This window comes from Python bivittatus, unplaced genomic scaffold (genome assembly GCF_059951505.1).
Source record: "Python bivittatus isolate LINGU-HERP-01145 unplaced genomic scaffold, Pbiv_v1 ctg000070_np1212, whole genome shotgun sequence".
NCBI classification, from domain to species: domain Eukaryota; kingdom Metazoa; phylum Chordata; class Lepidosauria; order Squamata; family Pythonidae; genus Python; species Python bivittatus.
Genome location: NW_028277034.1, coordinates 30,660,962 through 30,733,050, shown reverse-complemented (window position 1 = coordinate 30,733,050; position 72,089 = coordinate 30,660,962).

Genomic DNA, 72,089 nt, shown 5'->3' with positions numbered 1-72,089 from the left:
TAGATGGAACATGTCTCCACCAGATCTAATGGAGTGGGTAGAGACAATTGGAAAAAGGATGTTCCTCAAATATCCTGGCCCTATGCCATGAGGGACTTTATAGGCATTATGGACTAATTGCAGCTTACAGATGTTTTTCAAGGGCAGTCCCATGCAGAGTACATTGCAGTAATCAAATTGTGAGGGGACCAACTTATGAGTGACTGTGCATGGTACTCTGGGATCCAGGAAGGGGCACAATAGGAACCCAATCCAGAGATGTGCAAAAGCCCTTCTAGCCACTGTTGCCACCTGTTCTTTGGGCAAGAATCATGAGTCCAGGAGGACCACCAATTGTGCACCAGATCTGTCTGGGATAGTTCAACGTCATACAGACATAAAAGTGGGAAATCATTAGATCTAGGGGGGCCTAAAATCCAAATATACTGCATCTTACTAGAATTGAGCTGAAGCCTGTTCTTTCCCATCCAGATCCCCACAGCATTGTTTGGCTGTTCCAGGTTGGAGATGTACAGCTTTATTTAGGCGTTAAATAGGAGTGGAAAGAGCACTGATCCCTGAGCCTCCCCTATCAACACTAACTAGAACTGACCCCAAAGAAAGGAGGAGAACCAGCATAACACTGTGCCCCTAACTCCCAGACATGACGCAGAATGATACCATGGTCAATGGTATCAAAGGCCACTGAGATATCAAGAAGAGCAAGAATGGATACACCACCTCCATTCCACTCCTGTCAGAAGTCATCCACAAGTGTGGTCAATACTGTTTCAGTCCAGTAGTCAGGCCTGAAACCCAACTGGAAAGGGTCCAATTAATCCATTTCTCCCAGGGGCTCTGAAGCTGCAGCATAACCACCTTCTCAACAACCTTCCTTAAAAAGAAAATGTTGGAGACAGGGCAAAAGTTACCTAAAACAGTGGGATCTAGTGATGTTTTCTTGAGAAGGGGATGGATCATCACCTCTTTATCATCAGTGGGACTATCCCCTCTCTCAAAGATGCCTAACTGTCTTCAGAGCTCTCCTACATATCATGTACTGAGAAGCCTTAGCTAACCAGGAGGGCCATGGATCAAGCATGCAGGTGATCAAGCTCATAGCCTAGACAAGCTAGTCTACTTATTCAGAACTAACAGGATCATGCTCAGCCCAGTTAACCCTGCAAGGCTGAGCTTTAGTCGGTACCATAGGATGTGGCTCAAGGCCAGAGTTTAGTTTGGAGCAAATCCATGTGACTTTATCCAACAGTTTCCTAGCTGTTAGTTCCTCCCTCCCCAAGAGGAACTGAATCACTCTAAACATAGCCATTGGATTATATATGGATGCAATAAGGGAGGAAAGTATACATGCTTTGCCATTCTTACCTCTAGGAGGTAGGCTTTAATAGCAGCCCTAGCTTGTGCTTGGTCACTCCTCATTGCTCTAGATGTCTTATTTCATCTCCTTAGTAAACAAGGATGCTCCTGGATCCATAGGAGGAAAGAGGCCATATAAGTTCAGTCTAACCTAAAACCCCATTGCCCTCCCATTCCAAAGGTCTGGCCAGACCATGCACTAAACCTTCAGAAACATTCTCAAGCTCTCTCTAAAACCAGATATAGTCCATCAAACATTTGGGGCAGTCTGATGGAATAGTTCTTGCCCACCTGTGTCAGGGAACAATATCAGAACACTCCAAAGCAATCAGAAAGTGCTGTGATCATGACAAGGAAATGATAACAATCTCCCCAAACTCCAGATCATGTAGCCATTGCCCCAACAGAAAAACCTGATCTAAAGTGTGACCACCATTATATGTCAGGCCTTCAGTTACCTGGTCAGGTCCATGGTTGTCATGATGGCCATAAACTTCCAAGTCACATCCAACAATGTCCAAGGGAAGGGAGATTGAAGTCCTAAAGACCATAAACATAGGGAACTCCAGAGTTAAGAAGCTGAGTCAGGGGGAATGCTACACAGCAGAGAGGCTGCTACAGTAGCAATAATCCCAACTGCTCCTAGAGACCAAGTAGGACAGGAATGTGACAAGATTCAGGACATATTGACACTATGTGGGAAGCTAAGTTTTTCTACACCTCAGTGATTAGTGAAACTAAAAATTATAACATCACAATATGTAAAGTGGGAAAAAGATATCCATATACCATCAGACTACAATTCCTATAATTTCTGACTCTTAGTTACACTGGCTGTGGCTGATCAAACTGGAGATCAGCTAAATCTGGGGAAAAACCGGTTCTCCATTCCTTGGAGCTCTCATGGGGAACATAAAGACTCCTCTTCTAGCTGGTAATTATATTTTCTACCCGCTATCTGAAAATAAAGCTAATATTTCATTCAGCAGAGTATGTAAAATGTGCCCTGAGCAAGATTTCAGGGCTGGGATAACATTCTTTCCAAGGTCTGTTTTCTTGAGTGATTGAAAGAGTTTCTAATTACTATGCAATCAGTATGGACCTATTAGATAATCCAACTACCAATTAAGATGATGAGTAGAAGATATATAACAGCTGAAGAAACACTTGTGAAGTGCAATCTTATACATGCTTAGCTGAACTAAGTATGCTATGATTTAGGCCTTATTTCTAGGTAAGTGAGCCCAGAACTATAGCATTAGGACTTGAATAATCAAATGGAGTGCTTGCTCCATTATGTTCCTGCCTGTGAACTAAGATTTAGTAGAAAAGCCTTCTTGAGGGAGCCACATCTGCCAGTGATTCATTATGTGATGGTCCAAGAGAAAAATGTTTTGATATAGAATTAAAAGTTATGAATAGTTGTTGTTAAATGTTGTTCTTTTGTGGATAAAATTGATTTTTGTAACAATCCAGCAGCAGCTTCAGATGTAAATGTTCATCATCATTATTTTAACAAGTGCTGCTGCACATTTCTATCAGGCTGATAACACCATCCTATGTTGGTTTATGATTTTAGCAATTTTATTTAATTATTTGTTTTTGATTGCCCCTGTTTTATTATTTTTTTCATGGATTGTACACACACTTTGGAATTGTTAAAAATAAAAGTGGAATAAAAAATGACTTGATGCAAACTCCTGAAGTGGATATACTTAAGTCTACGTGCAAGGCTTACAGGCATCTGAGATATCCATCAACTCACAAGGGACAAAACATATCAAAATAAGTTCTCATAATAGAATTTTGCACATGATCTATTCAATGGAGCTGAGGTACTCTTTACAACATGGTAGTATTTGTCCTTTAGCTTAGATAATTCCAGGTTGTACTCCCCATTTACTCTCTACATCTCCTCATGGAAAACATTCCATATGAAAATACCTTCAACGATTAATACTTCACTTTTTTCTTGTAAGTTGTACTTTCTAAAATTGTTCTCTTCAAATGAAGTGGACAGATAAATGGTTTTATGTAAAATGGCCTACATGTAGATCTGCAGTCTGAACTATTGGTTTCCTTCATGACTGATCCATTATAAATATGTATGTCTGGTTTTCTTTGTTTTTTCTTTGGAATGTAATGTCACTTAATTCTTAGTCTTGCTTTGGGTGACACAGAAGACTTTGATATTATTAAACATTATGGTTAGAAATGATGCATACTTTATTCTCATCAAGAAATGTTAGTCCTCTGTGGCAGTCTCTGACCATCTTTTCCCTAATATTAACTAATTTTGTCCAATTTCAGCGATATACTTCTGCATTTAGGTGTTTTGTTTACAGAATACTGCATTAATGAATTAGCTTAATTTGGGTTCCTTTTAGAATAAAACCATATAAAATTATAAAACTTACTCCTACATATGGCCATGTATACTAAAACTAAATATTTTCATTTGGTTTCTTCTCTTCATAGTAATGTCCACTCAGGTAAATACATTCTAAGACGATACATTCATTTTGTATTTATCCATTATATAAATATAATTTACAAAATCTTTCCTGATCTTCCTAAAATTAATTACACCTGCTCTTAGTCTGCAATCCAAGACTCATATGACTCTGTAAGATAAAATCAGGAGAAACTGTGAGGAAAATATACAAACGGAAACACTGGTGCCAAAATATAAACTTTGAATGTCACATTATAGAGAGTCAATTATGAAACATAAAAGTAAATAGTGGAGACTGATCATATACTGCTGTCAGAAAACACATTAGAAAATATTTCAAATAACATTAACCATAGTTTTTAATCCTTATCTTTCATCTAGTTTCATTTCTATTCTCCAAGCTTTCAGACTGGGCTAATATAATATCAATAGGTAAAGTTATCCAGACCACCAGTATCTTAGTACCAGCTGAACACATGAAGCGCTGGTCTGCAATGCAAGTGAGTTGGATTATTTTCAGATTTGGAAAGAGCTTTCACGTTGAGAGAAAATCCTAGAAATTTGGGAGGGGAATATTAGTAATCAAGGCTTGGCAGAGATACAATTTTTCTACCTCCTTTTTCTCTCATAAAACAAAGGTGTTTGCTACTTCAAATGATGGTAAAGTGGGTATAATATATAATACATAATGATAAGAAGCTTTACACTTTCTACCTCACTTCATTGCCATTCCCTTCCCTCAGCTGAAAATTACTATAAGTTAGTATAACTTCTGTAAGTTACCAAACAGATCTCCACACCTTTTTAGGAGTCCAACTTACTCACAGATTTGAGGGAATATTTTATTGGATCTATCTAGGAACAGCACAATTCCACTGAGTTGTTTGAAAAATAAACAAAAGGGCAAGATTCTATCTAAACTGTACCATTTTCAAAATAAACAGTCAAAAGTTTCTGCTAGGCAAAACCTTCATTTGTAGATGATAAGAGTCATTAGTTTGAAACAAGGACCTTTAACAAAAAAGAGGATAGCTATTATAAATTTTCCTCTCACAGAAATATTTACCAGTTGTACCAAATACTCAGCTATATTTCATAAAATTGTGTATAGTTTATATAGGAATCAAAGTATAACTAAATCTTAGCTTTAAAAAATGAATGGAAAGACCATACATTGAGGATTATCCAGCGTTCCTTAACCAAGGCACCTCTGGAATTTTGAGAGTATTTTGTGAGCATTACTGAGGTAGGTTACCCATTCAGAAAAACAGCGATAATAGGGACATAATTAGTTACAAAGGACCAATTTACTAGATAGCAACTTGCTACCTCTCTCACCCTCTTTCCACAGGATATTTTCTACTACTCATGCTTATTTTTCTCATTTTTTTGGAAAGGTGGGGAGAAACAAAATATTGGGCTGTAGATACCCATCATGTTTATTTTATGAGTTGATACCAACTTTCAGTTCATAATATAAAGGGATTTCTCATCACTGGTTACTTGGCTGTTGGTTTCCTAATTCCTTTAGCTGGAAATATCTTAGCTTGAACTTAAGACTTTTGCACACAAACTACCACTAAGAAAGGCAATTATTGTTTTGTGAAGGAAAAGTGGAAAAATGGGTGGAATTGCCAGGTAGAACACTCCTAAAAAGCACAGAATATGATAAAAAGTGACAAATCCCAAGTTTTACTAGCTCACACCAGAGAAGTACAGAAGACGTCAGGCAGATGAATTAGTTTCGTTGAGTTTTTCAGTCTAGCAGATCATTGCTGTCACTTCTTCTCTTCTGCTGACAGATACTGAAGGGATTAGCAGATTGCTGGTTTTCACTGAAAGTAAAAAATCACTATAGCTGAAATAGAAGAGTAAATTCGGGCTGCCTGTTCTTCTGAAAGCTATTTTTAAAACCAGTTCAGCATGTACTGTATGTCCTCATCTGGCAGTTGTATAAACTGTAGAATTCAAGAATCTGGATAATATGATGAAAGGCATATATGCAAAAGTCAAGTATTGCTCAAATTGCATGAAATGGCCACAAAGAATTGTGTTTCATATGAAGTTCAAATCCTATTTTTCAAATGACATGTCAAATTGGGAGTTTAATCCACTACCACATTACTATTTAGGTTTTGGTTCTTCAAATTTAAATTAGGACATGACATCTCTTGAGTTACATGAAAGTTATGAATTGGATTTTGCACATGAATGCCTTGAAGCATTTTACTGTAATTTTTATAGCACAAATAACTAGCATAATTGTCGCATTCAGCACAAAATCACAAAAGTTAAATGTACAGAGCTTTTTTTCTTTGTTTTTTTTAATAAAGAGGTCTTTGCCATCAGGGAAATTTAATAATGGAAAATGCTACATAGCCATGATGAATGGTCAGAATAATTTTCTTCAAAAAATTCTGAATCTCTGCTTTTCAATCTTTTTTTTTGGTTTCAGATTTAAAATAAACTGAAGTAGAAGAAGCAGGATACAATCAGTGCTGCAGAGAGATATTTAGAGTAGTAAGTAACTGAGTGTAAAGGAAAAAAATGCATGAATTAAAATATAGTAAGTGTAAGAATTTAATAGCATGATTAAACATACAGTATTTTATTTTAACAAATAGTTTAAAATGCCACCTAGGAAAAAAGAGGAAAAGGAGGAGGAGAAAAGAGTAAAGAAGATTTTTTTCTCTGTAGAGCTAATCTAATTTTATTTTTAACTACTTATAATCTTATATCAATTTTTGTTTAATGTTTATTCTGATCATATTGTTTACCTTTAATTATTAATTCAATACATTAATATATTGACACACACACACACACACACACATATCCTCTCACCCTTATGTGAGAGGTGAGGTATGTATCATCTTCATTCTCAGGTCTTCTACCAGAGGCCTGCGAGTTTGAGGGTTCTGTGCAGTATCTTAGCTGTTCCTAGCACTGCACTCTTCTGGACAGAGACCTCTAATGTTTTTCCTGGGATCTGTTGAAGCCACTCTCCCAGCTTAGGAGTCACAGCCCCCAGGGCTTCTACCATGACTGGGTCCACTTTGGCCTTTACTTTCTACATCCCTTCTAGTTCCTCCTTCAGGCCCTGGTGCTTCTCCAGCTTCTCATATTCCTTCTTCCTGATGTTGCTGTCACTTGGGACCATTACATCTATCACCACCACTGTCTACTGGTCCTTGTCTACTGCCATGATGTCAGGTTGATTGGCCAGTACCTGTCTGTCCATCTGTATCTGGAAATCCCACAGGATCTTAGCCCTGTTATTCTCCATGACATTCTGTGGAATCTCCCATCTGGACTTCGGAGGGACTAGCCCATACACTGTGCAGATGTTCCTGTATAAAGTGCCAGCTACTTGGTTGTGCTGTTCAGTGTATGCTGTTCCTGCCTGCATCTTACACCCTGCCACTATGTATTGGACTGTCTCTGAGGCCTCTGCACAGTCTGTACCTTGGGTCCTGTCTAGTGTGGTAGACCCATGCTTCTATGGATCTGGTGCTTAGTGCCTGTTCTGGTGCTGCTATGATTAATGTCTCAGTGCTGTCTTTTAGTCCAGACCTTTCCAGCCTTTTCCAGTATCTATATATTCTAGATACCAGTTAATTACAATCCACTACTTAAGTACTAATTTAAAAAATGTAAATATGATGACCATCAGAAGATGATGGGTTCAGGTTAGTCTGAACAGTTTTCAGTACTGTGGACATATTCTGCCATTTTTAATTAGGAAAATTAGCTTAGCCATAGTGATAAACTCAGCTTTTTAGTGCTGGTTATAATCTTTTTACCAGAGAGATGGGAGAGGGGAATGGGGAAAGCTGGTTAAGAAGTAGACACTTTCTTTATTCCACATCATACTTCCTCTGGATCCTATTCCCAAGTTTGAAGAAAGAAAGAAAAGTAGACAATGCTAAAGCTACATAGCAATGGCAATTGTTTTTCCAAATGTTCATTCCCCATGCCCACTGATTTTCACCCAAAGAGACAATCCATATTCTTTTTTAGCAATGAAAAGAATAATAGTAGCAAGGCTGAGGGTGGGTCTCTTAGCCAAGATAAACCCCCAAAGCCTAAATCACAAGCTGAAAACATCTTTGTCTCTTCCAATTCTGCAATCACATCCTCTATATGACGAAGCAGGTAATTATCAACAATGGCCCCATTGGTTCTCTCAGGTCAAATATTATCTTCTTTCTTCCCCATCATTACTATGGGTGAAACCCATTCTGATGACTAAGATAATGTTTTTCTAAGCAATCATCATAGCTTTTGTTGTATAGGTACCATGTTCTGCTTTCATTTATGAACTAACCTATAAACTATGCACAGCCCATTTCCTTCTTGAGTTACTCTTCTTAACTGGGGAGGGCTACCTATTCATCCACTTTCCCATAGTTTAGTGCAGTGAATATCTCTCTCCCAAGAGAAGAGACACCATTGGGTACAGTATAATATTCTGCTTCTGTGCTACGTGACCCAAAGTTATTTTTGAAGTAAACAGCCTTTTACTGGAATTTGGATAGTCTGGGACATCTCCAATATTTTCTATATACAGGTGAAACTCAAAAAATTAGAATATCGTGCAAATGTTCATTTATGTCAGGAAGGCAACTCAAAAGGTGAAACCAATATATGAGATAGACGCATTACATGCAAAACGAGATATGTCAAGCCTTACTTTGGTATAATTGTGATGATTATGGCATACAGCTTATGAAAACCCCAAATTCACAATCTCAGAAAATTAGAATACTGTGAAAAGGTTCAATATTCTAGGCTCAAAGTGTCCCACTCTAATCAGCTAATGAATCCATAACACCTGCAAAGGGTTCCTGAGCCTTTAAATGGTCTCTCAGGCTGGTTCAGTAGGAATCACAAGCATGGGAAAGACTGCTGACCTGACAGTTGTGCAGAAAACCATCATTGACACCCTCCATAAGGAGGGAAAGCCCCAAAAGGTAATTGCAAAAGAAGTTGGATGTTCCCAAAGTGCTGTATCAAAGCACATCAATAGAAGGTTATGTGGAAGGGAAAAGTGTGGAAGAAAAAGGTGCACAAGCAGCAGGGATGACCGCAGCCTGGAGAGGATTGTCAGGAAAAGGCCATCCAAAAGTGTTGGGGACTTTCACAAGGAGTGGACTGAGGCTGGAGTCAGTGCATCAAGAGCCACCACACACAGACGGATCCTGGGCATGGGCTTCAAATGTCGTATTCCTCTTGTCAATGAGGAACAACAAACAACGTCAGAAGCGTCTTATCTGGGCTACAGAAAAAAATAACTGGTCTGTTGCCCAGTGGTCCAAAGTCCTCTCTTCTGATGAGAGCGACTTTTGCATCTCATTTGGGAACCAAGGACCCAGAGTCTGGAGGAAGAATGGAGAGGCACACAATGCACGATGCTTGAAGTCCAGTGTGAAGTTTCCACAGTCTGTGTTGATTTGAGGAGCCATGTCATCTACTGGTGTTGGTCCACTGTGCTTCATTAAGTCCAGGGTCAATGCAGCTGTCTACCAGGAGATTTTGGGGCACTTCATGCTTCCTTCTGCAGACGAGCTTTATGGGGATGCTGACTTCATTTTCCAGCAGGACTTGGCACCTGCCCACACTGCCAAAAGTACCAAAACCTGGTTCAATGACCATGGGATTACTGTGCTTGATTGGCCAGCAAACTCGCCTGACCTGAACCCCATAGAGAATCTATGGGCCATTGCCAAGAGAAAGATGAGGGACATGAGACCGAACAATGCAGCAGAGCTGAAGGCCGTTATTGAAGCATCCTGGTCTTCCATAACAGCTCAGCAGTGCCACAAGCTGATAGCATCCATGCCACGCCGCATTGCGGCAGTCATTGCTGCAAAAGGGGCCCAAACCAAGTACTGAGTACATATGCATGCATATACTTTGCAGAGGTCCGATATTGTTCTATTTCCAATCCTTGTGTTATTGATGTCATGTAATATTCTAATTTTCTGAGATTGTGAATTGGGGTTTTCATAAGCTGTACGCCATAATCATCACAATTATACCAAAGTAAGGCTTGACATATCTCGCTTTGCATGTAATGCGTCTATCTCATATATTGGTTTCACCTTTTGAGTTGCCTTCCTGACATAAATGAACATTTGCACGATATTCTAATTTTTTGAGTTTCACCTGTAAATGGACTGTAGCTATATAAAAACTGTTGATCTATTATCCAGTAACAATTCCTTATCTTTTGATAACATTTTACGGTACACATAGTTTTCTCTGCAGGTGAAATAAACCTAGTATTGTTCATCCTCAAAATAGTCAGTCTGGTACTGTAGCTACTGTATATGTACCTGTTGGTTAATCTGATTACTCTGACATACTTAGCAAAGTGTCTAATATTTTATACTGTTTGCATTGGGCTATCCTAGCAGGGCATCCCTTAGAATTTGCCACATACTTAAATGAGCTGTAATCAAAACTAGCTTTTCTCAGTTTTTGACTTACTGGACCAAAATGTTTTCTTTCTTCCCAACTTCCATATGGTTTCAAGGAGAAATTTCCATATATAAAATCCACAGCTTGCACTTCATCCTTTTTATCCAGTATCATGTTTACATATGGACAACCAAGATTTAGGGCCACATCTAAACTCCTCCTGATATTCTAGAAGGCTATAGGTACCTTCTAATGATCCATTGACATTAGACATCTACAAAGAAAGAGAATTCTTATTCTCCTCCTCTTCCTCCACCTCCAGATTTTTAAGATGTGAATGGAACTGGGACATCTCTCAATCAAAGAACCTTCCTTTTACCTTTTCTCAAGAACATCTAAATCAGGCTGCCAAAATGTGGCAAAGAAATAGATGAATTCTTTCAGTGGTACAATATGGGGACATTCCTTAAGGTTTCAGGAAGGTTAAGGATGGAAACTGAAGCTGTTTGACTCCCAGAGGCCCTCATTCCCATTCTTAGCTTGGGGGTGGGGGGCGGGGAATTGAGAACTTTGTCAACACAAATTTTGCCACTAAATTTTAATGGTACAATTTCCTGATGCTTTGGGGAAATAAATGATAGGTTTGGGGGCTGCATGTAGGCAGCAGGCCCCCATACCTGATTTAAGATGATAAACAATCCTTGAAGTAAACCAACTTTGAAGTTGTGAATACGTGGAATGAACTTTTCACTTCCTTGATTGGAGATTGCCGAAAGGTATACAGTAAATTCTAAAAGTTAAAAAAAGTACTTGTTATTAAACTAGATTATGCTAATCAGAGTCTTGTTTTAAAGGAGCTCATGGATTACATGTTTCCTTGCTTAAGACAAGGAGAGCTCACTAAGCAATATCTTCATTGAAGTTAGTATTTTTTGCAGCTGTTCTGAACTTCTGCCAGCACCACCATCCAGGCCTCTGTAACTGAAGAATATTTCCCCTACAGCTACAGGCCACATTGAAAGCAGGCTCATACTCTGTAGGATTAAGGCAGGACTGTTTCTGGCAAAACTGCAGTGTCAACATAAAATGATGTAAATGGAATGACTTTTGAATTATACATTTCTCTGATAAATTAGAAAAGAAGATACAAGGTGAATATGAAACCAAGGAGCTGATGATATGTAATGAAAATTGATTAATTCTTATAAAGTCAAATCATGGTTATTTATTTCAATCACTGGGTGCAGATAGTATTTATGCTTTTGGTCAGTTATGATTTCAAGATAGCCGGATTAATACATTGATAGTATGTACAGGCTCTCTTGGCTTTCTGCATGTCTATATATGGTGGAAGTGGGCAATATTTTCTTAGAACCATTTTCTCTCATAGTAAACTCTTTGATGCCTAATGGTAGCCAGGCTGAAGCAATGTGTGGGTAGGGCTAGAGCCAAAAGTGAGTTGGAACATAGGTTCTCTGAATTCTTCCCACCCCTATTTTACACTTTTTTCTTTCTTTCAAAAAAAGATTGTCCTTACTAGAGGTCAGAAGTGAACTCTTACAGAGTGCTTTTGAAATTAGGCTGAGGACCACATGAGGGCCACATAATATTAGGACAAGGGCTATAAGTGAACCTAAAGCCACCAGTTGCCCAGCATCTTAAGATCACAAATAGACTACTCCTTACATTAGACTTTATTGTAGGCCTCTATTTACGGGTATGTGGTTGTGCAAGATGCATTCAATCATTTAAGTTACTGTATGTTCCACATCCAACTTTCACTCATATTCTATTTCACTTTCCATGACTTCAGTGCCAGCTGAACCACAAATAAACAGATATGTCAACAAATAAGTTAAACTGCTTTTCACGCACCATAACCCTGTAACTCTCTGCTGTACCCTGATGTTTTGCTTGATTGGGAACATAGCTATGACTTATGCCACTTTTGTATATTAAAAAAAAAACTATATAGGGAAGAGAGATGGGAAATGAATTATTCCCCCCTCTCACACACAGCAAAACTCTTGTAGCCATTTGTTCATTTTCACATGATGCACATAGATTTGGATTTCTTCCCTAAGATTAGATTTAGTTCTTGAATCAAACTGCAGGCCCTCTGAATTGGTCTGAGGTGAATGAAGTGTTTTTGAAATAACTGAAATGGTGTCCAAACAAATCTTGTAGTTGGTGTATACCCCAGCTTGTTTATAACCTCAGCCTAAAGACGTGTTTTAAATACATATATACAAAATTTCTGACCTATAGAACATTAATAAAAAGAAATGCTAAGCATGTTCAAAGTATATTCCTATTACTGCTAATTAAATACAGCCTGTCAGACACTTGGGACTGACATTGTTATTATGGAATCTAGTAAGGTTTCAGTCTTGGCACCTTTCTTCTTAGAAATTATGACTACCAATGAAATAATAATTTGAAACAGCATATATGAAAGTGCTCAACTCCAAAGAAGAACCTGTATCATTTCAACACATATAGTCATTCATATTCTTGACAGGCAACTATAGGAAATTGTGAGTGCATGCTTATGGCATGATTTTTTTTTCTTTCATTATCATTTTCTCCAAAAATGCATTCCTAATTAGCTCCTCAGGGAGCCCACTTCAAATGTAGAATATTTTAGGTATATATAATTTCAATAAGTTAGTCCAACCAGGTTTCTGGCAAGAGTGCTGATGATAAGGCAAAGATGGCATACCATTTTCCTTATAAATTCTAATTCACAAGTCTTATCTAAATAAATAAGTGGATTCCCTTGATCACTTCAGCAGGTATTAGAGACATTTTCACTTACATTTGTTTTGTTCAGACCTATTTTAAGCAATTGGAATATGTAGCAAAAATATTTTTTATAACACACACACACACACACACACACACACACACAAAATCTAGAACAGATGCTTTGGCATAGCAAGATTGAAATATTGTAAGAATGCATCATATTTGCTCTTGCAAGTATGACTCATAAGTGATTGAAACCCATCCTGGATAGGCCTCAAAATGTTCAGATCAAGTTTTACAATTGATGAATGTAGCATTTAAGCCAACCTCTAGAGGACCCTTTTGGAGGGAAGAGGAGTATTCCAGGAGTAAATAGTTTCAACAGTGAATTCTCTTCCATAACTGGAGTGTAGGATATCTTATTGTTCAGAAATAGCTGCAAGTATTCGGGGGTTACTTTTTTCAACACTCAGTCAACAATTTCTGACTTTAGTCAGTCTATGTTTTGTCTCTAATTTCAACTGAAATAACATCTGGTTTTGTTTTACTCATTTAATTTACTTTGTTAAATGTGCTTTGCAACATTAAATGTTCATGATTTTTACTATACTATTAGAAAGGAATTGGAATAAATATTAAAAGAACCCCAATAATAAGTATAAATAATATTTACAGTTGAAATAAATTACTAGACACAAGGAGGAATGAAATGTGAATATTCCCATACAGATCTCCACTGCATGTGACTCAGCCATAAACAGGATTTAAGGTATATAGATAATGACTTTATTTATAGTTATATAATGGTCACAATTCAGATAATGTATGTAGATCAGATTGGCATGTCTGAAAAAGGATTTTGTAAGCTGTAAGGAGAAATATATACATAGTTTGAAAAATAACCAAAATTTGTAATATTTTTACAAGTACAAGAATTTGGCTCATTCAGTTAAAGATTCATGGCAATGTAAGAAGAGGAATATATTGCAATTATAGGATATGGTGGAAGGCACAGGACCATGGCATTCCCATCAAAGCTGTAGCGGTATTCTTTGGAGCTAAGAACAATAAGGCAAGTGTAACAAAGGCTGGAGTACAAAAAGAGAAAGATTCATACTGAATCTGATCAGACACAGCTGAAAACTAATTCATCAAGTCTACTCTTTGTCAGTGAGGGTGACAGACAGAAGTTTTTTATCTTTCATCACAACTTCATAATGCCATCCAGCAAAACCTTTTCAAGTAATGAAGGAGCTCTTATATTCTAAACATGACAAAATAACATCTTCAATAGCTTGCAATGATAAATTTGTGAAGTACTTTAAAAGCAAAGTCACCTGCATCTGGTTCCACCGTGACTTTAATTCCAAAGATTGATTGCTATATTGTATTTATATCCTGCCACAATCAACAGAGATTCTTGACAGGTTACATTCAAAATATTTTGCCAGCATGCATGCACAGGGCAGGTCAATCAGGTTTCTATTACATAGAAAAGGTGATCCTGCAGAATTAGTGCTGCTATATTACCAGTAGTGGTTTTCTAGTTTCATATCAGTACAGCTTTATGAATGGCTTTGGAACAAGCTTCAACCATTCTCTGGGAAAATCATTGGTGTATGTGAGAAAGATTGTGGAACACAATTATGTAGATCATTTTGGAACTTTAAGTGATATCACTCATGTATGAAATTGATTATCTGAACTGAGAGCTGGGAAAATTGTTTTACAGTAGCTCTGTTTCTGCTTGATCACTTATTTTCAGAGGCAGGTGCTGGAGAATTATAGTTCCAGGGCTCTCTGAGTTCCAGTAGCAACTGAAGGTTTAGCTTTATCTCTCATGCTATTTAAAATATACTCAAAATATTGGTAGAGATAATCTAGGAAGGTAAATTGAGCAGGCATCAATATGTAGATGACATCCAGCCTTACTTCTCCTTTCCATATAATAGAATAAGACAATGGTTATCTTTACCGACAACCAAGTATAGAAATCAACTACATGGTTTTTTTGTCTGTCTGTTTAGTCACTCAATCACTTCCAGTGCTTCAATGGACATAATTTCACCAAGACAGTTTGTCAATTACTATATACAGATTTTTTTCCAATGCAGCAAAAGTATACAAAACAAACAAATGAACAAATGATAGAAAGTAAGAAAAAGAGAAAAAGGGAAGAAATGAAAACAAAAGAAAACATACAGTTTTGCCTTCTGCCCTTTTTTCTATTGAGTGATTATAATTTTAATCTTTTCCCCAAACTTTTCTACCTTTTTAATCCCCATATCATCAGTTCAATCTTTTCTTCTTTCAACAAAAAGTCCATATGAGATTTCCAGTCTTTCAAAAAGGTTTTTGTCATTTTTTTCGCTAACCATACTGGTCAGCTTCGCCATTTCTTCAGGTTCAGTTAATTTTATAATCCAATATTCCACTGTAGATATTTCATTGCTTTTCCAACTTTTTGCATTCAATAATATTCCTGCAGTTACCATATATAATATTAATTTCCATATTTTTTTTCTAATTCCTTGTCTGACAATTACTGTTTTTTGAACATCTAGCCACCTTTTCCTTTATTGCCCTCTTTTTTATTGGCTTTGAAGTTTCTAAAGATCAAGGCCTCGTGTAGTCTGATTTTATTTCAGTTTGAGGTTCTGGGTACTGAATCACTTTGGACTTTGGACTCAGGTTGGTTCTATTGCATGCCAGGTCCATTTGCAAGAAGACTCTCATCCTCCATTATCTGGTGGATCTGGCATGTATCATTGAGTTATGGATCCAGCTGGCTTACTATGAGTTAACATTTCCATTTGTCTCCATGTATTTGACTCACAGTTTCATGGTCTATGATATAAGCCTTAAATGTTTTTTTCTTTACAACAATATTATGCTGGCGAGCAGGTTCATGGAAGAGACACAAGAAGTATTTGGCTAAGTAGCCAAACTTATTTTCCACAATGATTTGTTCTGGTATAATACTTTTGTTTGTGACTGAAAACAAAAAGCTCTAATGATAATTAGTGTAGGATAGAATCTGAACTATGATTTAGAGAACAGAAATATACATGTATTTTCTCTGTAAATATATAGTAGTTCCCATGTAATTAAATCACCAGCTATTATCGTACAAGTAAAGAATACATGCATTGTGTGCCTTTTAGCAACATAAAGAATACCCTGTTCTATTTTCTGAGAACAAGGTTCACCACCCTTCTAAAATTAAATACCTAGCACTTTTTAAATTCAAACTAAAGGCCTATTAACTTGATTTGTGGTATTTCACTCTACTTTTCAAATTATTGGCCATTTCAAGAAACAACAAAAATGTGGTCATGGAATATCAAAGCCAGTTGGTCAGCTAACCTCAACCAAATATAATTGATGTTTATCCAAGACCCTATCTCATTTATTTATTTATGTATTTATGTATTTATTTATTATACTATTATGGTTATTTAAAATGCTTTTCAAGCGCCTTTTTTAAAAAAAAGCAGTACATAAATAATAACTATTATAATCCACTGGTCAGTTTCTAATAGACAATTCTAATGAAATGATGTCCATTAAGTAAAGGGCACCATAACTACAAATTGGAAACATACTTGTAGCCTCACCCTCTTTGTGATACGGCACCTTCTGGTTTGCATGTCTTTAGAACTTTTCTACTGGTATAGGTTCCCTTTATGATTTAGAAACTTGATTTTCCAAGGTAATTGAGCACTACATGTGCCACTTGAAAAGCATTTTAAGAATGCTGGACTAAGAAACAAAACACAAATCTTTTCTTGTTTATTAATGGGAATGTATAAATATGGATGATCATTTATTAGTGCAAACTTATACAATAGAATACAACTAACCTCTTGCTAAAGGCAGTCTATACTATCTTGACGAGTGGTGAAAAGAGTACTATCATCACTTTATATTTCTGATCAAATATGGAAATGTGACAAAATATTGTTTTTATTATTTGACATGATGACAGCACAAATAATTAATTGAGCTGTTACAAGTACATTGTGGTAAATGGTATGCAATCTCTATTCCTTTTCTAACTCTGCACATGCAGCCTGGGGTTCTTAGACCTCCTGCAACAATTTACTATAATTTTTAACATTACAAAAGGGTGTACATGGACAAACGCCAAATATCTCTCTTATACAAACACCTAGCAGATCAGGGCATTGTTGAAAAGGAAACAGCTATATACTGAAGATTACATTCAGCACACAATTCAGACAGTAAACCTCCTTAACACTTCTGGGTTGCCAGTGAATACACAAAGATCTGCATCCTGGGTAGCACTTATTTTTGTAAAGTTAAGAAACAAACAAACAAAACCATCATTTACCCCATCACTTCTTCAGTGCAGAGATTCAGCATTGTTTTATGATCCTTATATATCAAGAAAGCTAGGATCAATTTATTAACATGATATTGGCATTAGGGTGATAAATATATCATGTTAATTAAACCTTCTAAAAGCTTGTTTTCCTCTAGCTAATTGTGCTTGAAAACTTTTGTTTGTTTGTTTGTTTATTATATATCAAATAATTTGATATATAATATTCAATATTTCTCTTCCTTTACTTCTGCTGCTTGTCAGCCTAGGGCAACTCTAGGCACTGACCGTAACAGGAAACTCCTTATGTGTTAGTCAGTGAGGGCGGCAAGTGTTTGCAGTAGAGAGAAGTAGGGATCGACTATATTCTTTGTGCATGAAGATTTGGTATCATCTGATGTGATCTGTATCTCACATGGATTCTACATTCAGTTCACACTGGGAGTATTCCTCACAGTGCTGTTGCAGTGCCAAGTGTAGCCTCTTCTCTCCCACTGGTAGTAAAACACAAATCATTTACTGCCATAGCTTGGCTACTTTTCAGTTGTAGATTTAGGTGAAGGGAGGCCTACTGACAACCATAGGGTAGACGATGGGATCAGGGAAGCTTGTGCATTAATGTTTCCAGCCTTTAATGCCTATTGAGCTCTCTGAGTTTATTTTTGAAATCTAATAATAATAATTTAAAAAATGGAATCTATCATGCTGAAAAGCCAGACCTCTAACATCATTTCTTTTTATGAGAATGGCTCTTACCTCGCATAGGTATCATAAGCAGTAAGAGTAATTCCTCTTCAGAGGCAGATACTCAGATGTTATTCAATGGTGTTCAAAGCCTCTACTGGGAATTGAATGCACAGATCTTTGCACTTTAGATGAATATATTCAACTTTAGCAGTTGTTATTATGATCATTTATAACACATTAGCTTTAGGAGTTATCTAGTAGTTAGTAGTTGTAGGAAGGAATATCTAGAAGCACTATCAAAATGGTACTGTTTGTACAATCTACCTTCTCTTAGACTGTCAGGGCAGAGAGATACAGATGTTATACATGAATTAATGTAATATCTGTATCTCAATGGTCTGAGAGCAATGGTGGGTAGCAAAGGTCAGCTATGGGGGTAGGCAGAATCCATGTATCTGGAGAAGATGGTGTGGAACAGCCAACATCAGTTTGAATTCTAATCAATGAATGTTTGATATTGCCTACTTAATTCACAGTGTGGTCTTAAAAATCTAAACGTGCCACCCTGTCCAAACATATTGCCTATCCCTTTTCTAGAACTATAGACAAATCCAGCCAGTCTGGTCTAGTGGTTAAGGCTCCAGGCTGGAAACCAGGAAACTGTGAGTTCTAGTCCTGCCTGAGGCATGAAAGCCAGCTGGGTGATTTTTGGTCAGTCAGTCTCTCTCAGCCCAACTCACCTCACAGGGTGGTTGTTGTGGGGAAAATAGGAGGAGGAAGAATTATTAGGTATATTCGCTGACTTGAGTTATTTATAAAAATAATAAAGGTGGGATAAAAAAATCTAAAAAAAAGAAATTCCATTAATTTTTATTTATCAAGAAAGGCAAATTGAAGGATACAATCTTATTTTGGCCATTCATTTCAAAGAATGAGCTTGCAACCTGGAACTTATAGACTAGAAAGGAAAAGGGTCCTTCTCTTGCCATAAATTCATCTTGTTCATATTATAATTATACAGGACAACAGGATGAAAGCCTTCCCAGAGCTATATTTTACAACAGGCCATTCATGTCATTTGCAGCTTCCAAAGCCAAATATATACAATTTTGAAAATGGGAATAAAAAATTGGCCAGCTGTTTTTGGGTTTGCAGTGTTTATCAACACATAAAAAAGCACTTAAGCACTGCTAAGGGTTAAGGAAAATAAGGGAAAAACCCCAGTTTACTCTTTTAAAAAAGTACAAAAATGATAGCAATATTTAATCTGAAGTCACATAAATATTCTGTTTTTATGAGGAGATATATTGGTAAACAGGGAAGAACAAATTTGTGATGGAACCAAATACTGTATGGAGGCATTTTGTAAGGTTTTAGCATTTTTATTATCAAGAATATAAGCCTGGTTGAATTCTGCCAATGAATATACCTTACTTGGATTTGTTTGTTTTTTAAAGACATGCTTTCAGAGATTTGAGTGACCTCTAAAAGTGACCAGTATTTTTAGTTTAGAGTGAAGCAAAACAGATTAAGTGGATACATATTTGTAATATAATACTGAAACACAACATTCCTTGACTATCAACAGCGTACCTCAATCTTTCTCTAACCTATTTTTTTGTTCCCTCTCTATCTTTCTAAGTAAAGTAATTCAAGCTTTATCTATGAAGAGGGGGAAAAACCCTTTCCACCACTGTAGCATGTCCCTCCGAAAACATCTGCACTGAATATTTTATTTTAAGATCCATGTACATTTTGTATCTTTTATTCACCAGAAAATTTAGCTGTACACAGACAGTATAGTCAGAGCTAAGGGCTATGAGATATGGGCTGCAAAAATCAGGATGTCTAGTTGCACCAAAGAGATATAGTAAATACTAGCTCTCTGCTGTCATCTGGTTATCACTCATAGCAACTAGATCTTGTAGACTTTGGGCTTTCTGCATATGTGATAGAGGTCTTCAGAGTTATAGAGAAATGTGTGATGTCAATGGTTTTCATAGACCTGGATCCTATTTCGCACAGTAACCAACTACATATTTCTGGAGTGACCACAAGCAGACAACAATAGCCCTGGCAACTAATAGCCTTATGTAGCCGTCATAATCAGTAGACGTTAATAAGTATAAGAATGATAGGTAAACCAGATGTTCTATTGCTTTACCATGAAATCCTAAACATGTTTACTCAAAAATAAGTCTTACTGTGTTCACTAAAGGCTTATTTTAAGCTGTATATAATAAAACCAATTATGAATAAATGTTGAGTTCACAAGAAACTGGGCACAGGATTGCAGCCTAGTGCATGTATTCTAGTATGACAGGAAAGTAATTTGTTGTAAGCTGTTCTACTTCTCTGTCAGCAATCTACACTATTTCAGATCTGGTATTCATCTGTAGGTTGAATATACAATGCATCAGGAGACCCCTTTCTAATGATTTTAGTACAGTATATAATTTACAGTGCTAATGCAGAGAACAGTTCTGTGTTCAAAAACTGGGGTTTCCATAGGTGGTCTTTCCCAAGCTCCTTTGCCTTTTAATTTAAACAAAGTTGGCATGATGCTTCCATTTTGGGGACTCTGTGTGAGTGTGTGTGTGTGAGCACTAATGGATCAATTCTTACTCTCCCCTTTCAGGAAACTCAATTGAAAAACATCTCGGTTATGAATAATAAACAGTTTTACTACCACAATAATCATCATAAATTATACAGGGTTAAACAATACCTCATTGGTGCAAAAATTACTTGAAACAACACTATTAAACTCAATGGGGGTGAATCCCCTTTTGTCCTATAGAAAGCCTCATGCTGAGGACTAGCAGTTAGCCCTCTCTCTTTCATGTACATTTCATCCATATTCATTCACTTCAGGTGGCTCCCTTCCCAGAACTGCTTTTGAAATTCTCTGCTGCAGATTGGACAATCTTAAAGGTGATGTTCATATTGTAGGCACGATACATTTTAACCCAGTTATTTATCTCCCTGGACTGAACTACTCCAAAGTCATCCAGATTGCTGTTCCACATTTCCCCTCAATCTCTGCAGCCACTAACCATGTATCTTACATTGCCAGCCTTGGATTCCAATTCTTACCCCCCACCCCCCGGTCGCAGTCAGCTAGGTACTTGGAGAAGAAAAAGGACAATGCCCACTGCTTCCTTCATTAGTCCACTTTTTGCCAACTAAATCTCTTACTGTGCCCTTACACTACTTTTTCTTTTGCGGCGGAGAGAGAAATTCCTGCTGAGCAGAGCAGTTGCAAGAAGAAACTTCTCCATTTCTCCTTTTTATGTCTTTGCTTACAAACCCTAACCCTTTCTCTCCTGCTGCAAAGAGAGGAAAACTCCCAATTCTGCTTTTTCCAAACTCTCTTTCTTTCTTTTCCTCTTATTCCTTGCCATGACACCATTTGCAACATTGAATTTCTGCTCCACACCTCTTTCCCTCACTTTTTTTTCTCAACACTTACCACTCACTGTTATACTGTATTTTGCTAGTTGTTAAGTCTCTGTTCCATTCAGAGATCCCTAACCCTAATCTCCTTGTCTCATTTTTTGTCTTCAGCAGCTGCAGCTTATCTCTTAAACTTTTCTCCATCTCTGCCTCCTATTTACTTTTCCAGTTGGAGGTCCCATTTGTCCTGATTCCCATAACAACAAACCTTCTGAACCTTCAGTTACAGACCCTTTGCAGCCAGACTTTGACTCTATTAATTACTCCCAAACTCTATCAGACCTTCTAGCAAGTTCCAGTTTGTATAACATGTCTAATGCTATTAATTAGCATTAATAATTAATCTCTCAACTCTAATAACAACTATTGGTTTGTATTCTCCTGCTGCTGCAACTAAAATGCAAAGCGCAGCCTTACCCATTAGTGTAAGAGCACTTTTTCTCTGTCTTTAATGTTTCCTAGTTTAATGAGTTTACCTTGGTCTCTTGGATTAAGATGACTTCTAGTACAAGCACTGCGAATCACACTTGTTTTTCAGACCCCACTGTTCCTTAAGGTCCTATAGGTTCCTTAAGGTTCTATTTTTTTCTTAAGGAATTAAGGTAGTGGGACTATTTTTTCTTAAAGCACTGCTTCCCTTTGGGTATCTTTTCTAAACTATATTATATTATGTTATGTAGTGTCTATAATTTTGTTTAAGACTAAAATGCTTTTGAATGTTAACTCTGAAATCTCTCAGCAATAGGGCCAGGCTAGAGATACTGTAGAGCCCGTTGAACAAGCTGAAAATGAATCCAGCAAGGCAGGTTGCAATGATATTCCTTCAGCTGATATCCCTCTTTGTTCTCTTTTATTAAATCTATATTGATCATGTACTTCATTCTTTGTAGCATTTAGGGAGACAGCTGATAAAGCTAAAATTGGCATTTGACTGTTTTGCAGTTGTATAATACTGTTGATTCATGTTCATTTTGTGATCAGCCACATTTCCAAGTTTCTCAGATCCCTCTGGAAAGCTTAGAAGTGAGTGGCAGTAGTCTTCTCATTCTCTTGTCCCCTTCTAGCCAGTATTCATAGGCACCATGCTCTGTACTATATCCAACATTATTTGTGTTTCTCCCTTCTCAGAGGTTTTTTTATAGGTTTCTTTTACATAACCTATAACATTCAGTGTGTTAGAAGATGTGATGACACCAATATTATTGGCACCATTGAACTTTCAAACCTAAATAATGATACAGCAACTTTAGTGGGGGGATGACATTGTGAAAGCCCCATTAATAAGTATACCTAAATAAGTCTGGATATTATTTTCTGCACTGAGTCTCGAATAATTTGCTGTTCAGAATCCATCAATTCAGAATGAAATTGGAATTGGTGTTTGCACAGGTGGCTAGGCTACTTAGAGACTAAATACTAATTCTTTCATGCATATCCATTATTCTGAAAAAAATAGTTCTGTTTAACATCTGTCAGTTTTGATAACACAAGAAACCTTTACAGAACTTGTTGAAATGACATTTGTCAAATTATTTCTTTTTAAAAATGTGCTGCCTTTTTGTTGAAATATAGCAAGCATCTGCTTTAGTTACAAATATATTTTATGCTGTTAGAAGGCTTGTCATATCTACAGGTTAGTATTACTTTGGCATTTTTTTTCAGAATAAAGGATGTATTTTGTGCTTTAAAAAGCTTGTGTTAGTTTAATTATTAACAATGAGGGTCAAATAGCTGATGGCATTGATTTTGGAGAAAAATTAATTTCTTGGAATATAAGGCAGCTTTTTATATTTTATTTTTTGGGGGGAGGAGGAAAAAGGAAAAGTAGTTAGCACTTTCTGAACTCTTTTCAGATACTTGCCTACACTTGTGAGAGTTCAGCTGGGTAGGGTCACAATGTCTTGCTTTTTGACATTATCCTTACATGCTCTGTAAATGTGTGTCCCTTGTTTACGATGGCTGCTGTGCTGAGCAGAAAGTTCTGAACAGAAATTCAGTTATAATCTTTTAAGTGAAGGTAGAACTCGCCTTATAATGATGGCCTGTGATTGTAAGTCTTATCTGTATGTTCTAGTGAATGCAAACAGAATTCTTATTCAGACCTGTCAATGTTTGATGGCAAGAGAAATATTCAAAATCACCTATACCAGAACCACTAGAAGCATTGGCAAAAGCTTATGATTCAGCTACTAGATCTGTTAGCTCTGACAGCAGAAAAAGTAGTTAACAAATTAATATCTGCCCCTCATATTCAAATCCAGAAACTGAGACAATAAGATAGAATACACCAGTTCAGTAAAAAAAAAAAACACACACACACACACTTTCTGAGTAATTCAGTATATTGGAACAGGAAAAAAATAATGGTACTACCAATCTTTAAAATCTACTCAAAGTTTCTCAATTGCTTCTATTTCCATATTCATTCAGCATTACTCATTCCTTACCCTTTCTCTCCTTGTTTTACTATTCACATTTCTTAAGTACTCTGTCACAGTGCATTTGACTTATGTTTCTCTTGAAATACCTGTTCCAACTTTCAATTCCATATAACTAACAGCTGTTGTACACCAATGTTTTCACATATTTCAACAAACATACAGTACATTCCTTATAACATAACTACATACCACTCACTGTTTTTCTATTAGCATTTGTACCTCTTAAAATTTCTCCATTTTCCCATATTTAATAAACATTCTACCAAATTACATACATTCATGTATTTGTTCTATTTTTTCCTAATTTTTGTACAACTTGCAGTCACTCAGTCCATTTTCCCTATCAAACACTACTGCTTTGGTCTTTAATACCTTCATTTTCACTCCCATAATCATTGCTTCAGATAGCCTAACATTCCTTCCAGATCATCTGGGTTCCCCACATTATCTGCATACAAAAGTACAAGTACATCTAAGTCCTCAACCACCATATCTCTAATCTCATCACAGGAATTCCTTATCCATTTATACATAAATGCATCCAGATCTGACAGGTTATCACACATACATAACTTACTCCCTGCTCAATGTTTGTTAATTAACTAATTAATTATTACATTTACACTCCACTGCTATCCTACAGGACTCTGTGGTTTTATAGAAATACAAACATTAAAACATCCATGGTCCATCAAGATCCAAAAACTATAAAACACACAAGCCAGAACATTTGAACAACAATCCAGAAATCCATTGAACCATTAGCTAAGCAATTTATTTTCATGCTTGCTTTATCATACTCTGCTCTTATCAGATTCAGCAATAATACATACTGTCTCTAAATTGGCAAACATAAAATAAACTTAGAAAACTGGTTAATCAATATAAACATATACTATTGTGTTAGATCAGGGGTCCCCAAACTCTTCAGTTCATCGACCCCTTCATGAAGTTTCAGATTGTTCATCAACCCCAAACATTTATTATATGAAATAATTTAATAAATACTACTATAACTCATAGTACTATGATAATAATAACAACAATAACAACAACAATATTGACCCCTTGGATAATCCCATTGACCACTGGGGAATGCTCTGTTATATTAAAAGACACATATTTACTCTCACTGTTCTAATTAATTGTAATTCAATCCCTGTTACAATTACATTTAGGATAATAAAGATGGAGTGAAATAAATACCTTAGCATAAATGGAAGGCAATTTCAAGGCAAAAAGATTTTTTGGTTTTGTTTTTTTTTGAAAAAATGTTCTGTATTTATATTGCTTTGCATTTATCATATTTGTATATTTTATAGGCAACTCATAATCAGCTAAGTTAGATTGACTTGGTAGATTTTTATTTGTGAGATCTTTTTCTTCCTTTTTCCCTTCTCCTTCCTGTTTTCTTCATTTTCTTTCTCCTTCCTGTTTCCTTTATTCCCAATAACCTCTTGTTATATGTGACATTTTAATCTAGGAACTGGACCTTCTAATCTCAAAGACACAATTGTTCACCTACACATGTTTAAATAATTAAGATAAAATGTTCCAGGCTGTGTTTCTTAAACCAGGGAATAGGTTTCATTGAATTCAGTGGCATTCATTTTGAATATATATTTATAGTGAAAGAACGGTAAGGAAGCAGACTATCTACGCATTATGAACTTAAAATGCAACAGCATTTTAAAATCTTGAACCGTTGAAAAGGGGAAGAAACAATGCCATAAAGGTATCATCAGATCATCACTTAGGAATGCAACCCTTCACTTATATTTCAATCCATTAAGCTTTAGATTTTGCTGGGTGGTATGTTTGTAGCCCATAGCTGAGTTCAACATCTGTTCAATGCATCAGGATATCTTCTCCACAGTATTCTGAGCTGTATTCACCAAATAGATTTACCATTCAGACCCACTTTCTTTAGAGAATTTCAGGGGAGCAGCAGGAAACTGCCATATATGGAATGGCTTGATAATTTAGGTCACCTCTGAGCCAGATACTTAATATTTATTTATAAGAAGTTCTTTTTATGCTTAAGATACCATATTTGAGAGCAGTGTTTCTCAACCTCAACCAGCATGCTGGCTGGGGAATTTTGGGAGTTGAAGTCCACACATCTTAAAGTTGCTAAGGTTGACAAACCCTGTTTAGAGCATACAGAATGGTTTCTTTTAGGCTTTAAGTGTAATACTAAATACAACATCTCTCTTCAAATTTTGAGTTTTCTGCTCAGTAATTGGTTTGACCCACCCTCTAAAATAAATAAACCCTCCTACAGACTTGCTCTATCACAATAAAATAGTTTTGCAGATGTAAATGTTGTCTTTATGACAATATATGACGAATTACATATAGCTTCTGTATTTTAAATCTTCCCTTTCTTAGAAATAACTAAAAAGGAAACCATAGAGATCAACCAGTTTTTATATAATTTCCAGATGCAAAAAGATTTAAAAAGTTAGAATTTTCCCCTCTAAATAGGCTTTGAAAATATTGTAGTTTTTTTTCCCACCAAAAACAAATTTATATAATGGAGAGACATAATATAAGTTTGCCAATGGTAGACAAAAATGCGCTGTGTTGCTCTACTCCATGATATAATCTATAAAACTTAAATTAGTGTGTTAAGTGTTGCAATAATGCAAAGCATTTTAATTTGGTGCTGTGTTGCTCAGTTTACTATTTTCAGCTCCATAAAATTAACCATGAAATCACTGACTGCATTACCAAAGACGACCATTGCAAAAAACATTTTCATTTTCCGTCTTATTTTAGTGGCATTAGAACCAGCTCTAAATACACAAATTCTGTAACCCAAAACATAGTATCTCCCTAGTAAGGCATTAATTCAGACATTCAAAATAGAAATTATCTTTACAAAGAAGGAACATTTTGCTTATTGCTAATTGTAATTGCACCTCTTCTAAAAATTATTTTAAAGATTAATATCATATTCTTTGCACGAGTGTTAAAAGTGATAAATCATTTTAGTAGCATTTTAGAAGCCTTCGACTATCATAAAATATTCAAATCCATCTCTAGGATGTGAAGTAGAAATGGTATAAAATGATGAGATAATACAGTAAAAAGGGGACTAAGTTACTTGCTGGTTCTTCTAACTTTACCAATTCAAATATGAATGTCAGCTTTCGACATATCATTTTGCCAGATTATTCCTGTTACCTCCTCCTCCCAAAGCTTTTCACAGGGTAAACTCCTGAAGAGTTCATTTTATAGTTCTTCTGTGTTATAATTACTCGGTGGAATGCAGGTAGTCCTCAGTTCACAATGGTAATTGAGACTGGGGACTCCATCAGTAAGTGATGTGGTCATAAAACTTGACATCACATGACCATGCTGACTTATGACAGCAGTTCTTGCAGTCCCAGTTGCCATCATTAGGCAAATTCTGCATGGTCGCAATATCCCATGATCACATGATCACCATTTGCAACCTCCTGCCAGCTTCCCCATTGACTTTGCTTGTTGGAAGGTGGTAGAGAAAGTTGCAAATGGCAATCACAGGACCACAGGATGCTGCAATGTCATAACTGCGATACAGTTGCCAAGCACCCGAATCATGATCACATGACTGCAGGGACGCTGAAACAGTTGCAACTACAAGGACCAGTTGTAAGTCTCCTCATTCAGTGCCATTATAACTTTGAACAGTCACTGAACAAGTGGTCACTGAATGAGGACTACCTGTAACTTCCTGTAAATTATGGTAGTTCACATATTCGGTGCTAGTATATCAATGGGAGAACAATGGAAAATGATAGCATCTCATCGCCTGCTTCTCTGCTTCTTAGTGTTAACTGGTTGGCTGCTTTTGGAAACAGACTAACCTGTGATAATTGCAAGACTCTTATTCAAGGCAGTAAAACTTGATAAATATTCCAAAATGTGCAACTCCTACCTCATTCTTAAAGATAGCAGATTAGCAACAGTGGGAGACAATGAGGTAGAGACATCATTTAAGTCCATGATAAATCATTCTATTAAAAATATATTAGTACCAACCACTAATTGCTGACTTAGCAACCACTCCTGCACAATTATAGGTCAGATGCTCTATGGAATAGTTCTGTTTTGACTAAAATTAGACTTATAATTGCCACATTATACATCTACGTAAATTTAAATAAATGCTGTACACACATACACACACACACACATACACACACACACACAGTCTTGCCCATCCCCACTCCCTCCCCTACTATACCCCTATTTCAACAGTTTCCTTGAGTTTGTTAGTATACAGTACTTTATTATGATCTTAGTCCAGAATTCATACATGCTCATTATACATAAAATGCATTTATAAAAGAGGCTGTGTATATAATTACCCTGATAACCTCATACATTACTCTGAACCTTCTGGAGATACTGTATTGCAGTTGGTGCAATAGTTAGGGTTAGGGTCTTTCAGTGAAGATGGATATATATAAAAAATCATCTAATTGGGTTTTATCTATTTGAGGCTATAATAGATTTAGCGAAATATCAGTATACGTGCTGTAACTTTTCAAAACCCTTAGATTTGCATAGGCAAAGCTTCTGCATGACTGGGAGATTGTTAAATCTGCCCTTTAAATCTGATGAAGGGAGGACATAAAAATGTGTTCAGGAAAATGCCTAATGATATTTAGGTTAGATAAGGATTTTAGGAAACTTGCAGGGTAGTATCTTAGGCTTTCTCTAATAGATTACTACAACCAGGTGGTGCGACAGAATTCTCATTGTGGTTTTCTGCTCCATTGGATTTCTAAAGATCCAATTTAGGCTGCTCAATTGCGTCCTTGGCTTTGCCTAAATTGGATCTTAACAGCTACTTGGGGGACAGTCCACAAGTGTGCAGTTTGCTTATGATATTTTCCCACTACTTAAATTATTTCTATACAGTGAATAAGTCCAGTCCAGCCCTGTGGTCAGCAGCCTGAACCTTAGGCAGATGAAAAATAGTATTTGTAAGACATTGGCTTCTATTCTTGCAGTTTTTAATCTCAGCACTGTGTTAGGAACACATTGGGGTGTCTGAAAGAGGAAAAAAGCCTGTCTGAAATTTTTCATAAGCAGCAATATTGGACAAGGAGCCTCATTATGTCCCACAAAACTGTTGAGCAACTGTATTTTCAGAAAAGAGCTTAATTGCAGCAGGAATAGAATTCTCTTCCTCTTTCCAGTGGAATCTTAAAATTGCTTTCACATTCTTTTGGGCTAGAGTGTGATTAATTGGGCAATTTTCTTCCTAGAAATTAAAAATTACCCCTAGATATTTGAAACTTCTTAATTTGTGCAATTACAACAGAGAAGAGTATGAGGCAAGGCTGTATTTTGCTCCCTTTTTAATATTTACATACATTCCTTGGAAAGCTGCTTATGCATTTTGCATTTTACTTTATGCCACTTGTCTTGATAGGGCTTGGCCTCAGAAGAGTGCTGCTGAAGTCCCTAGCAGATTACTGTAAAGAGGAGAAGCCGACTACAAACCTTCAGAAGACAGAAGTACAGCATTTTCAAATAGCGATAAAATCCATAATTGGTATATAGATAATCATAAAATCGAAACAAGTTAAATGTTTTAAATATTCAGTATAATGTTTCAAAGCTCTAGAAGCAGCAAAAGCCATGCAAATTAGGCTGCCAATATGGCCTAAAGCAGTACTGCTGCCGTTTTGAGATTTCACTGGAGCCAAGGAAGATGCTTTCTTCCAAAGGCTATTAAATTGCAGAATGTACAGAGTCATTTTTTGCTGGAATGGCTGCATCATTATAATCCAATTCATTTTATTCTTCATAGTATGGTTTTTGTTCCATTTCAGATAGTGTTTTTTTAAAGATACATTTTTCTGTCCTGCAATCCCTAACATGCAGAACTTTTGTATTCACTTCTCCCTAATGTGCAGAAAAAATTCTAGAGAGTTCTTTTTTATGCAAAATTTCCTGATTTTTGTTACATAAACTTCTCTTTTGATACATGAAAAATTCCCTTATGTACTTTTAAAATCTCTCTTTATATGTAAATAATATAGCTATATAAATAAATAAAATATAGCTATATAAATAGCTAAACTTTTATTTATTCATTCATTCATTCAATTTTTATCATCACCCATCTCAAAAAAGTTACTCTGGGCAGCAAACAATCATAAAATTATTTAAAAGCAAGTAGAAACATAATACAAAAATAAATATTTATAGCAGCCTAGAAAAATTATAACCATAGATGTTAATATAACCAGGAAACAGGGCCCTTAACACACTCAGCGGCCCAGGCCTGGGCACCTAACCAGGTCTTCAAGGTCTTACAAGAGGCCAACAAGGTCAGGACCATCCTAATCTCTGGAGGGAGAATTTTTCAGAGGGCAGGGTCTACAGCAGAGAAGGCATACCTCCTAGTCCCCACCAGCTGACATTTCTTGGCTGACAGGACTTGTAGCATGCCCAACCTGCCGGACCAAATTGGATGGTTAGAAACAACCAGGAGAAGACAGTTGCTCCAGTAACCTGGTCCCAAGCCATGAAGGGTTTTAAAGGTGACTACCAGCACCTTGAACTGCACCCAGAAATAAATTGGCAACCAATGCAGCTCATGAAGTAGTGGTGTTACATGTGTTGAATATCTAACACCATTTACTACCCATGCAGCTGCATTCTGCACCAGTTGAAGCTTCCAAATGCACTTCAAGGGCAGTCCCATGTAGAGTGTGTTGCACTAATTTAGACAGATTACTTTTGTTATTTATTTATTCATTATATTTCTAATTTGCTTCCAGACTAAAGGTATCTGGATTATAAAGATACTTAAAATGTTAATAATTTCTAAAAACATAAAGAGCAAAAGAAAATAAAGTTATAAAATAAAAATCAGAAAAATGCAGTAAGTAAAAGAAGTATGTAGAATATTCAAAATCTACTATTCCATTTATAATAGACATTTAAAATCAGACTTAGCATAAAAGATTGTTTTTCCAGTACAACTTTCACAAATGGATTTTTGTGAGGTTTTTCAGCTGGCCAAAAATGGATGTCAGCAGTTTTGTTCGTTGCTGCTCTGTATATCATGGCCAAGTCAACAAGGATGGACCTTGCAAATCCACTTTAGAAGCTTAAGGCTGGGTTTTTCTTTTAACATCCCTACCTTTTGTTTCTTGCGTGTGTTTCATGTAAAGCTGCTAACATTATCCTCAACACCTTTCCATAGACAGGATAAAGTCTACATGTCTTGGTTTATGAGCTTCAGAAGCACCAACATGATGTCAATGTTGATGTTTCAATATCCAGTTCAGATGGTGGTAATGAGATGTGGGATACACTCTTCTCTTTTTAAGTAAACAAAATGGGGTTCAAACTGTATTTGTTTTGCCATTTCATTTGGATCCTGCTGTCATTTAAAAAAAAATATTTAAACACAATATAAAATAGTAAACTCAGTTTTTCCAAGGTTATGGCTTGTTGACACTGAAGCTCAGGCAGTTTTACACTGTTCAGGCTGACATGGCACTTCTAAATCAACAATACCAGCTGCTCTTTTAATTCTTCAGGGAGCCAACATTTAAGTGCAGTTAAATATTAGGTCTAGGCCTAAATCTATTGTGTAAATATTGTCATGAACATAGAGAAGATTCTTTTTAACATTTCTTTCTTTGTTGACAACTTTGGCTTTCCTTATATATAAATTAAAGTATTCCCATAAGAAGTATGTTTATTTCAGCTATCGAGGTTTCACCAGTTTAATAATGTGACATTTCTTGTCAGCAATAAAAACAGTTGCTCACTCAAAAACTAGGGGAAAATGAAGAATGCACCAAGAATGTCACAATGACCTAATTCAAGTCACTTTGCAGAAAAAAGTAGAGGAAGTCATTAATGAGGTCACATTTTAAACTACATTTACAATTGCATCAAAGTGGAACTTAATATATAGAAATTTACCTTTCTGAATGTATAAACATAAAAATAAGGTCAAAGAATGCAACCCTTCTGAATCTTTTAGAAAGCTGATGCTATTTTCCTATTCTTAAAATGCATAGTCTAAAGCTTCATGAAAACATCATTTTGTTAAGTTATATAGTGTATATCTTTTCTGCCATATCTGAGGCAGTTACAAAATAAGACATATCAAATTTTTGCAGAGTTATTGTTTCAAATATTAAGCAAAGGTTAACTGGCACGTACTTTGTATTGTTTTGTTTTTGTTTTTTAACCCAGTTTGCAACTTTGTACCTGTCTTCTAAACAGCTTATATGCAATGTTATCATTCAGGGTTGTTTTAGGCCCTTTAAAACAATGTGTATATCCTACTCTACAAGCAGATTCTGATTCTGTGCCTTCCTGCCTTTGTATGTCAGGAAGTATTGGTCCCTTTGGCAGTTATCATATTCCTATTCTTTGCAGTTTCCCTGCTTCATTTCTGGAACATATTATTTTTAAACAGGCGAAGCTAACAGGAAAGAAAATTATTCATACAAGGAACAATTCCAGTATTATATATGGATATACAACATAACAAGTAGTCTATATCTATGTAACTTAGCGATGTTGAACCTTCAACTCTAGCTGAATAGTTGACCTATTGTCTTTCTATAAAAGGAAGTCTGAAGAAGCAAATTCAGAACAGAGATACAGATTTTCATAACGTTATAAAAAATTAGTAAGCTGTCACTATGTATCAGTGTTCTACTCAATGTATTTTCACTGGAGACAGCCACACAAATACATGGACTTTTATGATGGCTGTTCATGCAAGCAACCCTAAAACATAACTCAGACAAGGAAGGGAAAGATTTTAATGTAAGACAAAAACAATCATTTTGAATCTTCAGCTCTGTCTTATTTATAAACAGAAAGGATGTATCTCTACTTGCAGCTAACCATGATACAAGCTTGCCCTAGCAAGTATTTTTTCTGCCATATCCCTCTGATATTGTTTTCATCTTATCTTGAACTGAATGAAAGAAGTGAGAAGCTAAGAAAGATATATAGATAGAAACAAAAGAAAAGATAAGGAAGCGACTCCCGATATTTCTTACAGCAGATACATACAAACAAATCATCTCACCTCCCTCTTTAAGATTATATCATAATTTCCTTATTCCCATATCATATTATCCTGAACTGTTAAGTTCAGATAGGACTAAATCATTCTCAGGCATATTATCTTATTCCATCGACCAAAAGCAACTCAGTTGTCACCTATTTCTTAGAAAGGAAGCCAGACAATTGGTAGTGACTGGGAACAGAAGCAACAGAAGCTGAATTGACAATGAAAACAGCAAATGTCATGCTGGAACAATTTTCTGCTGACTCAAGGATGGGAGGATAGCACTATAACTTGATAATGGAAAAAGACCCATAGAGAGATGAAATAATATAATTTGTATGTGGCTATGGCTGTAGCTGATGGGACTTTTCAAACTAGTTAGAGGTCATTTTAAGCTCAATTTAAATTTAAACTTAAATTTAAATCTTTTCATCATTAAGCTATTCAGTACTTTATATGATTAGAGAGGATAATTTACCAGAATGTCATACATTCATTTAATCAATCACACATTGTTAATATTGTCCAATATGAAAGGAAAGCTGTGATGAGCATTTCATTTAGTGTAAATTTCAGGTTACCTGTGTTTGTTTGTTTGTTTGTTTTATTAATTATAAAGGCCACCCTACACTACATTGACTATATAGTAGACTATGTAGACTATCTACCTTAAGTAGACTATCTCAAAGTGAAATATTTGGATTTCAATATGAAGCTTGTGTATACAGATGACCATTAATACTTTTAGTGGAAAGCCTGCAGGGGCGTCCATGGATGGGTCAATAACATCAAATGGCAGGCCTGAGCAGGTGATCAAAGTCCTGTCCTTTTGAATGCCCATAAAAAGGGGTGAAGCTTTGGTTGCTCTGATGAGACCTGCCTGCCATTTTGATGCCATTAAGCCCCACCCCTATATATGCCTTTGTAGAATTCCTCAGATCATTAACGATATCTGATCTTTGCTTTGAAATCTTTGGAGTCTATATCCAGACAAGGCTGAACTTGATCATTGTCTGCATAGCTCCTGTTTTAGTTATATGAATCTCTGAGAATTCTGACCAGTGATGATTTAGAGAATCAAAGATGTATTGTTCAGACTATTTGGAGCTTCACAACCTTTCAAAGCAAATGTTCACTACTGAGCCATGTTCTCTGGATCTCTGAAGCTTAGGAAATGTGTTATGAAAAGGTAAACCACTGCCTAGGGAGGGAAATCAGAAACTCCAAGGCATTCACCTTTCATTTATTCCACCTAAGCACATATCCCAAATCTGCCACTTAAATATTTGGCTGGTGTTATGTGTTGTCTGCAGTACTCAGCATTCAAAAAGGGCCTTGTATTATGGGGAAAAAGAATGATTTAGTAATTTTCTTCTGCCTACATTTCTTTCTTATTTTGCTTGGGAAAAAGAATATTTCATTTCTTTTATAGACTCCACACCGTATGCAAAACTAAAAAGAAAGCTTCTGTTTTAGTATTAGATTAACATTTGGCTATGACATAAAGTTATTCTAGATGCATGGATAAAAAAATATTAAAATGAGTACCACCTATGTTCTTCAAAAGGTAGGGGTTGTATGTGTATATATTATTTTACTTCTGGTTGAGTTGTATTACACATAAAGATTGTGACATGGAGAAAATATATTTGAATCAGGTTGTTTGTATTTTAAAATTCACATTGTCAAATTTTTCTATATTTTATAGCTAAAGAGTTTTAATGATCATCACCATCTCTAATAAATAAGTTAGGCAACTCAGCGGGAGCAGTTATATGAAAGGATATATTACCAATTATTTCTGTAGAACTGCATTGCCATAATATCACATGGAAGTGTACTAAGAAAGAGTGATATGCTTTATTAGCCAATAACATATAACTTGCTGGGAATGGTGGCTAAGAAAGATAGCATGATGCATGCAACAAATCCTGCAAGCCAAAAAATAGTGGGTTTTCCGTAGGATCCAGGTCTGTAAGGATCTTAAGGTTAAGTTCCTAAGAGCAGCAGTGCTGCTTTTTTGTCTTTTGGAAAAGGGAACTAAAACTTTTCACTGAACTCACACATGACATGAGAAAAATTAAGAGTAACTCAGTAGTTAGTTAACTGGTCCATCACACTCTAGTCATTATTAAAGTGAATAAACCCTTAGCCAAGGAGGAGAAAGGCAAACCAGCCCACTAGCTTATCCGACTATCATCTTCAATGTGTAAAATGCAGCAGTGAACTGCCTCTATCTATTGATTTTTCCAAAAAAACAATATCTTGAACAAACAGGTTTCTAAAGTCTTATGGCAGCATTTACTCGCACATATGTACTGCTAAAGTCAGAGGGAATATAAGTGCACATGCAAGCTGCACTCTCTTCTTCCTTTTTATCTTCATGCATTTAACAAAATTCTGATTTTTCCCCTATAAACATATGCAATGTTTGCCTGGTTTTATATTGATGCTAGTTTCCCTTCCTTAGCTTTTGATTCTCTAAAGCAGGGGAGGATAATCAAATCAAGTCAAATTAATTCTTCTTCCTTTCAACTTTTCTGATTGCACTGCAGAAATCTGAAGGCAAATAACTGAAATCTGTGGGGCAATTTCCTGCTATTTTCCAAGGAAATATTATAAGGGGGGGAAAAGTACCTAAAGTCTGCTAATAGGATTAGCACCCCTAAAGCAATGAAAACAAACAAAACAATCAGACAAATGGATAAGCATCTTTGAGTTTTTACTGCTCTTGGTCCTAGACAGTAAAAATAATGCTCAGAAAAATGCAGCCCTGGATCACAAAGGTTGCCTATCCTTTCCAGATGTCAGATGATTTTTTTTTCCCATTCACAGGCCTCCCAATCCTTGTTCACATGACAACTGAATATTTTCTAGATTTTGGGTGATATGATAAAGCAAATGATTGGCCCAAAAGAGAGGTCAATCTCCAAGGTTCTACTCCCAACTGAGGACTGTTCCCAGGTAGTAACATAAAGCATATGATCAGCCCTGCAACTACCCAGAGGCAGACTGGACAGTATTCGTCCAGGATGAAGGCTGGCTGAAGAATGGATCCAAGCCTTATGCTCCATCAATGTCTTTCATCTGAACTTATTCTTCAAAGCTACAGTGGCTCTCTTTTTTTCTACTTGTCTCATCTTAACTTGTATGCCATACTAGGTCTGTTGGTTTAAATGCATTTATTGTAGGTTTACCTAAATTATTGTACACAATTTTTTATCCAAGAATGAAATTGAAAATTTTAAAGATATGCAGTTATAGTTTGCATACTAGTGTAGGAGATGCAATTTAGTCTAGCTCAGTTATACAAGCATAACAAAAACAAAACAAAATAAAAAAGTTCTCATTCTTAATTTAAGTATTCTCATTCTAACTGCGAATTAGTAAAATCCCTGGCTGTTCCTTATCTTGAACGTTCCATGGATAGAACAATTTACCTTCCCATTCCTTGATAAGTTATTTGGAAGCTCTGTTGAATTTGAAATATATTAATGTACACAAGAAATCTCATCTGTTAAATTCAATGAAGTGTTTACTAAAATGCAAGCATGTACATGATCACGTTATTTTTTTAAAAGGAAAGAAAAAGCTAAGATACATGCTGTATCTTGACTTTGTTATGTTTTCTGATTGTGATTTTACAAGTTTATAGACATGCAAATCTGTATGCATCACTTTAACTCAGTAATGTGAGTTAGCAACTCAATAGTTTAATCAAGAACATATGTGGCACTAGTCATTTCAGTCTGCAGTTCAACTTAGACATGAGGCATTTGAGAGATAAGGGGTGACAGTGGGGAAAAAAAAAAATTGAAAGCCTAGCTAACTCTAAATCTTCCACCTAGAGCCTCCCCATGTTCTGGAGTGAGCTCCAACCTTACCATTCTTTCCTAACTCTATACTTTTATTATGAATCCTGTTTCATTCTCTTAGGCCAACAACTGCTCTATTTCCATTCCTTTGGAATCTGTGTAATGAAGCCCTATTTTCAGGTAGGCTTAGGTTATATGAAAACATCGCCCTATGTCAATTGGCAAGTATGAAATTGCTGTGACCTTAAAACTGATACCACTACATCAGTTTAAATAATTTCTTCTGAGATACTCCTTGTTATCCTCATGTGAGATAAAATCACATGCATTTTTGGGGGGCAGCAAATTTCATCATTCCTGCCATTGGGCAAAATGGTTGGAATGCCTGAGAATTGGTATCTAGCAAGATTTTCCCATTCTGTCAGCATGAGCGTGCATAAGAACATAAGAGTCCTGAGATATAAGAATGGCATTGACAACTTGACTCACTTTAGTATTACTCTATGTATTTAGTATATGAGAAACAGAGGGAATATGTATGTGTTTACACACAGAAACACACTTTGTTTTTACTTGAAATACATGAAAACTGTATAATGAATGAATGAAATGTTTGGGAAAAAATATTTGCTGCCTACTCCCACATCTAAATGCAAACACCTCAAGGTCACAGGCATAAATAAATGCCTATGCAAAAAATCATCTGAGTTATTTAGGTACCTGAAACCCCATAAGCATTTCTCCCCATTATTGCCAATAAAAATACACCAGTAATAAATTAACTAACAATTTCCTGCCTTTCCTACATAACCCAAATTAGCTGCTGAATAGTAGAACCATTTTTGAACAGTTAGTCCTTTAGCATCAGTCTGATTTGAAGCTTAGGGGACAAATGCTATAGGCCTCCCAATGTTGCTAAACCATACCAGGGCAGTATGGCTACTCGTGAGTGATCTTGGACACTGTATTGTAGCAATATATAGAAAACTGTTGGCTTCCTGCCTAACTTTAGCTCAATATTCACAATAAACTTCAACTACTGAACAATAAACTTTTGTTTAAAAAGGGCAAGAAAAAGCCTGGGTGATTATTTCCCTTTTTTAATGGAGATGTTAATGAATGCTACTGTTGGTTTCATGAAATTGTATATGCCTTTAACTACCAAAAAAGTAAAAATAAGTTGTTCCATTAAAAAAAAAAAAGTTGAAATGTAAATATTTTAGACAATTCTTACGTTTCACTGTGATATACATAATATCACATGGGCATAAGGAGTGCCAATTTCTGTCAAAATTGACTACATTCCAACACTAACAAGCAATCTATTGTTCTGTTACCCAGAGGGACGGAAACAGAGATAACCCCATAGCTTTTCCTTTGGTTAATTCTATCCCATCCTTGGGAAAAAAAAAACACCACCACACTTTCTTTTACAATAATAACTATTCAACTTCAAAATATTATGTTTTGCTTTCATTATGCTATAATGAAAGGCTACAATCACAAATTCAGCAAGCAGCCAGCTGAAGCTGAATGAAGATGTTGGATGTTGGATGTTGGATAGATAAAACAGGAAGGAATAGTGGGCTCACAGCTTCAAAAGAAAGTTTGAGATATTTAGGATATTGTGAATCAGATAGATCACTTGAATCCTTAAAGTTATCAGTTCAGGCTTCTGATGTATATTTATTTTCTGAAGATTTTTAGCTGTGTGGGAATTCTTTTAGAAAGAATAAGACTTATGTCAGAGGAGAGGAGAGGAGAGGAGAGGAGAGGAGAGGAGAGGAGAGGAGAGGAGAGGAGAGGAGAGGAGAGGAGAGGAGAGGAGAGGAGAGGAGAGATCATTATAATTATCATGTAAGATAGAATAATACCTCTTATCTTTCTTCATTAACTTAATTAAGTTCATCTTCCTTGCAGAAAAGCAGAAAACATGAAGATTTGTTACTCTGAAGATAGCTTCTATTGGGTCTATTGAAGAATTGAATATCATAATAGTCCATGTGCACTATCTAATGGGGCCACAAAAGTCAACCTTCCAAAAAACTATTTCATCACCCCCAACATAGAGGTGTATATAATTATTATAGCACTCCCTTCATGTCTACTACTTGCCCCTGAAAGTGATAAACAATTTTTGCCCATTTGAATTGAAAGCAATTCTCCTTCTAGCCTTTGAAGTGGATTTGTAGACTGCCTTATCAGGTAGGATAGTGTTTTGGTGAACTCCTCCTTCTCTTTCTCCCCCATAGCTTACAATTCTTCTAATTCTGGAGCTTCTGTTCCCTCTACTTTCCCACCTTTCTCTTCTATCAAGCTGCCTTTCTTCTGATGTGGTCTTGACCTATATCCTGCAGTTTGAGTTCTATTCCCTAGGTTACATCTGGCCCTTTAACTCTTTTAATTATTGACTTCTTTATTCTCTGAAATGCCTGATAAAATATTATTTGATATTTTATAATATTTTCTATCTTTTATCTATTCTGGCAGATTAGTTGTCCTGCCTTTGGCCATGTGTCAAAAAACGGAGGACTCTTTATTTTTTCTATTTATTTCAGTTAGTCAATCTGAGCATTCCTTGGAAAGGCAAAGTATAAATATAAAATGAAAGTGACAGTTATTCATGGGAGAGACATGGAATGGACTTGTTTATTTAACCATCTTCAATTGTCCATTTTTATAATCACATCAACTAACGATACAATTTGCAACATACCCAGGAAAACAACATACCCAAGGAAAACAAAAAACTACGGCTGAAGAATTCAGACACATATTGTCTGTGCGTAAAAGTCTATCAGGTACTGTATGTAGCAGTCTATAGTCTGTATATTTAAAATAACACATTTATATAAGTGAAATCTGATGTTCACATCTGTGGAAAGCTTGGTTTGTTAGTAGTTGGAATAGCACTGTTGATGACAATAGGGATAAATATATTTTGTCTTCCTTATTGCTATTCTATGTGGAATTGCAATGTTGATGAATGGTTATAGGAAAAATAAGTAATTTCTTATGTGTCATCCAGCCAAGCATATATGGCAGCTTTTGGCATGGCTGGAACATTCCAACATAATAATATTTTTCCATGATATGGAAAGGAGATGGTGATACAAAGTTGAGAAATATGTACACAATGCTAAACTTAAAGTATATAACAGAGCTTAACTCCTTAAGCTCCTGAGGTACACTACAAATACTTGTGGCTTGCAAAGTTTCAGGCAAATGTTAAGGCTGCTGTTTAAGAATCCATTTATATCACATCTGCATAATTCCATGGCATGTTGGACCTTTTCATTCTGAAAAAGAAGGGGGGAAAACCCTTTCAAGTTGCCTTTGAGATAGGCTAAATCAGGAAATCTTTTCCATAGCCCTATGTTTTGAGTTTTGTGCAGTGAATTTAAATGTTAATACAGTTATGTTTTACAGCAGGTCTTGTTCCATGCAGGCAAAGACCAGCAACAGAAGAACTGAAAAATTCTACATGCTTCATATATGTCTCATTTCTTTTGGGGAATGATACGCTAACATTTTTCTTTTTTAGTACTACAGTCGCAATACTAAAAGAATTTTGTTATGGTAATGAAAATATATATTTCCTTACCAGCCTGAACATATTAAAAAAAAAAAAAAAGGACTCTTGGGCCTAATTTACAGAAGCCCTGTTGCTTTGTATAAAATCTAGAGTGTTTTATTTAGAGATAAATAGATAGATTCAGCAATATTTGCGCCAGGTAAATGAATATAGGACTGTATTTGTAGTCTCATACAAATGTTAAAGTGTTTTCTAAATGTGAGTTCTGTATTCAAACTACAGAAAGTTTTAATTACATTTTTGTTATATTCTGCCATATATTATTACCTTAGATGGGGAACACATATAAAATTAAAGATTAAAAGTACAGTAACTTTCTGATAGACAGTGTTTATCATTAACTAATTCAGGATCACTGCTGTATTTTTGCTCCTTTATGTATCAGGGTGAAAGTCTCATAATTTCAGCCATCAGCTTAAAGCCCCACCGCAAAGGCCAGTCAGCACAGTACCCATAACTGAATGATCTGTATATTTTAATAGGTGACTATTTTTTAAATTCTTCTATTGTGTAATTATGCTCAATTACAGAATGCATAACCACATAGCCAATAATTTTATTGTCACTTCATTCCTAAGTGAAATAAATTTGAATGTTGTGCCATATAGAAGATCTTGAAAGAACAATCATTTTTATATAGCTAACGCAGATGGCATATAATAGTTCCAGTAGTGTGGTTTCAATGATAAGCAGCTTGGTCAATATCAAGAATTGTAGGAGTTGTACTTTAAAACATCTGCAGGGCATCAGGTTGCCTAATAATGCTTTAGATATCTTACAGTTATGAGGTATTATAATTGTTGCTCCTGATTGGATGGTGGTGATAGTAGTAAATAATGTAAGCACTGCTTAATTTAGTTGTTGAGTGATATATTAGGACAATATGTTTTCTACTAGCGTTATAAAAAGTGCTGGATGGGCTTTGTAGTCCATGTAAAAGGAACATTCACAAAATTATGAGGAAAGTTTCTTTGATGTAAAAATTGTGTTATGCTTAATAAAATTATGGATTTCTGTTCAGATAGTTTTATCTTTTATCTTTTCTAAAAGATAGTTGAGGACTATAACAAAGCTAAGTAACAACATTATAGATACACAAGAAAGGTATCAATGTTTCACTGTCCTGGATTGAAGTTTTTCTGGTTAAAACATTGGGAAAGAGAGAGAAAGAGAGAGAGAGAGAGAGAGAGAGAGAGAGATGTATATGCATAAAATGTGAGCTAATAAGAAAGTAAAGAAGGATTATAACATAATTTAAAAATGTGCCTGTATCCAAAAACAGCATAAAAATTCAATCTGAAAATCATATATTTCATACTTGGAAAAAAAAGCTAAGGTGAAAACAGAAAGGCTGGAAGTTACACTAATGAAGGGCTAGAATGTGCTGATCAAAACTGCCCTATGGCTAAATCTTAGTTAAAATAGGGAAACACACTAGGCTAGATTTATATGTACATGTAATTGCTAAAATGTATAAACTTTTATTGAAATTTGAAACACAGGTGAAATGATGTATGATAAAGTGGGCTAAAAAAATCGGTGATAATATACAGATGGAACAATGGGAAAATATGTGGCTAAAAGTATTGTTATAATCTTAAAGAAAATTTTTATAAAATGATGTACTGTTGGTATATGTCACCAGAAAAAATTCTAGAAAGTACAAAGGCACTTCAAATGTATGTTGGAAATGTGAACAACAAGAAGGGACATTTTATCATGTTTGGTGGATGTGTAAAAAAGCTAGAAAATTCTGGATTCAAATACATCCTCTGATTCAAAGGATTAATACACAATTGAGACAAGAGGGTTTTTTCGGGGGGGGGGGATTAATGGACAAATAGTTCTTAAAAAAAAGTTATGGAACTTTGTTTTTGTACATGATAACTGCAGTGAGGTTATTGTATGCACAAAGATGGAAGGATTTGGCAATCCCTTCAATGGAGGAATGGTTGGTGAAGATGATGGAACTTGCTGAGAAGGCCAAATTGACTTCTCTGATTAGAGAAAAGACAATATCTATGTTTATTGCTGACTGGAAACCCCTTATGAACTTTTTGCATAAAACAGAAAAAAATGAACTTCTGGTTTATGGTTTTGATGATTAGACAGGATAGATTATAGAAAGAAAAGAGACATGTTGTAACCATAGAGTAAGAGGTTAATTTATAATTGTACTTATAACTGTGGTAAAGAAGATTGGAAGCTACTTCTTTGTATCTTTTTTCTTTCTTTTTAAATTATTCTTCTTTTACTCCCCCCCCCTTTTCTTGCCATTTTAGCTTTCTCTTTGATTTCTTTCTTTTTCTTTTTCTTTTCTTACTTTATATTAGTTTGTATTAGTTTTTATATTCCTTTTTTAAAAAAATCTTTAATAAAAATTATGTGTGTGTGTGTGTGTGTGTGTATGTATTTCATATTGAATACTGTCAGGCTTCATTCATCAGATTGTCAAGACTGAAATGTAAGTTTCTCTTCCAAATATGCCAGAGACAGATGTTCGTTTGCTAAGTGGTGAGCTCACTGCCTTATCTGTAATTACTGCAGAAGTGTTTACATTTTAACATAAAATAAATAGCATGTTTTGAGACTTATTTCTTTCGGCAAACCATTGCAATGGTGTTTTGTAGCCCTTTATAAATATTTGCAGCATATAATTTCTTTAATGATAAATAAAAATTAGTGTGCCGATTCAGTTATTCCTGATAAGGGTTGGTGAGACGCCTCTGAGGCGGCAATTTATCTTTCTGTAACTCAGTAATTAGAGCAGTTGGTTCTGTTTTCCTGTACTGCAGAAGCAGATATGAAACTTCTTCCATGCCTATGAAGTCATTAGAAAAACTGGATGTATTGGACTGTCTGAAACAATTAAACTTGAGCAATAAACAGCTTGAATTATTTTGCTTTCTACTGTTTCTGGTACGGAATTAAGCAAAAGTTTAAAAATGGTGTGATAGATTTTTCCTTAATTCTTCTTCCTTGAATAAGTGTATATGCATGAATTCATAATTTTCTGTTTTGCATGTGGAGCAGTCTTCCAGTTGTGTTGGGACTAGAATCCAGAATTCACAGCCAGCATTGTAACTGGCCATGCTTGAGAATTCTGGAAAGATGATATAGAGGAAAAAAATACAATCGTATTCTGTAAGAAGTTGCAAACGTTTTGGTTGAGAGATTTTGTGAAAAGATGGTAAAACATTCTATGGATGACATCAAGTGTCATGCTGATGCTTCTGATGAACAAGGAATTCTAAAATGGTTGCAGTAGGAATGGAAAGGCAACATACCTAAGGATACAAACTACAAATGATTTGTTTTTCAAGCATTAAGGGTATAGTAGCAGCGGGTATTCAGCCAGCACAGCTAATTAACAGTTTGTTTCTTAGCCTGGTTTTCTTTCTGAACAAAAATCTAACATCTTTTACAGTATTGTTTTTTTGTTCTCCTAGCCTGATATGTCCTCTGCTTAGTTAGAGGATTAATTTTGTTAACAATGATAGCAGTTTAACTGCTACTGTTTTGTTTAGCATGATTCACTGTGAAACTACTAAAGCTTGTGGAGCATTTTACCTTGCAGAACTATAACTTTTTTTATGCAATTGCTCCTGCTAATGACGATCTGAAGTGCAGTTAAATGTCTGTTGCAAGGGCGTACTGAAATGTTTCAGAAGCTATTGATAGAATTTTGTACATAGGAAAGCTTTTGTAAATGAATGTCTTATCAAATGAAATGCTGATATTAAGTCATATTTTTTTTCTGAACTAAATGCAATCTCTGTTAATATCCATAAAACAAGGATATATCTGACCTTGTTGACTAATGAGACATCATTGATTGATTATAAGCAGAATCCAAACTGTACCCCTATGCAGAAGTATGTAGGCCTAATGTAGTATGACAGTATAAAGAGTTAGTGAGATATATAGAAACAATATTATTAAGAATATAAAATTATGAAATTGAAATGTATTTATTGACTGATTTATGAATATCTTTGAGGATTAGCTGATGGCATTTATGGATAACATAGTTGAGACCTTCTGCAGGGAAAATCAGAAAAAGTCAAGATGGCACCTGTGCCCATGTGGTTGAAGCCTGCTTCCCATTTTAAATGTGTTACATTATGCAATGGACATAGAAAAAGGACAAAGCTTTAATTGTGCAGGTCCCATCCTGACATTTTTTACTGCCCCTTCAGACAGACCTAGCCATGGCTCTCGCAGGCACTATTCTGCATGCTCCCTTCTGTCTCTTAACTGACTTTGCTAAATGCAGAGCACTCTTACAGAGAGAAAGAGAAAGAAGGAAACAAAAATAAAGTAATAATCTATCCTATAAAAAGAAGAAGTAGTAAAATCATGTTTTTGCTCACTGACCTTTAAGTATTAAGTGCTATGATGGCTCTTTGGGAGATGTAGTCTGCTATCAGTTGCAATAGATGCATCAGATCTGGGGAAAAGGTTCTGTGGTTTATAGTTCTTCTACCATGTTTCTGATCTGAACAAAAAGGAATCCCAGTGATCTGTGTCTGCTAAGTAGTTTTCTTTTTAAAAGCATAAGCATCCTCTGATGGTCATTTAGTGTTTTGATTCTCCTTTCCTTCCCTGCATCCTCCATTAATTCTTCTCCCAGAATGAACAGTGTAGCCTTGTTTATAGCACTGAGATAGGCCAGACGTACCATAGAACATTGTTGTCTGGCAAACAAGGATGATTTCACAGATGGCTTTATAGTTCACCAAGCTAAGGGATACAAGGAAAATGGTTTTAATTTTGAAAATCAGATTGATTTTCCAGACATGGTTTACATAGTATAAGCTTCAAAGATCCTTTTCATCTTTAAAAAGTGGCCAGAAATTATCTAAAAGAAGAATGATTTAATATGTTTGCTATGAAAAGCACTACATCTTGCAATTTAAAAAAAAAAATCCCCCTTAAAGTTACTGAATAATCTTCTGACCAAAAAATTCACTGTAGTACTAATACTAAAGCAATCCTATTTTGGATTAATTGATGTGGCACATATTATTCCCTTGTGAGTTTTGTTTCAGTGACATCCTAACAGAAAGTATCCATTTGCTCAAACTAAAGGAGAAAGGAGTGCCATAACAGAATAAAACTGGAATCATGAATTTTGTGAACTCCAGATACGCTATGCAAACTTAGTTTTAGCTTCTAATGCAAAATTATGCTAATTTTCTATGTTGCCACCATACTGACCCACATTTAAATACATTAAGAAGCCTGGTTGTTGACTGCATAGTGTTGTCTGGGTTCAGGAGTGGTTCTATAGATGGTTACAAATAACAAACTTGTCTTCCCTGTGTTAAGGTTATGTTCACCCACTACCCTTTGCAACTCATCAATTAATTCATCTGAAACTAGACCATCTAAAATATGTTAAAAATCAGATTTAGCCTGATATTCAATGTTGCTTTGTAAATTTATCTGCCTACAAGATATACTATTCTTTCATAGTTGAAGCATCTAACACAAAAGCTCGGAATCTCTAGGTTTTATAATTGGATTTAGCAGTCGTGTGCTTGCTTCAACTATCTTTGGACTAAAACTTTCTGAAACTTCTAAACTACTTCCATGCCACACCTTTATTTGATTGTTTGCCATCATAAGTGGGTCTAGATACTCTATTATCCTGAATGTTCTCCAAAACAACCCATTTCTGAAAGGTTAGAAGTGAGGATACCAATCTTATATCTGGGTGGGAGGGTGTTTCACAAGAGGGAAGCTCCCAAGAGATGTAAAACTTTGAGGGTGAAAACCAGCACCTTGAATTGTACACAGAAACCAGTTGGCATCCAATGCAGCTACCACAACATTAATGTTATGTGGCTATTTCAAGTAGTTCAAGTTAGGGCACAGATGTTTTTATATTGCACTAGCTGAAGTTCCCAGATGGTTGTCAAAAACAGTCCCATGTCCAATTCATTTCAGTGGTTCGATTCTCCTTCAGCAATACATAAACAGAAATAAGAAAGGCTGGCTAAATAGTAGAATAAACTACCTCTTTAAAATGACTATCCCAGCAGGGGACAGCACGTCATCTGGTAAATTATCATGAGTAAATTGGAAAGCTGGAACAATATCCAATAAAAAGGCAATGGTAAACTACTTCTGTCTTGCTCTGAAGAAAACATAGACATATCTATGTGTTTACCATAAATCTAGTTTGACTCAAGAGAGACTTTACCTTTAAAAAAAAAAAACTACATCTGTCAGGTATAATGTATACCAACATTTTGTGAAACTCCATACTTGCTAATTACTTAATATTACAGGAGGAATTATCTTTCAAATCTTGTGATATACAAAATTATGAATTGAACATAAATATGAAATGGTAACATCTTTCTGCCTGTCTGTCTTTCTATCTGTCTGTCTGTCTGTCTCTCTTTGATGTTTCTTATTAAAAATATTAATATACCTTAGTTTCCATAAACCTGGAGAAACAGCATCTGTTACTACTGTTGCTACCAAAAACATTTGCATTAGGATTTCCATCAGACTTTAAAAATATTTAGTGCTTTTGATTTTACAGCTGTAGGGCTATGGATTCTAGTGGATTTTTCAAAGAATAGATGGAATTGTGTTTGAGTGGGTGTATGTGTACACCCATATATACACACCCACACATGCTCATCCGATCTGATTATCTACGAAGACTGAACCAAAGTAGGATCAATTTAATCATAAACTGGATTTTTAAATCTGGATTTAAAGGAGAAATGACTGAAGGAATTAAGACAAAGCATTATGGATGAAGTTGATTATTTCTCCTGAAAATCAAACTTGCTTTTCATATGCAAATGAACTAAAACTATATTACAATTATAGGAATAAGTTTTGGCTGATTGGTTGGTAGGGGAAAACAGAGTGGATTTATACTCACAATTTGAAAAAACAATCTGTGATTTTCTTTTGATGCCAAACATGCCAAAAATGAACATTTATAGCAATGCCTCATTAAAAGGACTTCCTCTGAAAACAGATTGAAAGCTTCATTAGTGCAAAATGCTGTCTCAGATCATATACTTGGGGAAAAAAAAAACACTGCTTATACTGTACATAATTCATGCCAGTTTTAAAAGAACTTCACAAGTTTCCTATATACTTCTTGGACCTATTTAAAGTTCTGATGCCTTTCTTCCCAATCTGTGTGTTCACCGATGTTTTTGACTCACACCTTTGCCAAACATTACCTCAACCAGAAAGGAAATTTGTTATAAGGATGATTATTTTTTCCCCCAGTATAGTATACCTCCTTATGATAAAAGCCTGGATTTAATTTACATTTAGCTGCTAAATGCTGGTTGTTTTGTATGTAGTTATTACAGTTTTTCTGTTTCACTGTAATCTTCCATTTTTGACTGTCTCAAAATCATTGATAGGAGAAATTGCAAAAGGATAAATAAATAAATAAATAAATAAATAAATAAATAAATAAAATGATTTAGGTGTGGTTGACCTTTATTTCACTTATGTCTTTTATGGAAGAGGTTTTCTCAGATAATCTGATCTTTTAGGACTTTATAAACCATTTATTTATTCATTTGATTTAAGAAGAGGATGCACCACCACCTCCTTCAAGGCTGGGAAACCCTTCCCCCCAGTATCTATCCATCACTGAGTGTAGATTCTTCAGCATTGGAATAATATGTGTGTGGTAAGAGATCCTACTAAGGAATACAGCTCTTGCACTGTGTACTATCAGTAGCTTCTACATTCTCTCAAGGAAAGCTCATATTAAAAATATTATTACAATACAAACTTGAAGTTATCAGTGTATGAATTATTCTATCCTGAAAAGCTTACAACTAATGTATCAATCTGAGAATAGATACTCTTAGCAACTGAAACTATTTGGACTTGTTATAACACAGATAAATCCTCAAACACCTGCAACTCCCAGTTTATTTCTATAGGTGAATGCAATTCTGTACAGAATAGGTAAACAACCCAATTCCCTGACCAGGGAACCCTTACCCATAGGTCCTCTATCTTACCAGGATTCAAACTCAGTCTTGCTTAATCTATCCTGCTACTATATCAGCCTTGGTTATCCATAGCCATATTTGACTAAATAGTTAAGATGTAACTGAGAGAAGTGTGTCATCAGAATATTGATGGCGTCTTGCTACAGATTCCTTAATAACCTATTACAACAGTTAGTATGGAAGTTACAGAACATTGGAAGCAAAACAATACCCTGAAGCACCATACAGCATAATTGCTAAGAACAAATTCCCACTGCTTCCCACTGAGACCAAACCTGCATAGGAGAAAGGCACTTCAAACTGTTCCCTTCTATTGCCAGCTTGCAGAGGGCCTAGAAGGATCCTATGATTAATGTCATCAAAAATTGTTCAAAAATCAAGTAAACACAAAAGGGTCACACTCACTCTGGGAAGTCCATTTATCAGAATGGCCAAGGCCAATTGCATCAAAAAATTACAGCATGGTTCCAAATAATCACAGTTCTCCAAAATGTGCCATATTTCTCAAGTATTGGAGTATTTGTGACCAAAATAGTTATAATTAAATTACTATATCCAGAGAAAGCTTATTTAAGAATGGTTAAATGATTGCCTCAATGAAGGCAGCATAATCATTCATTGACTACTTCTGGACCTATCAAGCCAATTTCCTTAGGTATCTTTCATAGTCCATTATGGGGAAAAATCAAGATAGTTTGTGGTCAGTTGTGTCCTGTAGATATACTTGTCCACAGTCCAACATTGGGCAAAGCAATCAACAAAACCTGTATACATCTTAGCATCTAGATAGCTATGGAGATTGGCAATTTTGTCATCAAACTGCTGTAAATTCATCCCTGTGGCTGTCTCATGGTTTAAACATGCTATTTCTTGTGCCTTATGATATTATGTTTCATACCAGGTATTGTTCTGCTGGATAAATATTGCATGTGAGGGACCCAGCAAAGTAAGTTTTGCATATCATGCATGTGCTATAAACATGTCTTCTAGTAATCCTTCAGTCATTATTGCCATGAATCCAAGCAACTTTCAACCACTGCTGACCTGTCCTGTATATTATAACTCTGCAGATAACTAAGGAATTTTGGATGGGATTAAATACTCAGAGAAGATGCTGAATGGCAACTATATTGTAGGCCCATCCTTTCCCAGCTTTCTATAGTAAAGGCCTTGACAGGATTGTTGGGTATAATTGCTAGAAACTTCCCCAGAGTCGATTATATCCCAGAATTTTCCATAGATGGAATTTTAAATAGACCCTTCACTCTTGCATGGGGAATTGATTTGTGAGCCAAACTTTAACAGAACATTATGTGATAATGACAACAAAGGTATTTTGAGCTTTTCACCATCAAAACATTTCTCTCATACAAAAAAGGAATGGATTTTCCCTTTTAGACATGGTACTAAAGATAGGTAGGAATTAATTTATTGATTATTTGTTTGTGTATTTCTTAATGCAATACAAATAATAAAAAAATAACTATATAACAAGAAACATATGGCAAATCTAGTCAACACATAAAACAAACATCATACACCTAACAGGGGCTCCAACTCTAACCCAAAGTCTGACAGAAATTCAGTTAATTTGTTTGCTTTCACCCCAACTTCAATAAAAGCAAGGAAGCCCTAAATTTATAATAATATTTTCTTGAAACAAAACCAAAGAAAAAGTTTACACACATAAAATTATGAATATTCTGTATACAAGAAGTCAGATGTGAAATTGTGAATCTTATATATATATATATATATATATATATATATATATATATATATATCCCAAGAATTAGATGTTGTTCTAGATAATAAACAGCAAATGTAATGCCAATTTTAAAAGAGGGTCAAAGGAGATCCAGTAACATCTGTTTCTTGTAAATTATGTGAAATGTATTATTAAAGACAGGTTAGCCAAATATACACATATTTGCCAGCAGTTTAACTCTTTTTTCCAAGGGGAAAGATAACATCTCTGAAATAAAGCATGTATTAAAAATAAAACACTAATAAATAAACATAGACAAAAATCTTGTTCAATGCCCAGCTTCCTTACTTTGTCAACCCAAGGTGCCACTGCAAATGAAACTAATCTTGGAAATCAGCCTTCCTCTAAAATGTATGCATGCAACACAATCATATATGTAGATACGTGTATCTAAAAACTTGGATTAAAATAACTTATTAAAATTAAAATAATTATTAAAATTAATTAATTGTAAAATGAGAAACCCATGTATAACACTGAGTTAATGAAGTCCAAAAATCAAAATCAAGCTTTATGGATGCATTAACTGGATAATCCTTCTGCTGGTGGTTCTACTTCCTGACAAAAGCACTTTTTCTATAGCCACAAATATAAATAATACATTATGAAGTGGTGAATATTTCTATTTCAGTTCTTTTTTATTACAGTATCACTACTCAATTCAGTTTTCAAGTCAAACTACATATTTTCTTTGATGAAGCATCATCCAGACTTTTTTTTTTCCCCTGATATTTTGAGTTTCTGTAAGGTCAGAAGTATGCAAACCTACATTTTCATTTAAATCAAAATTCAATTCTCCTTAGACATTTGATCTTGCTTTAATGAGATGTTTGTTAATGCTCCTCTACAGAATGAACAGATGCCGCAGCTCATACTTATTTCAATGTCTGGAGCATTGAAGTGCATCATCATCATGATACATATGGATGGTGGTGCTAATTCTTTCAAGGTTTTTTTTTTTGTTTTTTTGCTTTCGGATTTTAGGGGTTCTTTCTCCCTCCCTCCCCTTCCCAGTGTTATGATGGTTAAAGCTCCTTGAAGATGGAGTATATTTTATTTCTTTAATTTTCTGCTGGAAAACGGGTAGGAACCATGCTCCAAATTTTGGCATTTTGATGCTGATGGACTTTGAGCAATAGGGAAAAAAAGTGGAGGAGGGTAACAGGCACAGAAATACTAAAGACATATACTACATTCTGGCTTTACTTATGTAGTGTAAAACAGGTATAAGTTAAAACAACTACCGCCATTTTTTAAACAACAATAGAAATAAATGCAATAAAACAATACTAATAATGAATAAACTAACAGAAAATAAAACAATAATACGTATTAATATTGTAATTAGAGCAATGTCACAAAAACAGATGTCTTTTATAGATTTAGTAAAAGGAAAGAGTTGACTGTCCTATGGAAGGACATTAGAGGCACCTTATATAATGACGTTAGTGTAAAATTATTATTTACCTCTGTTTTGTTTTCAGATTTCTTTTTTAAAAACTTGGAGATTAAAATTTTTTTTTACATTATTTTGTTTTTTAATTAAAATGGTAACATGCAGTTTTCCATAATATAAAGAAACACCTGCTACTTGGGAGAAACACTATACAGATCAAAAGAAAATATTGAAGTGTAAGGCTATCACACTCACGACAAAGGTACAGTATATATTGTCAATGCCATGGATTTGCATGGTTTGTCATATGGCTGTGAAACCAGGACCATCTGAAGGGCTCAATGAACCAAATCTGATGCTTTTGAATTGTGCTAGAGAAAAGAGCAGAGGATCACAAGAAGAATAAATACTTCAGTACTAGATTAAGTAAAACTAGACTGGTTATTGGAAGCACTACTAATGAAACTAAAGCTTCATTATTTTGGTTGCATAATGCAAAGGCAAGTTTTGAAAAATCAGAGTGGTCAAAAAAGCAGCCAACAGAAGGCAAGGTGTCTAGATACTATTGCTGATGACCCAAGTATGAGGTTACAAGAACTCAAAGAAGCCATTACTAACAGATGGCCCTGGCAAAATTATGTCCATAAAACATATAATTGTATTCTTTGGACTTCTTACATGGTTCTCTGTTGACTCCTTAGCAGAAAATACCAGGGTTTTTGTGTGCATGTGTGTGTGTTGATTCCTTCGCAGACAATTCATTTGTTGATTTTTTCGCATGTATATAGGTGCGTGTGTTGTTATTAAGTGTCATTTAATATAAAGTTCCATAGCTTTATATTAACTTAGAACTAAACTCAGATTTTCCAAAAGTAGACAATAAAACCAGGCTTTTTAGACAATCAGAGGCTTTGGAAAAGATTAGGCCTTGTCATATTTACATTTTTCATTTCCTTCTCCTTTTTAACAATGGAAACAGGCATCTTTCTTCCCATAGTCTTTATTTTATTGATATAATGGGTAGAAGAGTATAAAGAAGGACTGAGAGATGTAGTTCTTTTTAGGCAATGATTAGGATCCTAAGACATATATAGTCAAAGACTATATCTATATATCTATTACTGAAATCAGATAGGTTCCCAGTTGCAGTAAATTAAAAGGTTTCAGTAACTTAGTATATGACCTCACAGGAAGCTGGTAATTTCAAGTTGTATTTGGGACCTTGAAGAAACTCAACTCTTATTTAAGTAAGGTTTTAATAATTCTCTGAAATTCCAAGGTCAATTCAGAAAAAGTTACTTATATCTCAAATCTAAATGTAACTTTGAGATCAATGTCTAGTAACTCTTATTCCATACAAAACTATTTCCATTTCATAACAGAAATTTCTATATGCAAAAGTGCTAAAACTGGAAAAAAATTCCCTTGCTAATTAACAGTTCACATTTTAAAATTCTAGGAACTGTAAGCTACATCTCTCTCTTTTCAACTTCTTTTTTCCTGAAGAAGTCAACCACTTGTTCCTCTATAAATTCTTCACCTGAAGGAGGGGGATAAGGAATGACTTTTAACTCAACTTGTTCATACCATTCATAAAGTAAAACCATGTGCCCAAAGGTTTTGGTTAATCTCAAAAGTCTCTCTTCCAGAGCAAAATCTCTGGAAGCTGCATTTCATTTCAAGCTTTGTTGAATTATTATCTCTGAAGAAATTGAAATCTAGTCCTCATTGGGTTAAGAGGTAATCCATCCAATGGATGAAAGGAAAAAGTAAGCTGCCTCTGAGGTATCCAAGTTTGCTTCAGAATAAATCAAAGGCTTTAGTATTATATGCTTGTTCCCTATTTGGAACGATTGCACACAGCGTAAAGAGTAGAGAGATCTTTAAGGGTATGGGTAAAATCCATTTCATTTCACCCTGTCACTCTGTTCTTTCTCACTAAACAGGCCCCGTGTGAAGTTAGCTCTCTTGTTTTACTGGCTCTTGTTTAAGCATGAATATCTTTGTTTATTTAATATAGCTTTGATCCTAGTTACAAATGATGCTATCCTCGCTACTGGATACAAATCCCCAATTTGCCATTTAATGGTGGCAATTATAAAGAACCCTGTATCTCATGCTGAAGAAGAGTGTTTTAAAATGTGTTTTATTGATTTACAGTATTTCCAAAAAGCAATTTGATGGCAAATAAAGGATCTTTATGTAGTTCCTGAGCCTGAATATATGAGAAATCTCTTGACTCAGAAGCTTATTTGTTTTCTTTTTTTCATTTTTTTCTTTGTTTGCCTGTGGGTGTTTTTAACCATGAACTGATCACTGCACATCATTAACCATACTTACGGAAATTCATAGTATACAATAGCCTTTTGCTAATATGGTCACATCTGATGAATGGTTGGCATTCTTTGACTCTTTTCTATTTCTATGATTTTCTCTTGTTTTATAATGAAACAAGCATAAGTTTAATGGAAAAGTGGAGTTTCAGAGATTAAACACAAAGAAGGTAAACCTGAGAAAATATAGCTCAGAAGGTAGAAGGATACAAAACATTGCAGAATTTGAGTTTTCATTGAGTTTTTTATTGAGAAAAAGGAGATTTGAGACCTGTTATTCATGTTGAAGTAAATCTTTCTGCAAGGAATTCAGGATATATGGAATAAATAATAAGAGATAATCTATTTTTAATAATCCTGTAAGACTGGTAAAACTTTGCAATCTCACCAAACATATGAGTCTGATTTTTTCTAACTATACTTCAGACTGGATATCTTTCTCGTTTTTCTTAGATTTAACTTCAAAATGGTAACTGTCAATGAAACCTTTTATGTTTGAGTCCTTCAGAATTACTTTATTGCATATAACTAAAAATTTTAAAATTAAATACATTCACAGGACTCCCTTAGTTTAACAGTGAGTGAGAACAATGAAACAGATAGGTAGAGAGCTGGACACAAGTGGAAGAGCTTTCTGGACAAATCAGGTCAAAGACAGAGGATGGCCTTTTTAAGACCTATATGAAATCTATGAAACAAATAGCACTGTTCTCTCCAGTATACTCCATGTGACTATCACAAACAGAGGCTCTTGATAGATTGAACTTGTGAGTTCAGCATGTATTTTCAAATACACTGGATTTATTTTATACTGTATTCTGAGAACAATGAAAAAAAAATCCTTCAAACTACAAATGTACCTTTAAGGTCAGGTCATGTGAAAGATGATATCTAGGGAATATCAGCACTGAAAAAGAAGATGGGGAAAACAATGTTTCAGTTTCATTTATGGACCAGTATGTCTTGGCAAGAGATTTTAAGAGACAACCTGATCTAGTATGGCTTCCTATGTGAAGGTTAAAATAAATGTAGAAACTCCTGAGCATGGGATTATTTATTTGAATTATATATCAAGCTTCTAAATCTTCAGTGACTTGCCCATATTTTTGTTTAAATTAAAACCATTTGAGGTAAATCTGTAAGGTGGCACAAGTAGGGGTTCCTTTCATTGCAGCAGTCTGCATTTCCCTTGTTACATGATATTTTGACAAAATTCTGAAAACCATTTTCTAGCTTGCTTGCATCCATAAAACAGCTGGAGACTTCATCCATTGCTCTGGAGAAATCAAATGCACAGGACTGAAGGCTGCTCTGCATTGATATAATCCTTTCTTTCTATGTATGTATGTCTAGGAAATTGTGCCAAGAGCACTAGAGAACATAACTTATGTATTTATAAGAAGGATAGGTCTTATCAGAGACAGAAGAGAAAATCTACAATGTCTTTTAGGGATGAATGATATAATCCATTTCTCTTATAGTGTGAATTGTGTGAGTTCACATAAAGATTGCAAATCCCTTCCTGATTCTTATAATGAAATAGTGCATGTGCTCCAAATCCTTGGTCCAATCCAAATAAAGCGGTTCCACGTGAAATAGTTGTTCATGTAAATATGCATCCATGTCACAATGATATGGGTCTTTTTAAATCAGCAGATTTTTTATTTTGGTGGATGCACATTCCCTAGAATAGGGGAACTGCCAGAGATGTTATGTGCTATGTATAGATACAAGTGACAGAGATGCCAGGTGAAACAAAAGCTTCAATGTGGCAGAGCTGTTTTAATCAGTTTTGTAAGTTGGAGATTGCTCCTATCCCCTTTTATCCCCTTGGCAGGGGAGTGATTATTTTTTCCAACTTTGAGAAATTGTTGTAGCATTCCCCAAAGGCTTAGTTAACATGAGGAAAATCAGTCTTTCTTTTGTTTCTTAAAAAAAAATAGACACAGTGGGAACTGATTTCATTATAATTCAACTGGAACATCAAAGGCTATAGAATAAGAAAAGCATACTCTATCTGTGATGGCACAGCAGCCTTTAAAAAAGAAGCAAAAGAAGGAGGCAGTCTGGGTTGCCACAATTAAATCCGTTTTAATTCATGTACACTAAGTCTTGACTAGACTTAGCAGCAATGCTAATCCAAAAATGATGACAGATATAGATACAGAAATGAATGGCCAAATTAGTAGTACCCAATTGCTGCTTCCAACCTACAGTGCTAAATCTCAAAATCATGCATTATAGAAGCACAGAACTTCAAATGGGGGTTTAACTACAATGATTTCTGAAACAAAACACTGTGCTGAAGTTATTTTGAGAACTAACCCATGATTCTGAAGAGTGAAATTGCTTCAGTGTTTCTCAACCTTGGCAACTTTAAGATGTGTTGCTGGCTGAGGAATTCTGGGAGTTGAAGTCCACACATCTTAAAGCTGCCAAGGTTGAGAAACACTGGCTCAGATGGTGTTCCTTGCATTTCCATTAGCTCAGTGTTGTCCAAACTTGGCTACTTTAAGATGAGTGGACTTCAACTCCCAGAATTCCCCAGCCAGCATGGCTGGCTGGGGAATTCTGGGAGCTGAAGTCCACTCATCTTAAAGTGACCAAGTTTGGACAACCCTGTATTAGCTGAAAGAGACAGTCAAAGCAATTCAAAGTAAGTCATGGCATCATTATATCTTTTACAAGGTGAACAGCATTATATTTCAAGCACAGCTCACTTTATCAAAGGCAAAGGGCAGATTTTTGTGCAGGATTATTAGAGTAAGTCAGGTAATTTGGGAAATTTATTGCTTTTAGTTAATGGTTACTTTAATAAATCTTAACAGTAAGATTTAGAATTAAATATTTCAGAGACCTACAGTATGTGGACAATATAAGAGAATATGTGTAGCTCAGGGCTGAACTGTGGAGTCCTTGGGGTTCTCTGAGCTTGCTGGTTTTCTTGCAAACATTTCATTACCTGGCTAGGTAACATCTTCAGTGCATATTCATATTGCTTTCTTTTCTACTCTGCACTTTCTGAAATATACACTGCCTACCTGTACACTCCTGACTCAGTTACTTAGCCCACCACAGAGTGGAACAATGTCTTGAAATATGAAATAAACCAGTCAAATTAAAACATTTGCTTAAGCTGGCTGGAACCCCTTCAAGGTCTAACAAGGCTTTTTAATCACATCAACACAATTAAGCCATGATTACTAACTCATGCAGGTGCAATATGGCAAGTTATTATGGACTTTACTGAGTCCAGTACCAGAAAAATAGATCTTTGCTTTCATTTTGATGCCTGTATCCCATTTTTTCTACTTTAGCTACTTTGAAAGGGAACATGATTTATAGCAGAGTTCCCAACTGTGGCAGCCAGCAATAGTTACCCAAAGGAAGAAAATGACTAAATTACAACATAGCATTATCCCTGTTCAGTTATCTGTGAGCTGCTGAGAAGTACACTACAAAGCATCTCACTCTGACTCTGAAGATGCCAGCCACAGTTGCCAGAAAAACGTCAGGACACCAAGAAACTAGACCACAGTCATTCAGCCCAACAGTATTATTGTTAAACACCATCCAGGTATATCCTGCTTACTCAGATTGCTTTGTCTCTGGAAAAGTGAACTGACAAAAGCAATGTTTGAACTTAAATAAAAGTATGTGGTGTTTTTTTTTTTAATCAGTACTAACCCTTTGTATGAGGAATAAATAATTCTCTGTGATTTCAGTTCTAGCAAGTAGAATTTTCCCTAGAGATGAATTGTTATATTTATTGTATCAACAGATCACTGGGAATGCATAATACTACAAGTATAGTCAGAAATAAAATCCAAAGAGACGTTCTTCCAGATCAGTGAATATAGAACCTCAATGTTTTATGTCAAGTTGATTCCAACCACCATTAAAAGTACCTGCAAGGGCCTTGTAGAATATTTATGACAACTAATTCCTTCTGAGAGCCTCTTCAATAATTAGCTGATCCAGGAAGCCTCTCCTGTATCTCTGTGCTGTACTATAACTAAACTAAAATACAAATATATATTTATGAAATATAAATAAGTGTAATTCCCCACCTTCACATTATTTCTCAATGCTTCCATTGCTTCTTCCTCAGTTGCTTCTCTATGGGCTCATCCCCACAATTGCTTTGTCATACTTTCTTCCTGAAACAAAATTTCTTTGGGATTCTGTTGCTGACAATGACTTGTTCTTAAATTGGAGTCTAGAAATCTCCTTATTCAGGTCACATCAAACCAGGTTAAATTTCAAGATTTTATGTTTGCAAAACATTCCCAAGATTCTGCTATGTATGGTCAAAAATATTAATATTACAATTATCTAGCTGTTTTAGGACACATAGTATTTGGACTATTATCTTGGTACTCTGGCTTTTCTTCAAGAGAGACAATATAATGACATTTCTAGGGGCATAAATGGAAATATAGTCAAATTGTGTAATTTCCATACCTTGATGGGAGACCAACTGGAAACTATGTAAGACACAAACTATTAAGAGACAGTGCAGATACAAGAGCAATAAATAAATACAATTGTCTTCTAAATATTTTTGCACAACCTGCTCCTTTCACATTCTCATGCCTGATTAATGAATATCTCAGCTTATGGAGGTCAGTAGATTAATGTACTTAGAAGAATGATTATTTTCCCCCCTTCATTCACCTATGCACTATTTATAGTACTACAAAATTTATTCTTGGTATGTGTTTTCATTCTTTTCTGAGTCTGATAAACAGAGTTGAAGTGACTGGGCATATGCAACTGGAACTTGTTCTGTTCACAAATGATTTCAACAAAAGTGCTACATTTCAATTGTTAAATGTGGCAGAATTCCAACTCTCTAGTTAACTGAAGAAATGAATAATAATAACAACGTTTGGTACAGAAATACTGAAAGGGGATAAGCAATGTATATTCTCCCAATATTTCTGTAACCAATCAACAGAATTAGTACTTACTATAAGGTTAAGGACTAGAGAGGCACCACAAGAGATCTTAGGGTCAAAAGAAAGCCATATATTATTAAACCATAATAACAAGTATACAGGGGTATTTCCCTCTGGATTTCTCTGGACCAAGAACTACATTTGTTAACACACTCTGTTTATGCTGGCCGCCTGACATAGCCTGTAAGGAATAATGGAATACTTGTAGGAGTTATCCATTAAGTCTTAACCCTTTAGATGCGATCACTTTATGAAATATGATATAGTTTAACACTGCTTCTATATATCAGGTAAATCTTTTTCATAAAACCTTTATATGGTGAAAATATGTTGATCAGATTAGATAGGATTAAAAATGCTTTAGGCTGGAATGCAACTTGCTTATATTTCTAACACACACAAAATCCTCTTGATGTCTCCAGTTGTTACCAGTTCTCAGAGAAACAAAGTCTACTTAATCAGTTGTAAATATATAAGAAAAAAAAAGTTAGAAGTATGACTTTTAGTACATTAAAATGTGTGTGTGTGTGTGTGTAAAGCCTTGTTATTTATCTGAAAACTTGCAATGGGAAAAACAAATGTAAGTAATGGAATAAAAAAGAAAGCCGAATGTTTTCATTAAAGTGGGAGCGAAGACATTGCTCATTTGGGAACATTTAGGAATGAGAACGTACAGAACAAACCTGTGATTTCTGCAGAAGGAAAATGCATTATCAGTTCTGGAAAAAATGGAGTTCAAATAATGATTACTGTATTTTCTCAGGAAAATATCTATAATACTAATTAACTTTTATATGTGTCACAAACAGGAAATGATCAGGTGATCAACTCCTGAATTTAAATACCAAGTGCAATTTCTATTTTCACGTCAATATGTTTCTGCACAAAATAAAATGTGGGATATCTTCTTATGTTATTATGGTTTTCCTAAGAACTTGAAACACTTCAAGTATCCCAACTATTGGGATAGGATGCTTAGACAAAACCACTTGTGAGGTTAGTGCTCAGTATATTGTTAATGAGAAATTAACTTTAAAAAGTACTTTAAATAATTTTGACAAAATGAGAAAGAATTTGAATATCTGAGTTGGGTGCCAGAATCTCCACTATTTTATTTAAAAATACAAAAGAAACAGAGAAGGAGGAGGAGAAAAAACATTATAGATAAATATTCTAACTTCCCCTTTGTTGTACTCCAACTGATGCACAATATTTGTTGCAATTTTTTAGTCAGTTCTTTTTCCTCTTAAAAATGATACTCTAAATAGTTATATCTGCCTTGATGCATAATATATAATATGTATGGAAGCCATTCTTGCTTAAATTTGGTTAAACTTCTATTGTGACTATATGCTGTTAATATCTTTGGTAACATATTTCTTGTGCTAAATTGATCCTTGTGGCTGTGAGCATATATCTTAGTAAATAGTGATTTTTGTTGTTGTTGTTAATATGTTTTAGAATTATCATAGTAAGAATTGTGATTTCATTTGAAATTTGATTTCTAAAATTCTCTTTCCAGTACTAAAATTTCTTTCCAGTACTTGAATTCTTTTACACTTTACCCTGCATATGGTAAAACGTCTTATGGCATTACCAATATTTATTACTATATAATTTGTCTATCCTGGCAATTATTGCAGAATTGTATACCATCTGTAAAACATTTTATACCAGTTTTCTTTGAAATTATACCTTGAGGTAAAATGTATAGATTTGTTCTATAATTCTTACCTTTGTTGTATTGTGGCTATTTCTTTTAAGTTTTGCATCCATTTTATCATGCAATTTTTTATTTGTTCTTTATCCATGTCATTTCCGAGTAACACACAATTCTCTCTGTGTGTGTATAATGCATGCATGCATGCCCTAATAGATGGTTTAATTCTTTATGAGCATTTCAAATACATTTTTGAGGTCAGTTTTTATTCTTCCATCAGTTTATATGTACATCAGCCATGATATGTTCCAGCCTTCACCAAATAGCTTTGATGTGTCTTTAGTTTGTTCATGGAGTTCCTGCATTTTCCTTAAAGATTCATCACAGTGTCGGGTCTAGTGTTAATCTCCCATTAGGAATTATTCTTTTTTAAAGGATTTCATAAATAATTCATGGTAGTGAGGATTGTAATGCCATGGAACAAGTTAAAGTATATATGGGCATCTACAAATACATTTGGAAGGTCTTTAAAGAAAAATGATAGTGGACTTCAATCACTTGGTGAACAATAGTACATTGTACATGAATACAGCCTCCATATTAGAAGGGCAAAATACTGTACAATGGGTCAGCATACCCTCTCTGAGCTCCATACATACAGACGACCACTAGCTGGAAGTAAAGAGTTGTATAGATCTCTTTGTCTAACCTGAGTTCTGTTATTTTATAAAGGAGAAAATGTAAATACTCAAAACTTGTGTGCCCTTTGGCAGTGCAGAAACAACCTAGTAGGTTTATGTGGTTTGCAGCCTCACTAAAAATTGTGAAGGCCAAAAATACGATGTTGTCTGAAGCTTGAACTTAAGAAAGCAAATAATGGAAATGGTTGAACGTATTTTTATCATATAAATAGGACCACCAAAAGAAATTTTACACTGAAGACAAGGAAATCTATAACAGAAAAAAAATATTTTTACCTGAAAGAAATGTATTTTCTAGAATACATTTATAAGAGGAATAAACTTATTATTTTATAATAAGTCTTAGCTCTTTAAACAGTTTTGAATGTTACCTGAAAGTGCTTGGAATGCTGTTGTTACATATGGCCTAGTGAAGAAAACCATTGGTTAAGCTACATTTTCTGTATTTTCTGAATCCTGAAATTCTGAAGAATTGCATACTGTCACTCTTTGTAGACTAGGGACAAAATGTTGAACAACAACAGTGTGAAATGTAAGCCATAAAAAACCACTAATTGCCAATTTTGAAAGATATGGACTTTGGTGAGAATTTTAATAAATGGGTAAAATCGATCTATACCTCACAAAAGACACAAATAATTGTAAATGGAGAATTTAAAACACCTTGTGATATATAGAAAGGGATAAGACAAGGATGCTCCTTGTCACCTTTGTTATTCATCTTATTTCTGGAAGTATTGAAGAGAGACATAGGATAAGACAAAGAATTGCTGGAGTGACAATTAAAAGGGAGACATGTAAATTAAGGGCATTTGCTGGTGATTTGTTGATAATTGTAAAAAATCCTTTGGAAGGAATAGAAATAATGGAAAAATTAAAGTATTTTGGTGCATTAGCTGGATTTAAAATTAAAAATGAGAAAACAAAGGATTTAAGGATGAAAGAGCAAAAAGAATTGATGGAAAAATTGGTTTTAAGATTGAGAAAAAAGTGTTTTGTAGTGGGTATTACTATGACTAATATGAATTGTATGTTATTTCAGAACAATTAAGTTAAGACATAGAATGAAATTAAGACGGATATGCTAAGATGGGAGAAATTACAATTGTCATTGTTGGGGAGAATCTCTGTGATAAAAATGAATGTCTTGCCTATGTCTCTTTGCCTAATCTTTGCCAGATTGATGTTTTTGTTTCAAACAATACCTATTTTGACATCTGATGTACCATTTAAGTGATGGCAGAAAGATATATCTAGGTTTGTATGACAAAGGAAAAAGCCAAGTTATAAAGTTATAAAAGCCTCCAAGATGCAAAGAAACAAGGATGGTTGGGACTGCCTAATTTGACATTGTATTTTTCTGCCTGCTGCTTGGTTTGGATGAAGGATAGGATGCTGCTGAGAAATAAGGGAATTTTAAAACTAGAAGGGCATGACCTGAGGTTTGGATAGAATGGCTTTTTATGGTATGATAAAGTTAGGGTTAATGTAGCTTTTAAAAATCACTAAGTTAGAAGTGCCATATTGAGAATATGGAATAGATATAAACCCAGATTGTGCCCGAAAAGGTCTTTATGGGTCTTAGCACAAGAAGCATTTTCTAGAAAAGAAGCAGCAGGCAAAGAGAGATGGTTAACCTATTTTTTTCCCATAAAACTGTTATTATAATATATAGAAAGTACAATTAAAATATAAAACAGAGTATAGCAAAGAAAGACATTAGAACTAAAAGAAAAAAGACAGAAAGTGACTTCCCACTATCTCCAATACAGATATAGATACAAATTAAAAGAAAGTTAATCTCTTACCAGTATTTAATCCAAATTCACATTATTTTTATTGAGAGATGGTTAACCTATTGAGACCTGTTACAACAAGAACATGGAGAATGCAAGATTAAATCAAGAAATCAACTGGCTGTAGAGAGATTGAGTTTTCAATGATTTTCATATGCACAGTTAAGAGAAAGATTTAAGGTAGATAACAGGACATGTGAAATTGAACAGCACAAGACAGGATTTGAAATTGAACTACATACAAATGGTGAACATGTAATTGGGAAAATGTATAAACTTTTATTGAAATTTGAAACTGAAGAAGAATAAGTGAAAGAATGTATGATAAAATGGGCTAAGAACTTTGGACATAATATACTGATGGAACAATGGGAAAATATGTGGCTGAAAGGATCGGAATGTACATTATGTTATAATTTAAAAGATAACTTTTATAAAATGATATATCGTTGGTGCATGACTTCAGAAAAATTATCTAGAATGTATAAAGGGACTTCAAATTTATGTTTGAGATGTGGAAAGGGTAATTATGTTTGAGATGAAGGGTAATTTTATCATGCCTGGTGGACTTGCAAAAAAGCCAGAACATTTTGGGTTCAAATATACAGTGATAAAAATAATTTTAAAGATTAATATTCAATTGAAACCAGAACTCCTCTTGTTGGGACTAATGCATGTATAATTAGAAAACAGTTATAGAAGATTATTTTTATATATGATAACTTCTGAGAGATTATTATATGTACAATATTGAAAGACTCTGAAATACCCACAATGGAGGAATGGCTGGTGAAGATTAGCAGAGGTGGCAAAATTGACTTGTTTGGTTAAACAAAGGGCAATAACTACATAACTCTTACAACTTTTTACTAAAAAAAGGAGAAAAAATGAACTTGGGATGTATGGGTTTGATGATTAGAAAGGTAGATTATGGAAAGAAGGAAATTATGTTGTAACCTTAGAGAGAGAGGACAAAATATAAATGCCTTTATAACTGCTGTTAAGAACACCAGAAGCTGTTTTTCCTTTCCTTTCCTTTCCTTTCCTTTCCTTTCCTTTCCTTTCCTTTCCTTTCCTTTCCTTTCCTTTCCTTTCCTTTCCTTTCCTTTCCTTTCCTTTCCTTTCCTTTCCTTTCCTTTCCTTTCCTTTCCTCTATTTCTTTCTTCATACTTTTTTCACTTATTACTTTTCTTTACTTCCCTTACTTTACTTCCCTTTACTTCCCTTTCTTTCAAAATTTGTATTGTTTTTTCTTTTAAAAATTTCATATATATATATATATATATATATATATATGTAATCTCACTAATTGCCAACAAATAAGTTTTTCCAACATGAAAAATATAATTAACTGTTCTTTAAGTACTTATGTGCTCTCTTATTATGCAAATACTCTGTGTTCAAACGTTTCAACAAGATGTCTTATTCAGAGAGTAATTCCCTTGTTGTAACGATCAGCACATGTAAAGCCACTGTACAACATGTCACATATTCATAAATCTGTAATAACATTTTTTCTTGTTATCATTAAGTACATATCATATTCCCATTTCTTACAATATGCATATGTTTATATATCTTCAAAAACTGTTACAGCATAATGCTATATAAATAGGCTATAATAATATGTAAATTCTTTGGAAGGATGATAAAAACATATACAATGTCAAACCTTTCACAAGTACTATAGTGCTACATGATCACTCATGACCCAGATTTCACACTTTAAAATAAACTGTAGTTTAGCACTAGCTGAAGTGCCAGTTTTCCTATTCTGGATGCAGACAATATTGCACCAAGTAAGCCAGAGGACTGATTTGATGTATGTCAGTTTCTAATATTCTTATAAGTAATGGCAATTGCTAACAGAATTAGGTCCCATTCAGTGACTGAGAGGTCCCTTATCAAATGAATACAAGCTTAAGAAATGTCCAATTAAAATAAATTAGAATAAAGGAAACTATTCCATCATTCATTTTCTATCAATGGCCAACCAGTCATCTAAATCTAGAAAGGCTACATTCAATCCTATCAGCAAATGGTATTATCTATCAATATAAGAATAGCTCTGTATTTAGTTTCAGCCAGTTTGTATCAATAGCCTATAATCAGAATTACAGATTAGCTGAGATTGGGGTCTTTTGAGGTTGTGGTTAATTGCTTGCTTCTAGTATGAAATTTATATTTTATTATGGTTGTCTCACTTCTTCTTAACAAGCATTTTTACATGTTATTTCTAGTACAGAAATCTAGCTCCTAGACCCTAGACAGGCGTGTGCAAAACATAGTCTACACTTTCTCTATATTATTAATATATGTTATTAGTATGTGCCAGAAATCAATATTGGGCCTCTTTTGTAATCATCACAGCATTAAGCAATCTGGGGGCAAGGGTATAAATGAGATAAAAGAGTAATTAAAAAGTGATTGGATGATACTGAAAGCCAGTAATTAATGAGAATGTTGATTATTTGATGAATACCTGTGTAGAAATAAGTCTGCTTCATTAAAATAATTGCTTTATACATAACTCAGTTCATGTGCACATATGGCAAAGGGAGGAATCCAAAAGGAAAAAATCTAGGGTAAAAATAAGGATTTTCTCTCTCTATGAATGAGTCAGAGCTAACACCATAGAAAAGAGAGCTCAGAATGCCATTATCTGAAAATGAGAGAAGCCTATCCACATCTACCTGGCCTACCAAGATTAAAGGGGGAACACAAAGCACTTTGGAGAAATGACTGTAATGACTGGAGAAATAAACGTGTTAGCTTATAAATCAGCATTGTACAAGGCAAGTTGGCCAAGCAATTGGCTGATTATAAAAAATAAAAAAAAACCTGAAACAAAAGATCCCAGCAGAGTCTCTCTATTCAGATAAAGAAACTGCAAGCCCCCAAAACAATTAGACTGGATGTTCGGCCAGTTCTGGGCTGCTTAGATGAGTGAACAGATGACTTGGTGCAAGAGTTGAAATGTGAGTGATAAATGTTCTAAAACAGTAAAGCCTAGCTATGCTTGGAGCTCTGCATGCTGATAACCTGTTAAAAGATCCTAGCTGCTTTTTAAATTGGTGTCTAGGAATTATAAAGGAAAATTTAGGGAAACATGTCCGAGTGTTGTATGCATATTTTTCCTGAGTACCAATCAGCCCCTCCCTTTACCAGAGTTGTTCAAAATCAGCTTTTTTTTTATGCTTGGTCACAGCCATGTTCTATCTGTACTGTGACTTCTTGACCTGTATAAAGGTTTCACAGGACAATGAGAAGTTCCAGAATTCCCATTTTTAAGCACATTCCAAAGCTTGATATGATCAACACAATCAAACACCTTTCTATAATCAAGTACATACTTAATTCTTTTTGGTATTCTTTGGCTTTCTCAATTATGCAGCATGCATTAACCATAATGTCTGTGTTCTTTGGCCTTTTCTAAACCCAGCTTGAACTTCTGGCATCTTCTTTTTCTGTATTAGCATGTAGATTGAGCTCTTCCAATCTGTTGGTCACTTTGTCATTCTTCAGATTTGCTGGAATTGATTGGTTAGAAACCTGGCTGATTTATGTGGGTGTTCCATCAGTTCCTGTAGCCTTCTGACTTGGTAGTGACCAGAGTGCTGATCTAGCTTCAATTTCTAGTACTAGAGATTCTTGTAAGTAGGGCATGTCTTCTAAGGTATCTTGGATGTTGGCACCTGCACTATACAGACTTTAAGTATATTCCTTCAATCTTTGATCTTAGAATCAGTTACAACCTGTCCATTGGTATCCTTTAGCACACCACTTTGAGGTTGGAACCTCCTTTTGAATTCAGAGATCTTTTGGAAAACTTTCCATGTTTTTCCATGTCTGTTCCCATCTTTACTGTTTTTACAGATGTTGTTGTAATACTGTTTCTTGTCTCTCCTAACCACTCTCTGAAACTCTTTGTTCAGTTCCTTCCTGAGATTTTTGTCTATCTTGGCTTTGACTTCTCTTATCTTCTTGGCAAATTCCACCATATGTTCTGATATCCAGTTTATTTTATTTTTTCTTTTCTGTTTCTTAGTCTTTGATGGTTTGTTTTCACATTCAACCTTAACGACTTTTTTTATTTAATCCCATGGTTCCTTTGATTACCTATTAATGAGGTTCTGGACTTCAAAGTGGTTCCTGATGTTTTCCTTGAAAAAGGTGGGTATATGCTCAAAATCATATTGTGGAAAATTGTTGTATTCTTCTTCCTTACCATAGATTGGAACTTGCACCTGAGCAGTTCATGATCTGTTCCACATTCAGCACCTGGCCATGTCTTTGATGCTATAAGTGAGCTCCTCCACCCTCTTTTAGCAATAATATAGTCAATTTAATTTCTATGTATTCCATCTGGTGACATACATACATACAGGAATTGTTTTGGTTGTTTAAAGATACTGTTAGCTATGAGGAAATCATTGGACTGGCAGAAATTGATAAGTCAGTTTTCTACTTCATTTCGGTTTCCTAAGCCATACAGTCCAACTACTTTTTTTCCCCTTAATATTTCCATTGTTGGCATTCCAGTTCCTAATCACAAGCAGTACATCTTGCTTGCATGTTCTGTAAATTTCAAATTGAACTTATCATAAAACCTATCAACCTTCTATTCTTCTGCATCAGTGGTTGGACATACACTTGGATGATTGGTATATTAAATGGTCATCCAAGTCTAATTGATACTATTTGGTCATTAATTGCATTGTAGACAAGTAGTGTTCTTGCTATACCTTTCCTAACTATAAAAGTAACACCCTTCCTTCCTTGTTTTTCACATCCTAAGTAGTAACAGTGTGATCTTCTGACTGAAAGTGTCTGATCCCAGTCCCTCTCAATCCACTGATGCCTAAGATGTCAATTTATAGTCTTTTCATTTAATCTTTCATTGTGTTGAGCTTTCCCATGTTCATGCTTCTTACACATTATGTTCCAGCTGTGATTCTGTGTTTGCCGATTCAGATTTTGCTTTCCTTTATGGCAATGTCAGCAACTAGACATCCTGAAGGCTTTAATAAAGCCATGTCATAAGGACATTTGTACTTCAAAAGATCTGTAAGTCTTCCTCAGTAACATGCTGAGTGCCATCTGACCTGAAGTTCCCATCATCTGGCACTATATCATCAATCATTTTATATTTTCTGTCCATGTGGTTTTCTTGGTAAAAACACAGGAGTGGTTCACCATTGCATTCTCCCACACAGAATGCCCTTCTCCACTGCCTTTGCCATTGTCTCTAAAATGATCATCTGCCTCTCCTCCTGAAGGCAGGGCAAATAGGAAGATTGAGAAATTAATGGTGGGATAGACTTGATAAGATCTTCAAAAAGAGAAAGGTGAAAATATTAAGAACAAAAAGCAATATATGAATGAGCTTATGGACATTATGGAAACAGTGCTTTGTAAGAATAGAAGGTATAAAGTATAGTGAATATTGATGTTATAAATTACTTAAATTTCCTTTTATGTTTTCTGATATTCTGCCTCTAATTTCTTTTACTCATTACTTCTTAGACTCTTTCTGCATTTTGCATTACGTTGCTTACCCCAAAAGTGAGTAGTGTTATCTATGCATGTGTGTATGTGTGTGTTTCTCTCTGTGTGTATACATATAGATACACACACACACACTCCCACTCCCACAGAGTCCCTTATTTCCAGGTCTTCATCATCCTAGCACATGCTCTGACAATTTTATGATCTGGAAAGTGATTTCAAATTTCATCCAGCTAAATCATCAAACTGTTATTTTAAAATGTTCCTAATTATATGGACAACTGCATAGGAAAATAATATTCTGGCACTAGTGAAGTATTGGCATAAAAAAACACAGCCATCACTCTAATGTGATTAGTTTCAAAACTGAGAAAATAAGTTCAACTTCACACTTTGTAAATTAAAATGAATTCAGATGATGCTACCCTTTGGCCTTGAATAATTAACCCTGAATACTTTGTCATATGCAAATAATAAAAATGCACAGCACTATAATTTTCCTTGTAAAAAAATCAATTAGAAATGTTAAGAGCACTTTAAAGATATAGTTTGAGGAAATCATGATGTCCAAATGTCTTAAAACTACATCAGAATGTAGCACAGAACATTAGCCTGAGTTAAAGGTTTTCTTATGAACCTCCTTATTAATGACCTTTTACATTTTCTATTCTTTAGACAGGGCTGTGTTTTCAAAATAGAACTGTTTCAGGGTAAATAGATTTTGATGGAAAATTGCTATTAAAATACCATTTAGTTCAAATTATAATGTCTTAGTTAAAAGAGCTGTCATCACTTTGTATATTTGTTAGGTTATCAAGGAACCATAGTCTTGCTTCGCAGGTCACTAATTACAAGGGAAACTTTGATCTATTTGTTTAATGGTTTATTGTCTGCTTTGAAAACACAGCTGAATTAGTATTTGAAAGCTCTATACTGTTTTGCAGGATATATTCATGAAAGAGAAATGCATGAACTGTAACTGAACTATATCAAAATCCTTTCACAATATTGCAGTAAGTAGTAACTCAGGTTCTAAGATACCATTTTACTCTGACAGAAAATGGCATATGAAGAGAAAAAGCCTCTGTGTTTGTGGTTAGCTGGAAGAAGTTATTTATTTTATTTTTATTATTATGCCGCTCCAGTCAATGGCTTACAAGCAAGAAAAGTGGCTAACAAGCAAGAAAATACAAATACAAAATAATATGGTAATCAAAATAATGATCAAGATATTGAACAATGAACTATAATCAGCAAATATATATGATTATAAAACCATAACATGGTTTATCATCAAAACACAAAAAAATTAATCGCTTCTTCAGGTTCCTCTACCCACTCTTACTTGAGTCCCAAAAGGCATGGTTAAAAAGTCATGTTTTAAAAAGTTTCTGGAATATTGAAAGTGAGGGTACAGTTCTTACACTTGGTGGGAGGGCATTCCACAGGAAGGAAGCAGCTGTGGAGAATTCTGCTATCCGATGTCCCTCTTGTCTCACCTCAAGAAGAGTGGGGACTTTCAGCAAGCACTGACTATAGGCACACTTTGAACAGACAGAATGTATTTAGATTAAGTGGACGTGGAGATAACCAAGCCAGGCCATATAGGATTTTAAAGATAATCAGTAGCACCTTAAATTGTACCCAGAAAGCAGTGTGGTTCCTCTGCAATATCTGTGTCAAATGGTAATACTGGTGGTTAATATGTGGCAGTTGTCCCAGTCAATTGATGGATTTTGGTGCATTTTGCACTAGTTACAGCTTCTGGGTTGTCTTCATGGGCAGTAGTATACTATGAGTGACCATCGCCAGAGCCTTCTGTTCCAGGAGCAATTGCAAATGGTGCACAAATCAGCTGGGCAAATAATGACTGGACACAAGTAAACTACTGGCCACTAATATACATGCAGGTTTTGGGGTATTCAAATTAAAATGTATTGTGGTCTGACACCAGCATACTTTATTTAAGAATATTATTACACGGAAAAAAATGGAATGGTTGGTATATACTGTGGCTGGATTCTGGCATTATATTAAATTGTGTACACAGTCCCATTAATAACTTGTGACAGTCTGAATTTGTGAGTCTTCTTAGCAAGTCTGTTCATTCATTTTGCTAGGTAATTGACATAACTAGTTTGCCAATGCTGTGCTTAATAGCTTCAAATGAATCTTACTGAACCAGGAAGATAAACTGACTAAACTGTAGTTTAGACATATGTTTCCACTGTAATGTAATTAGGCCACATGTCATTATGAGAGATTGGACTAATTGTCACCATAGTTAACATTCATGTTTAAATAAAATCATAGCGTAGAAATAATTGTGGTAATGTATGTGATGCAGTACAGTTTAGCGTTCTTTCATACACTTTTAATAATCCCAGTTTATTGTCAGTGGCCTGGGTCATAAGATTGCTTGAGAATATTCATGAAAAAAAAAGACAGAGATTCCTGTTTTCATCTTTCTCTTTCAACACAAAAAGCTTATTTTGATAACTGGGAGCCCTCTCAAAGTTCCAAATTAGGTTTTGAGCCTAAAAAAATTTAGGAACTACAAACATGGAACACTTATTACCACTTTAGTTTTTCACAAGACTCTTATATTTCCAATTATATATCATTTACAAAAGGATTCCATTTTCCAGAGAGGTTTTTGAGAGGAACAGATAACCATGGTGAGTCAGAAAATACAGAAATGAGATACAATTTTTCGTCAACACAATGATTTTATTTCAGTTATAGAATGACTAATAGGGAATAGCCTGTAGCCAAGGAGATCAGTTGTTTCTGAAGTGTCAGAGTAAAAAGTGCAATTTCTGTGATTATGAAAATAGCTCCTCTCTCTCCAGTTCTACTATATTCATAATTAGGTATAAATTTCTGCAGTGTAAAGGAGCATGGCAAGAGCTTCCCTTCTCCACATATCAAACGTTTTATTTAACTTAAATGGGAAATAATCTTTTTTTTTTTTGGAAATTTATTTATTTATTTATTTATTTAATTTGTCCCCGCCCATCTCCCCACAATGGGGGACTCTGAGCGGCTTACAACATACTAAAAAACATGAATACGGTTAAAAGTTATAAAACCAAACATTAAAAAGATAAAAAAGCTAAGAAATCCAAGAGGCCGCTGGGGTCACAGCATACCACTAAGAGGCCAGCCAACCCCAGATAGCAGAGCCATGTCTTTAAGTCCCTCCGAAAGGCCTGGAGTGAGGGGGCCTGTCTCACCTCTGGGGGCAAGATGTTCCAAAGGGTGGGCCACAGCAGAGAAGGCCCGCCGTCTGGACCCCGCTAATCGGAGTTCTTTACTGTGGGGATCCGAAGCATGCCCTCTCTGTGAGATCGGGTGGGACGGGTAGAGATCGTGGAGGCGAGGCGGTCCTTCAGGTAGCCTGGCCCCATGCCATGTAGGGCTTTAAAGGTGATAACCAACACCTTGAATTGGACCCGGAAGCAAACCGGTACCCAATGCAGCTCACGGAGCAGAGGTGTTATATGGGTCCTTCTCCGGGCCCCAAAAAATCGCCCGCGCGGCCGCATTCTGGACCAGCTGCAGCTTCCGGATATTCT